Source organism: Rousettus aegyptiacus, unplaced genomic scaffold (genome assembly GCF_014176215.1).
Source record: "Rousettus aegyptiacus isolate mRouAeg1 unplaced genomic scaffold, mRouAeg1.p scaffold_m13_p_10, whole genome shotgun sequence".
Classification (NCBI taxonomy): Eukaryota; Metazoa; Chordata; class Mammalia; order Chiroptera; family Pteropodidae; genus Rousettus; species Rousettus aegyptiacus.
Window position 1 is genome coordinate 31,950,456 of NW_023416285.1, and position 72,089 is coordinate 32,022,544.

The 72,089-nt window shown below is 36.7% G+C and overlaps 2 protein-coding genes across 3 annotated transcripts in view; one reads left to right on the top strand and one right to left on the bottom strand.

The window, feature by feature from the left end:
* Window positions 1-2,756: 2,756 nt before the first annotated feature.
* CUNH4orf17 (chromosome unknown C4orf17 homolog) lies at window positions 2,757-27,712 on the bottom strand. Its single transcript, XM_016159038.2, has 8 exons — window positions 27,586-27,712; window positions 19,286-19,498; window positions 16,960-17,024; window positions 11,906-12,049; window positions 7,229-7,310; window positions 5,676-5,865; window positions 4,593-4,636; window positions 2,757-2,959 (listed from the first exon to the last, which is right to left on the bottom strand). The coding sequence occupies exons 1-8, from the start codon at window positions 27,710-27,712 to the stop codon at window positions 2,757-2,759; spliced, it is 1,068 nt and encodes a 355-aa protein (XP_016014524.2).
* Window positions 27,713-65,671: 37,959 nt separating this feature from the next.
* The window catches only part of ADH7 (alcohol dehydrogenase 7 (class IV), mu or sigma polypeptide), a 19,262-nt gene continuing 12,844 nt past the window's right edge, over window positions 65,672-72,089 (top strand). Inside the window, exons 1-5 of one of the 2 annotated variants that reach the window (XM_016133600.2) lie at window positions 65,672-65,998; window positions 69,330-69,442; window positions 70,315-70,453; window positions 70,745-70,832; window positions 70,932-71,148. In XM_016133600.2, coding sequence (XP_015989086.2) covers window positions 70,363-70,453; window positions 70,745-70,832; window positions 70,932-71,148 — 396 coding nt within the window. In that variant the 5' untranslated portion in view covers window positions 65,672-65,998; window positions 69,330-69,442; window positions 70,315-70,362. The remainder of the gene's footprint in view (window positions 65,999-69,329; window positions 69,443-70,314; window positions 70,454-70,744; window positions 70,833-70,931; window positions 71,149-72,089) is intronic. The other variant, XM_016133597.2, reaches the window with a different exon arrangement.

Below are 72,089 nucleotides of genomic sequence, written 5' to 3' on the forward strand. Positions count from 1 at the left end.
CTTAACATTTTTATGACAATGTGCCTCGGTGTTGGTCTCTTTGGGTTCATCTTGTTTGGGACACTTTACACTTTCTAAGCTTGTATACCTTTTTTCTTTGCCAGGTTAGGGAAGTTTTCAATCATTATTTCTTGAAATAGGTATTCAATTCCTTGCTCTCTCTCATTTTCATCTGGTAATCCTATGATCAGAATGTTGATACACTTGATGTTGTCTCAGGGGCCCCTTAAACTAGCCTTATTTTTTGGAATTCTCCTTTCTCGTTGCTGTTCTGACTGGGTGTTTTCTTCTACCTTATCTTCTAAATCGCTGATTCGAACTTCTGTTTCATCTAATCTACTGTTGATTCTCTCTAATGTATTCTTCATTTCAGTTATCATATTCTTCATTTCTAACTGGTTCTATTTTTATATTTTCTATCTCCATTTTAATGCTTCCTATCTCTTTGTTGAAACTTTCACTGAGCTCATTGAACAATCTTAAAAACAGTGTTTCGAACTCTACATCTGGTAGATTGCTTATCTCCATTTTGTTTAGTTCTTTTACAGGACCTCTGTTTGGTTCTTTCATTTGGGACATGTCTGTCTCCCTATTTTGACTGTCTTCCTGTGTTCGTTTCTATGTATTAGGTAGAGCTGATCTGTCTCCTGGTCTTAGTGGAGTGGCCTTACATAGTAGGTGTCCTCTGGGGCCCGAGCAGTGCAGTGCCCTTGGTCACTTGAGGTAGGTGCTCCAGTTGTGTCCCTTGTGTGGGTTGTGTTTGCCTTCCTATTGTAATTGAGCCTTGGTTGCTGTTTGCACATGAATGGGATTGACTCACAGGCTGACTGATTGTGAGGACTGGCTGTCGGTGCTGGCCAGGTTGATGGAGACTCAGATATGGCTACCACCTGTGTCTGGATACAAGGAAGGAGAAGGGATCAACAAAGGAACAATGGCTTCTGCCAGCATCTCTATCTGGAAGAAAGCTGTCCCTCCATCCCTTACTCTGAAGCCAGACAACTCAGTTACTCCCTGTATGTCTCTGGTGCCTGAGCTGCTGCCCAGCACTGGAGCTAAGAGCCAGTGAGTCCATCACTAGTGAGTTCACAGATGGGACCCTTTAAGAGGAATACCTGGATCTTCAGCCACCCTCTGTCTGACTCGGCCATAATCTCTGCTGCTTTTCACAGTCAGAAGTTGTGGGGACTTGTCTTCCTGGAACTGCAACCCTGGGCTGGGAATCTTGGTGTGGAGCTGGGATTTCTTGCTCCTAGGGAGGACCTCCACAGCCAAGATATCCCTCCTAATTTTTAACTGCTGCATGTGGGTGTGGTACTAGCTTTGTTCCATGCCTTTGCCCCTCCTGCCAGTCTCAATGTAGCTTCTTCTGTATGTCCTTAGTCATGGGGCTTCTTTCAGCTAGACTTCAGGCAATTCTCAATGATTGTTGTTCTGTAGTTTAGATGTAATTTTGATGTGGTCATGAGAGGAAGCAAGAATGGTGTTTACCTACTCTGCTATCTTGACTAGAACTACTTTACCAATTTCACTACTTTTATTCAACATAGCATTGGAAGTTCTAGCCATAGCGATCAGACAAGAAAAAAGAGAAAGATGTCTGAATTGGAAAGGAAGAAGTAAAACTATCATTATTTGCAGATGACATGATACTACATATAGAGAGAACCCTAAAGAGTCCAACAAAAACCTATTACAACTAAGAATTCAGTAAAGTAGGAGGATATAAAATTAATATTCAGAAATCAGTTGCATTTTTATATACCAATAATGAACTATCAGAAAGAGAAATTAAGAAAACCATCTCATTTACATTGCATCCAAAAAAAAAAAAAAAAAAGTACCTAGGAAGAATTTTAACCAAAGAGATAAAAGACTTGTCCTCAGTAAACTATAAGGCATTGAAGAAAGATATAAATATTTGGAAGGCTATATCATGCTCAGGGTATGGGGACCAACCCATTACATGTCTCTTTCACTACTCCCAGTCTTGATATGGCTTCTGCTGTATATCTTTAGTTGTAGGATATAAATTTTATTATTAAGATTGCACATAGGCATGAATGTATGCACACATGCAGCTACACACAATTTGTAATGTCTCTTTTGAATATTGACCAAGAATTCTAAATGAAAGATTGGCTAATTAGTAGACAGAATCCAACAGTACACTGAAAGAATAGCAGCCATGGTCAAAGAATCGTTTATTTTAAAATACAAAAATGTCCAGTGTTAGGAAATTTGTTAATATTCCCAATTAGTAATGAGTGGAAATTAGCTTCTTTCCAGCTCATAAGTTAGGGATAATTTTTATATCTTTTCTTTTTTTGAGGGAGGTGAGCATTTTCCCATAATAGCCCCACAACATTGAAACAGATTATAAATATAAGCTCAGCTGTTACAACTTTTTTCCCTCTATTAGAGTTTTGGCCTGGTGTTGAATTATAACTGCTTAATTCTGATTGTGGATGATTTTTCTAGTGTCAAGGCCCTATACTTATGTATTTATACTAATAGTGCAAGATTGGAAATGTATATAAATATTTTTTATACATGGAATTAAAATTAACTACAAGTAGACATATTGTATCTATTAACATTTATTTGGTAGCATTATATGCAGGTGCTTTGAGATTTACATGTGCCACCAGATAGAGAAGCTATTGATTCCTTGATACCAAATTTAAAAAAAATAATTTGATTTTGTAACTAAGTGAAGCTTGTGTTTATGAAAGAATTAGCCTAGTCTAGAACTTCTACCTTTGGTACGTTAGAGAAGAAAATGTTCTTTGGGGAGAGAGATTGTATCCTTGTTGTATACTTCTTGCTGACATTGGTTTTGTTGATATGCTCTCCTGAGTTTTAGGCCTGGAAGGAGACTGTGGTTGGCTGAAATATTCTGCAACAGGTATTGTCATCTTATTTCTTCTTATAAATAATGGAGGCTTGTGCTCAGCCTCTGAAATAGAAAAAAATCTAAATAAGACCATAATTGAGACATTAAACATAATATCTGCCATGCTTTAGTAGCAAAAAACTACATGAAATTTAGGTGAATCTAATACACCAAAATACACCAAAAAACTACATGAAATTTAGGTGAATCTAATACACCAAAATTTATAAAATAATCTATTCTCATCTTTCTTTCTTACCACCTACTCATCTCTAATGAGTTATTTGTTCTATAACATGCAGATACATTCTTTAATCTTAGAATCAAATATTATTTTGATAGGAATGTATTGGAGCTGGTGATGGGTAAAGGTGAAAGGCACAATTAGGACCAGAGAGTAAGGAGAAGGATCTGTGGTCCTGATAGACAAAAAATAGACAAGCAGGTTACAACAAATTAATTGTATTCATAAGGCCTTCTCGAGGTCACCTTCAAGGAGGAATAAGGATTTGGGGAGATGCTGGATATCAACACTGGAGACAAAGGGCTTTGATTTATGGATTTTTATATAAAATGTTTTCTAAATATCTAGACAGGGTAAATACATTTGGGACCATCAAGTAAGATAAAATTGAGCAATAGAAACCATCACTGTCAAGATTTGATAGTTCTGGGGTGAAGAATGTGGTAGGAAAAGTCAGATAGCATAGATCATCCTTGGACCGTAAGAGTAAAGGGGTGTTTTTAAATTTCTAAATTGCGGTTATTATTGCCCGTTAGCAGATAGGGCATCTTTTGGGTTGGTTAACCCAGTGGCATCTCCTGAGGTCTGGAGTGACCTCAGAAAACTCTAATTGATTACCATACCTTTCCTGGTATAAGAGAACTTGTAGAAATAACAAGACAGACTTTTTTGTTTGAGTTAGTAGACATATGTCATAGCCATTGCTCTATAATCATTGTTGCTGTGCTTATTTCAAACCTAGGGGTTACCAGTCACACAAGTATGTTTCAGTTGGGCTATTCTGGACAAATGGAGAACTTTCTGTGATTCTTTATTTATTTATTTTTTTGTACTGAAGACACAATTTTACTTATTTATTTATTAAAATTAACTTTAAATTTTTTAAATTGAATAAATGATTAAAACTTTTCTCCCTCTGATTCTTGATTCTTCTTGGTCTAAATTGTAGGCTGGGGCTAAAATTTTGATGGGAACACAAAACTGTTCCTTTCTATTGTACGTCAGCTGACTCATGGGGTAATTGCTTGTGGCTTATTGCTATTTTACTGTTTCCTCTGGTTGACCTTGTTTCTAGTGAAAATCATTTAGCTTAATGATAGTTAAACTGTAAAGAACCAAAACTCTAAGGCCATTGTCTTTTTGTTAAATCAGTGCAGAGCTTCTGTCACTGGACTGGCATGACTAAACCTATGATTCCTTGTGTCCGGCTATCTTATTTCTTAAAGATTCTATACCCAATGAGGCACTTTATCTTTCAAAACAAAGTTAAATTTATGTCAAATTTATCTCTGTTAGAAATTCAGCAGATGCTATTCCTTGGAATAGCTGGAAATTGCTGTTGTATTTTATTGCTTTTAAAACCATAGATGCTTAATATCTGTGTCCCTAACTAATTAGACACTTACTGGTTTTCTTATACCAACTCAGTAATTATCACAAACTGTACTTAACCTTTTGGTACTTCCTTATTTCCTTCAGATCCTGGACTTGACATTCTATATCAATTGGAGAAAGAGAAAATGAAATTCACAAATACAAACAAGTATTTTCTAATTGCACTATCATCACATATGCTAAATATATATGTATCTTAAATGTGCTATTCCAATTCTTTGTTTTTCAAAGCATACAATATTAAGTGTAGTTCCTCCACCTCCCCCCACCCCCAAATAAATGTAGTTTCTGATAAAAAAATTCTATGACTGAGTAAATAGCTAAATATTATATCATATATTTCACACTAAGGTAGAGAGACTCACCTTAACTATCTCCCAGTTTCTAATTTTATGGTTTCTAATTTAAGGTAGAGACAAATTGCAATACTACAAAATCCTCCTCTGTTTTAATGTTTTCTTTAAATGACATAATTACGTGTTTTGAATATTTATTTTCCTTGAATTTAAGCTTTACTCAACAATTTTAAAGCACAAAATTTTCTTTCCCAGCTTAAATAATATCTTACCACATTCTTTCACCAGGGTTTATACATAAATGTATATTTTATCCTATCATTTAAATTATTAGGTGAAGGAATAATTTCTACTGAAACAATTTCAAATTCCCTTAATAGTTATTTTTCTCTCTGGCAAGAGTATGTCAAAGATAATTAAGTGAAGCAATTTATTTTAATCTCGCATTATTCTATGCACAGAAAAATGATACCTGTATGATATGCATTTATCAAAATATATAATGATACAATTTTGGTTTTCTTTATAGCTTTTATTTTTAGGTAAACTAAAAAAAAAATGACATCTTCTTAGATTTCTAGTTGGCTACGCTTGCTTTGGCCTTAAAAAGAAAGGCTGTTGGGTGAGGAAGGCATAGCACCTGTGAAAAGCTCTGAACTATAGGATTTAGAACGATTCTCATTACATTTATGAAAATGGAAGAAAACAAATACACGTTGTTGTCATTTAGTGAACAAAGAGGAGACTTAAAACTTCAGCAGGTTTAGTGTTTTGAAAGATAATGAAAAGAGAATTCGGTCTTTATGTACCACATACCCTCTAGGTGGCCATTATGTCTAATTACCTGGTCAGTTGATATCCTTCCCCAGATCTGGTCAGCACTTTTGATTTTATAGGTGAATTTGGGGGCGGTTTAGCCCTGGGTGGCTTCCCAGCCGCTGCTGCTGGTTCTGCTGAGATGTTTCTTCGGAGACGAGTCAACAAGTTTATCTCAGCCAGCTCAGCGTGAATTAAAGCTGAGACCCACTCTTTTTCTGATTTAAAAAGAGCGGGTGGGGGGAATGCAGGAAGGTTGTAATTATCATGTTGGCTAGAAACACTGAATTTGTTGTTTTATTCAGTACTCTAGTGTGAAAGGCTGTTTTGCGGGTAGGGACCTATGTGTGAGTCAAAGTTTCTGTAGAAAAGTCAGTTCTCAACAATGCAGTTTCTGTCCACCTGTAATACTGTAGAGTGTCCAGGATAGTTAACTCACTGGGGTACTTGTCCCAGAATGGCAGTGGAATAGTTTTCAAATACTGAGTACAAAAGGCCATTGCCAAACGGAAAAAAAAAAAAGGATACCTATACAAAACAATAAATATTCATTAAAATACAGTGACAGTTAAATAATAAATAGCTACAAACATATCTAGAAAGATATACACAAAGGAATTCACTGAAATCATGTCTGTGATAATTTTATTGATTATTGTTCTTTTTTTTTTTGGATTCATCTATTTTTCTCCCAACAATAAGCACTTAACTTATTACCTGCGTGATTTTTTAAAAGTTACATTCTTAACAAGGAAAAAAATAGAGAATAACTAAAGACTCCTTACCCTCAAATACTTCTCAATTGCCTGCCAAGTAATGTTGAATTCCTAGGGTTAGGCGCTATTTCCAAAATGCTCTCATTTAAAAACATTAGACTGTCACTAACACATTGGTATTTCCTAACGTTGACTAGTGCAATGATTCTCAAGGGGTGGTCTACAGACTAGTATTATTAGCATCACCTGGGAACTTATTAGAATTGTAAATTCTCAGGTTCCGCCCATCTAAGAAATTTTGTCTCAGTCGGTTTGATGACCAGTTAAGTTTGACCATAGTTGCTCTGTGCTGTTTGTGGTTGTTTTATGTAAGATTGGCATGCGTGTTCATGGAACAGGCCAGAAAGGGTCTAAAGAAGGCTGAGAGATGGCTGAGTTGATGGTTTTGCTGGGGGAATTGGCAAATCTGTTAGAATCTGGAACTTGGAAGGCCGTGCTACTGCCTTTCATACTGAAGGAAGAAGCAGGCTCTGTGTTCAGGGTTCACAGTAGGCTGGAGGATATGCTCTGGGGAGCCCTGGGTGTGTGGACTTAGAAGAAGCACAAACCAGCCCTGGACACGAATGTTTCACATCATCCAGAGAAGTTTGATATGGGGTATACCAAATTTTGGGTCATTGAGTCAGCTTGCATGTAGTTGGATATACAGGACAACAAAGACTCTGACATTGAAACACTAGGGAAATAACATTGAAATATATCTTTGTTAATACAAGGTAAATTCTAATTTCTTCAGATATTGGCACATTCCTAGTTTCTGACAATAAATTAGCTCAGTGTTCGCAAATGGTTATTTTAATCTTACCTTTTGAGCTTGCATGAAGCAGCCACTGTAGAACTTCTGCCAGAGAATCAGTACGCAAAATGTTACAGAGCTTTGCCAAAATCTGATAGAGAATATTGGAATTACACAGTGAGCAAATAAATCATACAAGACTTATAAATTTCCCTTTATTTTCTCCACAATCTCATCTTCTCAAATGTCACTCTGTACACAATGCTCAATTAAATCAATTGGAATTTTAGCTTGGGAGCCAGTGGAATCTTTAAAAAATATCTCTAGTACAAATAATTATAGTTTAGGTTAGGCAATGTGGTATTTCCCTTGTTTCGTCTGTTCAGTACAAACAGCATCTGGAGGAGCCATTATTTTTTTCTTCTCTTGGGAAATTGATCCTTTCCCTTTGTACCGCGAGGTTCTAATGGGGATCTTTTAGTCACAGTACTGCCCCCATCTGTACTGCTCCTCTCTATAGTGGGTGGACCTAGCTGGATTCATCACTGTTCCTTAGTTACCTGAACACAGTGATTGTCCAATAAAATAGGAATATAGTTCCCTTTCTTCAGTCAGAATCCTTCTCTGACAATTTGTATTTAGAGCTAATAGAGGAGATACATATGTGAAGTAATTAATTCTAATAAAAATGGACTATAATAAGCATTAAAGTACAAAGTCTTAAGCACAGGTAATGATGTTTCCAGTTTGACCCTAAACTGTGTCTGTTATTGGACTTTAGACATATCTAAAATTCATTCCTGTCTCTTGAACTTCAATCCTGTATATCCAATCTACCTAGCAGATATATCCACTTAGATACACTATAGTTACTTTGAACCTCAAATTCTAAAGCTAAAACCCCATTTTTCTCTTCCTGTACCAAACTTGCTGTTCCTTCTGGTTCCCCTGTCTCAGTGGACAGCACAAGCATCCATTGAATGTATGTCCAAGCCAGACCCTGGGATTCATCCCGCACAACTCCCTTCCCTTTCTAAAACATATCACCAAACAATAAGTTTGATAAATTTTTCTTTCTAAATATTTTTCGAATCTCTCTATTTTTCTTTATTGGCACATCCTCGATCCAGTCAAAACCATCATCAATTCTTCCTTGAGCTACTGTCACTCTATGGTATTCTCTAGGCCACTCTGCCTCTAATGGTATTTTCATCAATATGGTGATTACACATTACTCTCAGCTTCTTATAATTCATAGACCACCCATTGATCAACTTTGAGAGAATATAATTATCCTTGCAGTTGGAGGAAGTAGAATATGTTCTCCTCAGAAGCCTCCTGCTTTTTCTTCATTGAGTTTTGTTCTAGAAGGTAGTGAATATGTTGGCAGGTGAGTTTCATCTGTTGAAACTTGATTTTAGGATTTGAAAGTGTAGGTCTATGGTATCTCCTACTGTGGGGCTGGAGTACCCTACTCTTTTTTTAAGATGTGACCTTTTTAGGGTCTCAACTGAATTCCTGGTGTGTTCAGCATGGTCTCTTTACTTTGGCAGAACAGAAGTACAGCATCTCTAAGCAATGTACTACCTCCCGTTAGCTTCTTTCTGCCATGTCTCAGCTTATTATGAACTAAAGATTCATGGAACCCATTCATGGATCTCATTGTCTCCACAGATTCCTCTTCTTTAAAATCTTAATTCGCAAATTCTAGCCACCTCAGCATCCCCCAAATCTGAACTGTTTTCTCTACTTAGCGAAACTATTACTCTTTTTTTGGGCTCCAGTTTTCTGTGCCATGATTAGGAAAGTGTCTTAGACAGAAATGTGGAAACTTTCCCAATTAGTTTTCCTTCTCTCAGTAGTCATATATTTGTATAGTTTGTTGCCCAAAACTGGCTGAAAACAGTCACTTTCTTTATAAATTTTTCACAGTTATATAGCTGTTTACAGTAGGAGGCTAAGTTTTGAACCTAATCTATCATTTTGGAAGCAGAGTACCTTGCCCGCATTTTGCTTCCTACTCCCAATTAATTTCGCATATTGTATCTCAAGTAATTTTTTGAAAGTACAACTCTGACCATGTAATTCTTGTACTTATAAAGTAATTATGTATAATACACTGCTTAAAATTCCTTGTTGACTTTCCACAACCTTTGAGATGAAATATGAATACCTCAATATGGCTTATAAAGTACTTCATTATCAGATCTCTGCTTAGTCTCCAGGCCCATCTCTTCCAATGTTCTTCCTGAACTCTCTGCAATAGCCATTATTAATTGCTTTTAGCTCCTTAAATAAACTATGCCCTAACCTCTTAATCTTTAGATAGAAGTTCTTTTGGCTTGGAATGATCTTTTCTATGCTTCTCCTTATCTTCTAGTTATACCTTAAACATTATTTAGGTTTCTTTCTCCTCGAAGAATTTCTTAGCTCCAAAATCTCTTCCTATCTGATCTAATACCTGTACAATCCCCCTCATAAGCTTTGTGAATGAAGGAACCAACCATATCTCCAAAATATAGTATTTTGTTATTTTACATTAAATATTTATAAAGCAAATGAATGTGTTTGGCAGACTTTGGTGTCAATAATAATGAGACTATTATTTCTATAAATACAAGGTATTTGGGAGAAGAGCTAAAAACAAGATCATAACAGACACAGAATTCTATTTTCCTTTAGAGTAATAATTGTGAAACCTTAATTTTTCATACATACCCCCGCACAAACTTTTCTTGATTTTACAACCCATTCAGAATTACCAGCCTAGATAGTAGAAAATTTGAAGATAATTCAGAATTTTTTTTTTCTTTTGTAGAAGGCATGGAAGGGTAGAATATCACTAAGATGAGCTCTATTTTCAGGACTCATTTATACATGTCAAAAAATTTTAATAAGACCTATTTTCTCACTTTACTCCCTCTGCTTTCATTTATTCAACAAATTAGTCAACAATTATTTGGTAAAATGTCATGCTCTGTGTTTCAGTTAATATTTTTCAAGCAAAGTGATGAATGCTGAGGAATCAGTCGTGAACAAGATATACAAGATTCCCTCTTTCAAAAAATTTACATTTGAGTGGATTTTATATCAACCGATGTCCAGTTAAGTCAATATCTATAATGAGTTAAGATGTTTTTGACAGGAGGGCTCTTTAAGAGATGCCCCACAAGACCAGTTCTATAGAATCATGCTGGTCTACTGATGTACCCGAGGGAGCAAGACAGCATTACTAAAACTACATTCAGCTTGGTTGAGTTGAGAGGGCCTATGTGATTAGATGATTTTCTATAGTTTTACTTTGATCTTGGTAAAACTCTTATTTTTTAATTTATGTATTCAACATTCAATAATTATTTATTTAATAATTACTAGATGCCTAGCACTTATCTAGCCTCTGAAGATAAAGCAATAACCAAGACAGACAAGTATAAGATCTTAAAAGACTTAAATTTTAGTGCAAGTGGGGTGGGGAGGCAGAGACAATATTGAAAAAAATAATAAATATGAATATATCAGATATGGCATGTGCTATGCAAAAAAGGGGGGGTAATGAGATAGAGAGAGACTGGGTAACTATTTCAGATTGGGTGGTCAGAGAAAGTACTACTTAGTACTGAGTAAGTGATATTTAAACTGAGACCCTAATGAGAAGAAAATGACTACTGAAAGGATCAAAGAGAAGAGGCTTCTTCATAGAGAAAAACCCTTAAGGGAAGGAGTGAGCAAATGATAGAGAAAGATTGGTGGCACCAGAGGTGATAGTGATTCTGAAGACTCTGTGTAACATAAAGTCTTTAGCCAGAATCATCAGGAAGTCATGTATAAACACAAGTCCTGTCTGTAGATATTCTCCATACTTGTCCTCATTTGCTTATATACTCCTTACCAATTTTAATTATCAGCATAAATTGTTATACTCAATGACAGTTATCCTTTACATTAAAAATAGTTCCTTATTAGAATTATTCAATAACAACCTTTACAACATGCCCTGTTATTTGCAATTGCTACTACAGATAGTTATTTAACACTTCTTTCAGAGTCATCATTACAATATTCTGACCCTTAATTTATTGTAATGGGTCTTTTAGAGAGGCAAGGTGGAAATTACCAAAAGGATCTAAAGAAAGAGAACAAAGAATGGCAGATGACAAATATCAGCTGAATGATTTATTCTTGATTGTGTGTCATTTTCAGAAATAACTGTGGCTGGAGAGAACTGTCCAGTAGTCTGATATGGCTCATTACTATTAATACAACTAAATTTATAACTCCAGATAAAGTTTTAAGGAAACAGTTTTCCATAGATAAGAGAGAGAGGTGAATGTGAATTGGAGTAATCTCTGTTGATTGGAAGAATCAACATGTTAAATATGTTTCACATATTAAAATATGTGAAAGAAATATATAGTTAACGATTAGAAGCTGAGGATAGTGCCTCTTAAGCATTAGGAAGATGATAAAGAAAGACATGGGAGGAATAGGACCAAGATTGTTTGGCAAATGCCAAGCTTTTCATTATGTCTAAACCAAAGGTTGTGTTTCTTTAAGAGTGACAAGATTCCAGGGAGAAGTAGGACTGCAAATGAAAATAAGAGCAGGCTTTGAATTTCAGGCTAAGTAGTTTTAAATCAACTCAGTTGTCAAAGGGGGACCAAAGAGTTTTAAGGGTGATAAGTGATATAATATTTTTGTTTGTTCATGCTGTTCCCAAGTTATGGATTAAATAAACCTGTCTCTTACTTTGATTTCCTGATCCAGGTAGTTTGGTATGCATATGGTGTTCTCTTTGACCTTAGTCTTGATACTCATCACCTCTGAAGAATCAGAGCCAGCTGTAGAGCATACCTTTGGTGGTGAGGGTGGATTTTTTGCCTTAATTTCTTCCTAAATCAAAGATACAATATAATCAATATACATTTGCATCCACTTATATTTTATATAAAATGTAAATGAATGAGAAATATTGTATCTAAATGAGAGACATACATAAAAGTAAAAAGAGGTTAGTTTTATTCCTCCCTTAATTATTTAATTTTAAAATATTTGCATTTAGAGATAGAACAAATGGTAATATATTACTTTTTGTGAAAACATTTTAAACTTTTGTCGAACATCGAGATAATAAATTTTAAATGTTAATGTGTAATTTTTATTTATATTCCTGTTTCATATAACAGCCAACTCATGACACATGAGATGAGATTTCTGTTGAGTTGGGAAGATATCTCTTTTATGACCAAAAAAGAAAGCCAAGAGGTTTTATGCTGTGTCTGATAAAAGACTATATATGGTGTTAACTGCTGCGTCCTTGCTCTGCTAAATGTCAGCTGAGAGCTGGAGAATTAGAGAGGTAAACTAAATTCCCTTGATTAGTTGGAAAAGGAAATAGAAAGTCTATTTTCTTGTTCTGAGAGGTAAATAAATACACTGCAATTTTTTCAAAAAAAGTTGTGGTACCTTTAAGTCTAAGAAGAGTTATAGATCTGTGTGCCTATTACAAGAAAAGCTTTTTGACCTTCAGAAGAGAGTGGTATATAAAGAAACACGGAAGCTAGTGACTGAGTGTGTTAATAATCAGGGACTGTGATGATTGGAATTGATAGAATAATAAAAGCTATGTTTTATTTGGATGCATTCTTTTGTTAAAGTTTATTATGTAGACTTCCAGTTTTGAGGAATAGTAATATACATTTTTTTCCTTTAACTCTCCCACTGAATACACCTAAAAAGGCAGATTAAAAAATTTTTAAAAACCCACTGTCAAGGAGTGAATAATAAGGAATTAATAGGTTAAAAGTAAAGAGGAAGTGAAGAGCCTGAGGTGTATCCAGTACAGTAGCCATTTTTACCCTGAAGTCACTGTCTGACCCTAGAAAATTAGAACTCTCTTTTGAACTTAAAAGTCCTAAAAAACTAGGCTCAAAGTTAAGGACCCAGATAAGAGCCACCCACAGCTATATTCTCAAGGCAAAGGTAACCTAGAAATGTAGCAGTCCTTGAAGAAATATAGCCTGTGGTCAAGGTTTGAACTCAGTTTAAATTGATCTAAGCTGGTAGGGCCTCTGGTTTCCTATAGAAGCAAGCACAAATTCTTCTGGCAGAAAATCTATTTACCGAGGGTTTCAGATTCCCACAAATATCTTTTTAATATACAATATCCAGCAACTGAGCTATGAGTCAAGAAAAATTATAATGCAAATTAAAAAAATTTTAACTTAATACTAATGAAAATGTTATGTAGCAAAAATTATGAAAGCAACTAAAGCAATCCTCGGAGGGGAATTTATAGCTATAATATATACATATGTTAGAAAGATAAAAGAACCTACAAGAAGAACAATTAAATAAAGTGTATGAAAGGAAAGAGATAACAAAAATCAACAAAATAAAAAATATGCAATATAGAGGGTAAAAAAAGCAAAAATTAGTTCTTTGATATACTAATAAAGTGGATAAACGTCTTTTGAAACTGATCAAGAAAAAGACACAAATTAACAAAACTGATATATAAAAGGGTACATCTTAGAGATCCTGAGATATTTTAAAAGACTATGAGGATATTATATATAACATTGCCAATAAATTTGAATATTTATCCAAAATAAATAATTTTTGGAAAAAGAATACATTAACCAAAATCAATTCAAGTAGAAATACAAAACCTAAACAATTCTATAACAAAATAAATTTCAAATCAAAGAATATTGTCAGGGTGGAAGATAATTTTATAGTCATCGAAGCGTCATTTCATCAAGAGGATATAATAAACCTAACAAGTTATACTGCTAATAAGAAAGCTTCAAGTGACATGATTAAAAATGATAGACATAAAAAAAGAAATATAAAACTCCACAATTATAGTCAGAAATTGCAACACTTCCCTCTCAATAATTGGTAGATAGAGAGCAAATCAGTACCGTTATAGAAGACTCGAATGACAGTATCAATGAACTTGAACCAATTGATACTTATATTACATTCACCAGACAACATTGGACTGAACATTTATTTTTTCATGGGCATACAGAAAATTTGTCAAGGTCATCCATATTCTGGGCCATATAACAAATCTTAATAAATTTAAAAAATTTCAAAATATTTTGGGCAGAAGTGATTAGCTGGTGTAGACATCTATGTCCATGTGAAGGGTGGTGGTCACATGGCCCAGATTTATGCAACCTGCCAGTTCACCTCCAAAGCTCAAAGACATTCTCATCCAATATGACTAGACCTTGTTGTTACCTGATCCCCATCACTGTGAATTTAAAAATCTCAGAATCCCTGATGCTGGTGCTTACTACCAGAAATCCTATTGATAAACCATCATGAAGATTAGCGTTTACCTTTATAATCAACAATGATTGTGGGATTTAAGATTTTAAAAAAGGGTACATTCTCTGACCGCAATGGAATTAAATTGGAAATCAAGCATATGTATGGGATATCTTTAAAATCACATTTATGTGATATATTAAAACCTTTAATATCTTTAAAATATTTGTAAATTAAATAACAAAATTTTAAGTAGCTCATGGGTCAAAGAAGAAATTAAAAAGAAAATTAGGAAGTATTTCGAACAGAATGAACATGAAAACTCAACATAAAGTTTTTGGAATGCAGCCATAACAGTGTTTATAGAAAAAATTATAATAATATGTGCTTTTATTAGAAAGGAAAAATGTTTCAAATTGATGACCAAAACTTTCATTTTTTATAGATACAAGCCAAAATTAATGAAATAGAAACAAAACAAACAATGGAGATAATCAATGAAATGAAAAGCTGATTTTTTAAGAAGATCAATAAAACTCTTAAATCTCTAGCTAGTTACATTAGGAAAAAAGAAGACACAAATTATGAATATCAGGAATGATGAGAGAACATTTCTATAGATCATAAAATCCTTAAAAGGATATTTTATGAATGACTTTGTATCAGTAAATACAACTTAGATGAAATGAACATAAACTACCAAAACTCACTAAAGAATAGGTAAACTGCATAGCATACATCTATGAAAACAAGAAATTGAGTTTATATATAGTTAAAACTCTTCACTCAAAGCAAACACCAGCTTCAATGGATTCACTGAAGAATTCTGTTAAACTTTTAAGAAACAGGTAATACTAATTCTATATAAAATCTCCCAGAATATTAAAGAAGAATTCTCAACTTATTCTACAAAGCCAATATTATGCTGATGCCAAAATCAGAAAAGACATTACAAATAAACTGAAAATATTCCTAATGAATGTAGATATAAGAATGCTAAACAACTTAACATATGGAAGGGATTACACATCACTACCAGGTGGGGTGTTTCCCAGGAATGCATGTTTAGTTTAACATTAAGAGTTAATCAATATAATTTACCTTTTAAACAGGCTTAGAAAGAAAAATGATATAATCATCTCAAATAGATGCAGAAAAAGCATCTAGCAAAATCCAATCCTCATTTCTGATTTAAAAAAGAAACTCTCAGAACACTAGGAATGGAAAGGGACTTCCTTAGCTGGATAAGGGCATTTATGAAAACAGTAAACTAACATTATACTTAGTGGTGAAAATCTGAATACTTTCCGCCTATGATTTGGGTGAGGTAAGGATGTATACTCTCATCAATTCCCTTCAACATTGCTCTAGAACTTCTAGGCATTGCAATAAGGCACAATAGATAGATATATATTTGAAACTATAATAAAAAAATTAAATAGAAAAATTAAAAATTTGGGCTTCATCAAAATTATAAATTTTTCTTCTTCAAAAGATACAGTTAGAAAAAAAGTAAGCCTCAGACTAAAAGAAAATATTCGCAAAATGTGTATGTGACAAAATATTTATACCTAGAAAATAAAAAGAACTTTTACTTTATAATAAGAAGACAAACTACCCGATTTTAAAAATTGGGACAAGATTTAAACACACACTTTCTATGAAAAGATATGTAGATGGCAATTAACATGAAAACATGTCAGCCTCATTAGCCATTAGGGAAATGCAAATTAAAACTATAATGAGATTCCATTACATACCCATTGATGAAAATAAAAATACCATACTAAAAATGTGGAAGAAATGAAAGTCTTACACACTGCTGGCAGGAATGTAAAATGGTACAACCTCTTTGAAAAACACTTTGGCAGTTTCTTAAAACTTAACATACACCTACTATAAAACCCAGCCATTCCACTCATAGGGATTTACCCAAGAGAAAAGAAAATGTATATTTACACAACGATTTGTACACAAATGTTCATATTACCTTTATCAAAAATTGGAAACAGGCTAAATGTTCATCAACAAGTAAATGGATAAACAAATTGTGGAGTACCCACACAATTGAATACTCCTCAGCAATAAGAATGGATGAACTAACCAGGCATATAACAACATGGATGAATCTTAAAGTAATTATGTGGAGTTAAATAAACCAGTAAAGAAAACCACACAACATATGATTTCATTTATATAAAAATCCTAAAAATTACATGCCAGATCTTTAGTGACAGCAGATAAATTTTTGCCCATAGTGGGGCCAGAGTCATAAAAAAACTTTTGAGAGTGATGGATATGTTTAATGCTCTTGAATTCAGTGGTAGATTCCCAGGTGTGGATATACATTTGTCAGAGCTCATCAAATCATATACTTTAAATATGCGCACATCATATTATGTTAATTATATTTAAATAAAGCTGTAAAAAATATTGGTTTTGAAGAAAGGTTTGTGAAGAAAAGGAGAGGGAATGATAGAAGTCAAACTAACTAGGTAGGTGTAAATTTTTTTTTTTTTTACCTTTTTAATTACCAAGGGATTCTCACTGGAAGTTTTGTAGCACTCCTTGATTTTTCTACAGGGCTCTGAAATGATATTGAGGAAAAATATATTCAGATGAAACAAAAAAAAATTCTATCACTTGCCATATACACCATCAGTTGCTGAAATGGATGAAAGTACACTTGAATTTTAATTAAGGACGACTGAGGACCTGTTTATAAACATTGAAAAATCTGCAAGTAGAATTATACTATAATAACATAATAAAAGCATATTTATATTACAAAACTAATTCTATGCCTGGGAAGATGATATAAAGAAATTCTGCAAGAGCTTCTTGATCTAGGTAAACTGATTTTTAAAAGTACATATTTCAGTGTCAGAAATATTTCCTACCCATATAATTTTCACTTTCTCTGATTAAAGACAGTTTATATGTATGATCTCTTTCCTGTAGACAGAATGTGAAGTGGTGTGCTGCATTATTATTACATTATTTTATTTCCTGTTTCATCAGTCTCTTAACCCTATTTCATATAGTCATCTAACTAAATCTCTCTGAATTACCTAAAACCACTTACACATTTGCTGAATTTTCTTTTGCATTAATTTAAAGGTGTATTCTGTGTAAATGAGGCTATCTTTTTTACTGAAGCCATTGTTAACAAATTTTTTTAAAGATAAAAAGATTTCGTGTATATACACAATAATTGAATTTATTACTTAGAGTAGGGAGAACAAAGTTAATGGGTATGAATCTATTGTTAGTGTCTTCTTCTTCTCTAGCTTTTTTAAGCAAAAATGTAAAAAATACAGGGAATTTATTGTTTTGTAATATCTTCGGAAGGGCTGGAGCAGTGAACTCTGGTCTTGATCCTTCACAAATCATTTCAAGAACAACACTTTGCACCTGGCCCACTAAGTGGGGCACAGCCTTTATCACAATCAGGAGGAAGAGGAGTCAGGAGGTCACTGCCACTTCAATTTGCTGTCATAACATCCATGAAGCTAAAAATTAGGTACTGGATTGCGGCTGCAATCAGAAAGCCACCATATCTGCTGATTTTGCTTTATGACACCTATAAATCCAGAATTTGAACACTGGGATGTTGTAGCAACAAACAAACAAACACCTCATGTCTCCAGTCATGATAGCAGACATCAACCAAAAAGATGACCTTAGCCCCACATCTGTGATATAAAGTTTACCAGATGCAAACAACTAATTCCCATCAAGGCACTCTTGCAAAGGTAATTTTTAAGTTTCTACATTTCACAATATAAGAAGGGACACCAGAAGGAAAGTGGAATAAGTGGTCATCGATTCTTCATTGCTAGTGGAAAGGAAGGAAGAGGAACTCTCTAAAAGGTGAAGAATTAATAAGTGAGAAGACCTAAGAATGGGATCATATAGTAAATACTCTATTAATGATCCCTCTTATTGTTACCTTTTGAACAATATATATTTTACCATATTATACCAAAACAATTTTCATATGCTCTGAAACTTTTAGTAATATCATAGAATTGTATAGGGTAGGAGAAAGAGAACTGTATATAATTTCTAACATCCAAAATTCTTTCTTTTTTACCTTGATTTTTACATTTCATCATACTGAACTTTTTTTTGTATTGGTTTAAGATGTATGACATGATTTGATATTGCATATATTGTGAAATGATTATCACAATAAAGTTAGTTAACATCATAATTTCACATAGTTACAATTTTTTTTCTTGTGATGAGAAATTTTAAGATCTACACTCAATCTTCAAATACACAATACATAATAACTATAGCCATTATGCTGTATTTTTTATTAATCCCTCTTTATTTTACTTTAGAAAACATTAACAAATGAAATAAATTATTTACCAAAGACCAGGCATTAGGCTAGAACCTGGAGAGATACCAAGAACAGCAAAAACACAGAACCTTAACCTTAACAGTTGACTGTCCAGTGGGGATATGTAAACATGCAATTCGATCCCTACAGCGTTTCCCAGGCTCATTTTTTGTCTACTTGAAGTATTTTCCCTATCAATGTTGGCCAAACATTCATTTTTGGTATGTCTTAGCTATTTTTGTAGGGACTGGAGACTAGAACCACACCAAATATGTCTTGGACACAATTAATTAATTAATTATTATAATATTTATTTTTGAACTACTGAATTGAGATTAGATCAGTGATAAATTTTTTTATAATGAATAACCTATTTCACAGTGAGAAAATTTCATGACTATTTTTAAAAAACCACAGCTGTATTAACAGTTGTATGGATCCTCCCCCATCCCCTAACCCCCGCCCTTGATAGTTTGTAGTAGGCCTCAGGGACTCACCAGAATGAGGCCGTGGTGGGGGCACTTTGACACTGTTTGAGGCTGGTGAGACTCCTCTGACTGTGCTCTCCAGGGGTGCAGTGGTGGGTGGTTGACTGCATTTGGCAAATGGTACTTCATCCTTCTCTAAGTGGTTGAACTGGCCAACACCCCACAATGTTTCCAGTGAGTTCTCATCATCGTTCACAGTACAGATTGGAATGTTATTCAAACCTAGGGGAGTGAGGATAAAAAGACCAAACATGAGATTAGGTTTGGGGTAGGTTTTTTTTGAATGATCAGCAATTTCTCACCCAACCAGATGTTAAATATACATAAGATGTCAGATTTCAAATTGCTAGTCTTTCAAAGTCAGAGTAGCGAATTATATTTGGCAATACATGCTTCCTTAAAATGTTCTGCCATCTGTTAGCCTTGAGACTAGGCCCTCACCTTTGATCTTGGTCTGAGAGTCAAGTGGAGTTGACCTGCCTCTATCCCAAACTGACCTCTCATTTCCTAAGTTTTGATTATGAAGGAGGGATTATGTTGGTCCTCTTCATGAATATCAGATTGAGATTTTTGAAAGCATTCAAGATGTCTCAGTGTAGCAAGATCTTTTAAAAGAGGTACTCTTCTTTTGTACTGGCAAAAGGTAAAAAGCTTTTGTAGCTAGAAATAGAAGGGAGGGAGGGAGAGAGGGAGGAAAGAAGGAAGGAAAGAAGGAAGAAAGGAAGGAAGGAAGGGAAAATGTAGTACAGAAGAATCTCCTTTCTCATGTCAGAGCCTTCTGGGTTCATTCCCTTCCCTATAACAGCTATTTGCTTTTGGCTAAAATATTGATTTATGAACAGGTTGTCCTTTTAACTTCAATAATATGTCATGTCAAATTGGATGGCTTAGGAAATGGGCAGGGCATTGCTCTATGTTAATGAATTATGAAAAGTGGTAATATAATAGATGACTGCTTTGTTTCATAAGAAGTGGCACGGGATGCTTCTCAAGAGTGTTTTTCAGAGTTATCTATTCTTCCTAATTTACCTCTTGTACCGCTGGTCCATGCTCCTCTCATCTATCTGCTCAAATCACATCCAAATGTCTTTGCTGACAACCCTGTCTGAAATACACACCATCACACTCTGTCCCCTTATGCTCTTTTATTTTTCCTATAGCATGTGTCTCCTGTCATATCTGTACACATTGCTGAGCTGAGCTGCCCTAGAACATAAACTTCATGAAAGCATGGATTTGTCTGTTTCATTTGTTGCTCTATTCCCATATCTGGACTAGCATTTGGCACAAAGAAGGTGCTCTATAATTGTTAAACGAATGAATAACATAGCCAATTTACATAGCCAAATATAAAGCTTTTATATAATCTAATACTTTGAACTTTACTCATAGTAATTGGTTTCAAATAAAAATGAAAATAAAATTTTAAAGACAGTACCACATCTTATCATTTTATCTTAAACACCCGGGTAGTGATTTGCCCAGGTGTTTAATGAAAAATTTGTTATCAAATGAACTATATAAAACATTAACACAGAGACAAATAAATGGAAAAATCCCTATTTTCTCTGCTACCTCCTTTAATTAGTAAAAGGTGTGTGTGTGTGTTGTGTGTGTCTGTGTGGGTGTGCTGAAGGGCTTTTTTTCCCTCCATCTTTACTTTTATTCAGCTTTATTTTCTTTATTCATTCACACTTTTTAGTATATAAATGGATCTGTATCATCTCTATCTCTATATCTCTATCTATATCATCTATATCTATATCTATCTATATCATCTATATATCTGGACATAAGAAGTAAGAAAAATTCAAATTATTTCTATCCAAGACTTAGGAGAACAATTATATAAAAATCTGTGAAAGATCAAATGGAATGGAATTTACGTGGTTTCAGAGTTAAATGGAACAATATTAAATGATTTAAAGTTAGTCCAGCAGTGAAGGAGGTTAGCAACAATCTTGGTGGGTGTTTTGTTAATTTCCTTGAATATACAGGAGAATGAGGTAGTGGAATCATGGGCCCAAGAAATACAAGCTCTTCCTATAAGGCATCAAGTTTCTGTGCCATAGTGATTATAAAGAAGGGCTCATCTTTTAGGAGAGTGCCAAGTAAAGATTCAAATCTCACATCCCTGACTAATTCTTTGATATGCAACTTTGGTTTAATAAAAAGTAACTCTAATTTTGTTTTTAGTCCAGTATAATTGGTTTCTTTTCTTGATGAGTGTCCTTTAATATTGGGAAGATCTCAAATTAAAGATAGAATTGGTAATAAGAAAAATACATACTATTCTTATTTATGAGTTAAGTTTAGTAAAACCATTGCACATATGTCTTTAAATATATATAACATTTAAGCTAATTTGGCATATTAGACTATCTAACAAATTAGCTCTAGAATTATAGCTTAAAATCTATATAAGAAGATGATTTTACATTTCTGATTTTAAACAGAAAAGTATAAAAATATTAAGTTGGTAATGATAAAGAAATGCTTTAAATAATATATTTATCTATATTTATAAGTTTAATTTATTTAATTTACAGGAGTTGTTTACAGGTTGGTGAGTATTTGCTTGTTAAGGATATGAAAGATTTAAAAAGAAATTAAATATATTTAATGAGTAATTGACATTTAAAGTTTTTAGGGTATTTATTAACTAAGTTTAATGGGACCAAATTTTAACAATCACGATTTCTGTGATTGTTAAAATTTACTAGATTTATACATCAAATAATAAAATTTATAAATTAAATTTTAAAAGTTAAAACAAAAAGTATTGGCATTCTTAATTTAAAAATTAACTTAAAAATAAATAATTGCAAGTAATCTTTGTGCACAAAACCTTCTATCAAGAATGCCATATACTTAATATTAGCATAGTAGGTGCTACAAAAGTATTAGTATTCCATTTCTATTCTCTACCCCAGGCCAATGCTGACCCAGCTTCTATAGACCAATAAGGAAGGAGGGGCATCTGGTCTGTCTTCCCTCCCATTTGCCCTTTCACCCTTCCTCCTCCACTCACTGCTTCTAGCTCTTCCAGAGTTGATGAGAAGGATAGAAGAGTGGTAAAGGGGACACAAAGTCTTATTTGCTTAACAGTGTTTTTAATTTAGTGTTGAGGCATCTGTGAGACAGAAAAGAAATGCTCACTTTTCTTATCATGAAATACTTTTGTGGGTTCTTTGGAGAGACCTGGTTGAGGAGATCTCTGACTCTGTTCACTGTCATGAATAATGTGCCTACCAGAGAGTTACTAACATCTCTTCCTTCTCCCCTTGACCCCAAGAGAAATGTCATACAGCCTCTTTTGGCTGGAGTTGTTTTGTTATAGCAGTTAATCCTCTTGGGCTGGGTCCTTTAAAGACAATTCTAGGCCAGCTTCTTCTTGAGTGTCCACTTTAGCTCCCGGGAAACAAGACCCCTTGCCCAGTCTTCTGTGGGAAAGCAATTCCAGTCTTTGTGCCACTGACACGGGAAGTTTTAGCTAGTTCTTGTCTTTAGATTTTAGAGAGTCAGACTATTCTCTATTTCCTCCATAGCATAAAAGACGAAAGACAAACTCACCCCAAGAATAGCCTCCCCATATTACACTGCAGAAAGGTTGTAGGGCCTCTAGAGGCGAGCATCTAACTAGCATCTAACTAGCCAGTGAGATCTCAGTGACACCTCATTCTCTATGTAATGTTGCCTGGAAAGCTTTGCAGGTGTAGGTGAAGGCAGCTGCTACTTACTGGCATGGAGGGGAAGTACACAGCGCCCTAATGACTCTATTCAAAGAAATCCTCACTATTTCCTTTCTATGAACCTTTACTCCTCTCGAAAGTAAGAGAGGAGCCTAGAGGTAGGCAATGGCTACCAAGGCAGGGCCAGTTTTTGTTTTTGTTTTTCTCCACTTCTTAGCAAGCCATGCATGGATGATCTCACAATTTGGCTTTAACAAAAATTCCGAAACAAGAAGTCTCATTTAATCTCATGACTAAATATGCTTTTTACTACACAGTAGTGATACTCAAACTTCTTTGGCTACTGTGCCCTTTGTTCAACACATTTTACTCCGTCTCTGTCTCCTATCTGGATATCCAGGACTCTTAGGAATATAGCTTGAAAACTTGAAAGCTTAGTAAATGTAAGATTTTAATATAATCATGTCTATAATTTCAGGGTTTTCCTAATCTGTGGAATGGAATTTGTTGAGATCACTAGTTTGTAACTTAAGTGGAAAATATTATCTTATATATGTGTTGATCTTTCTATGGATGACTCCATATACTGTTACCACTTTCTTTAAAATTATTTCTCTCCATTTTCAAAGACAAAGTTTTTCTGGTTGCAACTAAGCATCTCTGCCATTTCTTATCTGTCTCTCATTGAGTTCTCTGTGTTTGTCTATCCCTTGTATATTACAGAATTCTGTTGTTGTTGTTTTTTTTAATCTACATGTTTCTGTCTTTCAAACCTATTTTATAGCACCATCCAATTCTTAGGCTCCAAGGCCTTATATCCATTTATCTACTTGGCCATTTCCTCCTGAATTTTTTCTATCAGCACACCAAGTACAACGTGTTTGAAACGAAGCTTATCGTCTTATCTCCCATCCTCCTGTGTCTGCTTATGACTAATTGGCTGGTGCCCTATCCACCCAGTCAATCACCTAAAAACCTAATAGTAATTCCTGAACTATTACTCTTTTTCATCATTCCCATCCCACAAATGTAATAAATGTCCAAGTTCTGCTTATTCTTAATATTTATCATGGATATTTCTCAATCAAAATTTCTGTGAAATGCATTCTTGATACTCCCTTAGTGGTTTTTCTATCTCGGTACCACACACAGACTTTTAGCATCCTTCTATCATTCAACATAACACAAATATTAAATTACTTCCTTGTATTCCTGTCTCCTCCAATTACATTGTGAGCAGAAACTGATCTATGTCCTTAGCAAAGTGTGTGTGCCTGTCACAAATAGCAGACTTTAAACTGACACTTCTTAGACTTCATAAACTTATTATGATTTATATTTTAAGCATTTGTCTATGAGAATAACATTAGATCTCACAGACCGACTATTTGAATGTTGGTAAAATGGATTATTAGAATGATTTTGGGGATAAAACCATTGAAACTATTTGTAGCATCCTTGTGCTGAGTATAGGTTTAAAGCACATGTTGACTTTTAACATAGCTATTAATAGCCAAAATAAAACAGCTGGCTTCTATTCTCTTTCATTTCAATTTCAGTTACCAAGCTTTCTAGAATTAGCAGTATATCCTTGAAAGATTTCCTAAGAAACTTTTCTGTTCATTTGAACATATTTCTATGTGAACATATATTACCATGAATGAGGTTTTGTGATAGGTACTGTAGGGGATTTGAAGACATCAAAGTCAGGCCTTTGCCTGTGAACAGTTTTATACTGCATTATAGCTATAATTCAAGGGAAAAAGTGAAATAAAATATAGGAGAGGTATATATCAAGTACTTTCAAGTATTTGAAGTCAGAAAAATAATATGCTCAGCTTAGTAGTATTTGCCTTCATAGGAAAAAAAAGTTCCAACTAAAATGCAATGTTTGTCTCATGTGGGTTTTGAAAATCCCTGTCCTTGGATTTTGCCAAGACAATAGATTCAAAGGCCATTCATGGCTTCTTTATTGTAACATCTGTTTGTTTTCCGTTGGCCTTCATTTTTCTCATCTCTTTTAAGAATTCGTCTTTGATCATCACTCAGTCAGCCATTCTCCTTGAATCTTGTTTATCTCACAACCCTCTGCTTGTTCTCTCTGTGCTGCTCATCTGGGCTTTCCTCTTGCTCTACCCCTTATTTCAGTCTGCTCTTCTCTCTGTCCTGGCCCATCCCCCTCATCCCCTCTCGCTTGGATGACTGAATCAAGTCTTTTAACCAATTCCACAACTGCCAGTGAGGCCTGCTTCTCTTCCACTTTCTACAATACAGATAAAAATGATTTTTTAAAATGAAATTAGTTGCACAAAGACATACAACTACTAGATGGCTGAGGTAAAATGTAAATCCTATTTAAAATCTGTCAGTGCCTCTACAATTTTATCCGGATGCAATTTAAACTCCATTCTTTCCTTCCACAAGAACTTAGCACCTCCCATGTGGCAGCCACTCCTTGGGAAATCAAAATGAGTAGTGAGCAAAACAAATACATCTCCTATGTCCAAGGAGCTCACAGTTTAGTGGAACATACTTAATACTAATCTAATAAAAAATATTCAGTCATAAGCTACAATAATTGCTTTAGTGGATGCTGTGATGTACCTACCACCTCCCTAGATTATGCCTTCAGGACCAAAGCAGTCATCTGATACCTGCCAGGTGTGTCAGCTACTGATGGCTCATGCTGAGTCCCTCTCTGGGAATTGCACTCAGCCGAAGGGAGCTCCCACGCACAACGGGAGCTTGAGCGATGAGTGGTTGACGGGAGTTACAAAGGCCAGACCCCTTTGGCTCCAGTTGAGACACTTCTCCAGAGCCATCCACTGATCCCTATGAGACCAACTGAGTCCTTTACTGTATCTGCGTCATGGTTCAACTTTTACCTAACCCTGCTCCCCTTGCCTTCTACATGTTGTTCCCAAGAGCACTCCCCAGTAAACTTGCTTCACACAAATCTCCATCCCAGTTCTATTTCCAGAGAACCTGATCTAAGACAAATGTTCTAACAGAAAATATAGGGCACTATGAGAATATTCCATAAAGAAATCTAATTCAGATTGAAGGTGTAGAGCCTGGAATGTCTCTTTTAAGTAATATTCATACTAACACCCAAAAAATGAAGAACAGCAAATAATGAGGGAAAGAGCTTTATGCCTACAGGGAACAGTATGAGTGAAAATCCATAAGTGAATTTTCATGTTCTAGGAACTTAGACAAGACCAGTGTGGGATATATATAATGAGGGTGTGGGAGGGTACTGTTATGAGATGAGTCATAGGAGGCAGAGGCCATATCATAATGAACATTTTAGCCTATGTCAACATAAACAGTGTTAGCCCAAGTTCATGGGAAGACTCCGAAGGGTTTTAGGTAGGATATTTAAACAGTTAAGTTTACATTTTAATGTGATCATTCTGGTTGTTCTATGGAAAATAGATTAGATGAGGGTAAGGGTGGAAGTAGAGCAGTTAGGAGACTACAAACTGCAAAAGTAGTCCTCATAGCAAGAGATAACAGTGACCTAGAAAGGAGCTGTAACAGTGGCCATGGAGAGAAGTAGCTTAATTTACAAAATAGAAGAAAAAAATTGAAAAGATCAAGTGAAGTACTGAAAGGGAAAGGAAGAAGAGGGAGGAGTTCAAGAAAAGCACCAAATTTATCATATTATTTACTAGTTAGGATAGACTAGTTTCAAGAAAGATTAAGAGCTCAGTTTCAAAGAACATAATTCAAGGTGCCCATGAAGCATCCAGTGCCTTACATATAGGTCAAGTAGACAGTAGAATATAGAGGTCTAAATTTTAAAAGAGGAGTCTGAGTTTAAGATACACATTTGAAAATATTTGCCCTGTAGAGGGTAGTTGAGATTTGTCAGTGGGTAAATGTGACTAGGGTCCCAGTAGACTAAAGGGAGAAAATGGCCAAGGACTGAGCTTTGAAGACCCCAGCATTTACTGCAGACTCAGCAAAAGTAAAATCTGGGAGAGAGAAACCACAGAGGTAGGGCACAAAAACAAACAAACATACACACACACACACACACACACACACACACAGCCCTGAGAATATATGTTGTTACAGAAACTAAATTTAAAAATATGAAAGAAAGGGAAGGAGGGAAGGAGAGAGGGGAAGATGGAAGGAGGAAGAGATGAAGGAAGAAAGGAAATTAGGAAGAAAAGGAGGGAGGAAGAGAGGGTGAAAGGAAAGGAGAGAAAGAAAAGAAAGAAAGGAAAGAGAAAGGGAGGGCGGATAAAATATATGCTTCTCCAGGGCTAATATTTAGCACGTAGATGTCAGCATTACTGTGCAGGTTGTTGAAATATTGAAATACTTTCATACCATTAGGTCATTTGCTGCCCTGAGTTCTCTGAGTGGCCTCTTAGGCACCTCTCCAGGCCCTTTTCCTAACAATCAAGTAATCCAAGCACAAACGCCTGGGAGAGAAGGTGCCTAGCTCTAGCTCCAGTGCTGATGTCTGGTCTCAGTAGTCAAAGATGTGCCCCAGCAGTGATTAAATACTTTGAATAATACCCCTGTGTTTACCCACCAGAACCATCAAGTTGCCCACATGTAGAGAAGAGAGACACGTTCTAGAACCCCAAGTCACCTTACCTTTGATGTGGCAGACCCTTCTGGGATGAGGGGTGTGCCTGACTAGAAAACAACTTCCATTTCTAGCCATAATATGGCTGCTTTTGGTGTCAAACGGAGGGGCAGTCATCGGGGATTTGAGGCTCATGTTCATGGAGAATTGGTTTCCCCTCTCCACTGCTGCACTCAAAGTCTGGGGTCTGTCTTGTTAGCCTCTCTCCCACTTCCAGAGGTGCTTAGACCCTGAAATCACAGAATGACAATTGTTCTGACAAGAGGTTCTCAACACTCAACATTTTCTTACATAGCAAACATTTCTCCACCTTCTTTGTTCACACTGAATTGTTTCTCATGTCAAAACAATGTGAGGTGATTTTACTTTCAGACCAAATTTTTGTAAACATTGAAATCGATATAGGCATTGGTAGAACAAAAAAAAATTTCACTGGAAAAACATGTTGAGAAACTTAAAATATATTCTATATTTAATCACATTTAACATAAAAATATATAACATTTTTATTATTAATTTTGATATAGTAAATTAAAATAATAGCTTTAAAATACCATACCCATGAATGTGCTTTACATTAAAGTAACTTTGAATGAGGACCTTTCCTATTGTACTTTTATAAAATCATTACGTTAAATTTGTGTCATCTTCTAAGAAGAAGGTTAAATCCGCAGGAGAAAAGAAATCCAATAGCAAAAGAATGATATCATATTGATAGATGATAACTGGAGAACCTTTGGCATATTGTTATTTGCAATATTCAGTAATGTTTAATGGTGTTCCCTCAATCACTCAGCAATCATTTATTAGACACCTACAGTGTCATGAGTCAAAAGGATGAAAGGTAATGTTATGGCTTTTGGGGAATTCACAATCATTTGGAAAATAAAATTTCTAGAATAGGAACATAGGAAAGAGTTATTTAAATTTTCTTAAAGATGGCATACTAGTCTTGGAATTAACTGATTTTTTTCCCACTGTTGTATATTTCCTGTCTTACATGGAAATTGCATTCATCACAGCTGTATTATAAAATATACATTTTATTTCTAACCATGACAGGTTAGAATAATTTACAAAATAATTTATAAATTATTCTGGTCAGAATAATTTTTGATATCAAAATATTGCCATATTTTAGAATCTGACCTCAAGAATTTGTTGAAGCAGATAATTTTAGTTCATTGACTATCTTTTTAAACCAGAGCAATCTGTATTTAAATTTTTCATGGTATAAATTCAGAGTGTATGGTATATTAATTGTCAGCCCTGTTGCCAAAAAACATCTGATTTTCTTAAGTTCTAAAATTATTCTAGGCTGAATAAAACTATTCCAATATTCAGAAAATACTATTATCTAACAATAAAAAATATTTATTTACAGTTACTTATAAATAATGAGGAGGAAGTTTTAACTCCATGAAAATCAAACCTTAGACTTACTCATTTTTCTTTCTGTGTGGAACCTTTTATACAATCAGGTCAGTAAGTTCATTTTTATCTATATTGGGGGAGAAAGGGTACCGTAGGCAGTTTAGAGAGTGAAAAGGATGCTGAACTGGAATTAAAAAGTGGGATATATGTCTCAGCTTTACCATTAATGAGCAAAGTGGCCATGGATAAATTACTTTATTTCCTAGATTTTGGCTTACTCTTCTAAAATCTGTAAGTCATTACATGTCTACTGGGATATTTAACTATTCTACTAAGTGTGTCTTCCTCATATTAATTCTTTTAAGTTAATTTAAAAGATAGTGACATAGTTGAAATTCTGGTATAAAAGGTCAACAAGCAAAAAATGCAGCAAATTCTTCTCATGAAAATCACAGTGCTGTCTGAAATTCATGTTGCTCTTATATTTCGAAAGGTACTATAGTGTTTACTCTTAGATTACAGAAAATTTAATAATCTGATGTTATGTTTTTATTGTTTTTATTGCAAGTTTCAAAATAATGTTAAAAAATAAAGGCAACACATAAATATTTTATCCACATTTATCATTAAAAATTTTATCAAATCCACAATATACATTACCTATTATTAAGAGTCTTATTTAAACTTAATTTTTTAGAAGTGAAGTAAATGAATAACTAAGGAGAAAGCTGTACTTTGATTTATTCTAGCAAGTCATCTAACAATAATAAACTAAAACTACCTTAAACCTGAGGAAGAGCAAAACTATGTCTTGCTCTGCAAAAGACACTGGTAAAAGAATGAAAATACAAGCTATAGACTGGGAGAAAATATTTGAGAAACATATATTTGACAAAGTACTTGTGTCCAAAATATGTAAAGAACATTTAAAACTCAATAGTAAGAAAACAAATAGCCCAATTGAAAACTCAGCCAAAGATCTGAACAGGCAACTCATTAAAGAATATCATCATATAACAATTGAGCACGCATATGAAAAGGTATTATTCAATATCATTTGTCATTAGGAAATAACAAATTAAAACATTGATGAAATACCATCATGCACCTATTAGTATGGCTAAAATCCAAAACACTGATGACACCAAGTGCTGACAAGAATGTGGAGCAACTGGAATTCTCATTCATTTTATGGGAATGCAAAATGGTACAGCTACTTTGGAAGGCAGATTGACAGTTTCTTACCAAGCAAAACATAGGCTAGCAATCATGCTCCTAGGTGTGTTTACCCAAAGAAGTTGAAAACTTATGTTCACACAGAAACCTACACATGAATGTTTATTCATAATTACCAAAAATTGAAAGCAACCAAGGTGTCCTTCAATAGTGAATAGATAAATAAATTGTGGTACATCATACAATAAAATACTCTTCAGTGCTAAAAAGAAATGATCAAGCCATGGAAAGACATAGAGGAACCTTAAATGAATATTGCTAAGTGAAAAAAGCCATTGTAAAGGCTGTATACTGTATGATTCCAACTGTGTGGCATTTTAGGAAAAGCAAAACAATTGAGACAATAAAAAGAGCAGCAGTTCCAAAGGGAAATGGGGGAGTAATGAATAGTTGGAGAACAGAGGATTTTTATGGCAGTGGAACTTACCTCCTATATTGTTCTATGTTGTAATCATGAACACATGACAATAGTCATTTTAAGAAGAAAGCAAACTGAACTCTAGTGGAAACTATGGACTTTAGTTAATGATAATATACAATACTGGTTCATTAATTGTAATAAAAATACCACAATGATGCAAGATGTTAATAATAGGCAGGGGGATTTATAGAACACTCTGCTCAGGTTTTCTGTAAGCTTAAAAAAATCATTCTAAAAAATAAATTTTATTAATTTGTTAAAAATCTGCCTCAAGCCTGAAGAGAAGCAAAACTATTTTAGTTACTATTAATTATGACCTACATCTTTCTCTTCCACCTGTTGCCTATATCAACTTCAACACTTTGACTAATAAGTTATTGCCCAGTGATTTTAATGGACAGCTTTCCAAAGTTCATGAATTGGTTTGTAATAATATCTCTGTTAAGATTTCTCTTTATACCAAACATTAATTTTGGACTACAACTTTTTAAGACAAATGGAAAAAATTTATGAATTATTCATTTTCATATAAAAGAAAAGGGTAGATTTTTTCCCCCAAAAGATAAGAGAAATATGAAAAGAACATATTATTAAAACAAGGACTTAATAGAAATGGAGATCAGGAAATAAATACTCTACTTGTTGATAAATATAATCTTTATGAGAAAATCAGAAATCTCATTTATTTTGTAATGAAGTCACTAAAAATCTTCCTAAACAAATATTAGAGAAACTCATCAATGCAAAACCACTCAGTGTATATCATAGATTGATTGGGAGATAAAATCAGTTATAGTTACTTCTATAAATGTGCTATGGATTATTTACTGTGGCTCAAATATAGTTTTGTGATAAATAATAGGTGAATTTAAAAAAACACACACACACTTCTTTCTAGAATTTTAGCTTAATAGGTATTTGCAGTATAATACAAAGGAACAGTTCTCAGCCTATTTTTCTCATCATGACACAAATGACAGATGATGTTCCTATGAAAAACACATTCCCATCATATGTCCAAATTTTAAAGAATGTACCCCCAAATCGTGGGGAAAGAAAGTATTGAAAAAGTTTTTAAATCACTAAGGCTATGACATGTCAGGAACTGTTGCTCAGAGGAGTTGTATCAGCAGATTCTGACCTCAGTCTTTCCAATCAGATAAGCAACTGGCATCATAATGAATGCCAGAGATACTGTTAGAGAAGTACTCTTCTTAGTATTAATAATTCCTTTTTAAAACTAAACAATTTATAAATATGAATATTTTTATTTGTTATTAGTAAATGAATATCTAGAGTGTCGGCCCACTATCTGCATGTTGCAAAACTTCGGCTGAGACCTCCTGACTTAGAGGATACACCCAAAAGATTTGCTGAATGAAAGTAACTGAGTTATATTTATAATTCTATCTTAATTATGATGCTAACACTCTGTTTTCGCTCTGAAGAGGAAAAGAAAACCCTGTGTAGAGGTAACTCTGTGGAAAAATCTAATTAAAATTACCATTCACCATTCAGGGAATTGTGTAAGTACATCTGGGAACAATATTTCCTGTCCTATAGCCTCTTGATTTTAGCTCTATATTAGTAAATAATTGAATTTCATTTAGGCTACTACTTGACACAAAGTCCTCAGAATAGGTGGGTTTAAATGCATTATTAATCCATCTAGTCCTAATTCTGACCATTGTTACTTAGAAAATACTGTGCAAATCTTTATTAGATATTAATATTCTAGATTCAAATAGCATATACGTAAACCTTATGCTTATAAAAGAAGAATACTATGTCTGATCAATGAACATCTAAAAGTTACTATAAATTCCTAGGGATGTAAAGATTATTATTTACATGATGAAAGCTGAACTATTTTGCATTTGGAGATCCCCTAGCCTAGAATGCATGCCGGTCGGATCTTCTCATGGCTTCCTCCTTCACTTCTTTCATTGCTCTGTCTAAACGAGACTTTCTCCAAAAGGCTTCCTTACCTTTCTCTAAAGTGGTTCCCACCTTCACCCCAGCCTCAGTCACTCTCTATCCCTTACCCTCTTAAATTGTCTTCATAGCACATGTCACTCCCTGACTTTTTTTTTTTTTTTTTTTTTTACATTCCTCTGTTTACTTTCAGGCATTGTGCAAGCAGGCAATGATCTAATCCAATTTTCCATAGTACATGCTCAATACATATTTATTAAATGAAGTTAAATGTTTCCCACAGAATAAATGTCTTTATCCCACAAACTTAGCATCTTTTATTTGTATGATCTCCTCAAGAAATAGGTGATTAACTTAAAAAATAATACCCCATTTTCTCAAAACAAACTTATTTGGCTTTTACATAGCCTTAAAGAGAAGATGAACTTACGGTTCATTAACTAAATCATACCTAAAATTTTTGAAAATTATTTTAATGGTGAATTTAAAATTATACCTGAGGACAGTTTTAAAACATCATCTGGTTGACAGGAACTCAAGGTTGTTCATACCCTAAAAGTCTCCTAATGGGTCTGTACCGAGTTGTCCTTGATTTCCTAAATCTTTTCACTCGAGATGGGAGTGTTTAGGTGGCAGGGACAGCCTAATGTCTACTGCTTCCAAAAGAATATAGCTGTCTCCCTCCAGTTTCTCCCACTCTTGTTCCAAGGATCCTACGTGGCTCCCTGGTTGTTAAGATACACTACATAGCTTAGCAACATGATAACATTCCTTAGAGAAATAAAAGTTCCAGAACTTCTCCACTCGTCATTCTTCTCAGAGCTCCATTTACCCACAACTTGACAAAACTGTGTGGCAGCAGTGACTTTTCTTAGCTTTTGATGTATAATAGAGTTGAATCAAGTGCAAGAGAAAGAGAAAAGAAAGAGCAATTTTAATCATATCGATAATTCTCCCCACAATTCTCCTTGAAGAACACAAACCATGCAGATGTAATCTAACTTAGCTCACTTAAAACCTGTAGCAAGAGAGTTTGAATGAATTTAAAAATATCCCAATCAGCCTGTTCCAGCAGTTAAGATGTCCATGCTAATGACTTGTTCAACAGCTTTGAAAAAAAAATGAAATGTTAATTAAAAATCATAAAGAAACATTAAGTAACACAGTTAAAGTCATAAAATTGCCCATGAAAAGCGAAGATGGATTCATACATAGTAATCTCATATATGCGTATACACATGTATGGCACATATACATATGTTGCTGTCAGCTCTCAGGATTATATATGCTGGTATTTCCCAATATTTTACCTTTCAGATCATACCTGTTAATGATTTCTGAACTACAGTCTCTAAAAGCCATGTAGGTAACTTCTGAAGGGCAAATATTAATTTTAAACAATTTAAGGACAGAGCCTCATTTAGTCTACTTTCTTGACTGGCCCCAAGAATTAAAGGCTCAACATCTCTGCATGCCTATAACCCATTCAGGACCTGAGCCACACTACTTCACTGTATTTTAGGGGGATTTAAAGGATTTTCTAAGACAATTTTGGCATTTTGACATTACACTTTGATTCAGTTAGAAATTTGCTTTACACGATTAGTAAGAGATTAACTTCTCCCTCACGTCTCACAGAGAAGAGTTCAACAGTCCCGGAGTGGGATGGAAGCTCCACAGTGTCATTATGGGCCTAGACTTTTTCTACTTTTGAGTTGTGTCTTCCTTAATATGCGGCTTCTCTTCTTAAAGCTATCTCTTGTCCACTATTATTCTTGAAGTTCCAGTCATCCAAATGGCTACTATATTTCCAGACATCAAATCCACAGACCAGGCAGAACACAAGAGGAAATGGGGGTAAGGCAGACAAGGGCACATGCTAGCTGTGTGCTCCCTCCGTAAAAACCATTTCCATGAGTCCCAGGCAATAATCTAGATTCGCTGATCACTTCTAGCGGCAAAGTGGGGATAAAATAATGTAGATTTCCATGGTGGTGGGGGGGAGGGAAGTGGTGTTAGTTACTGACCAAAGTGGGAGAAAATGTATACTGAGTTATAAACAGCAATCTCTACCACAGATCCTGACATTCATACCTAACTTCTGTGTGAGAGGTATCTTCACTCTATGTGATTGTACCTTTCCTTAGAGAGGGCTGAGGCCATTGTAGGGAGATGTACCTCTGGCTATATAACTATGGTTCTGTTATACTTCCTTTATGGAGACCTATGGGGACATTTCTTGTCTCGTTAAGAGAAAATAATGATACAACTGGTTTGTTTGGGCACAGTTTGCAATAATTCTGTCAGAACCAAGGGGCAGAGGTTGATCTGCTGCACTGCTCAGGGCAGCACATAGATCCTTGTTGCCTTGGTAACGAACAGACTATCAGTCCAAAGCAATATTTTTTTCAGCAAAGATGGAAAATAAACAGAGAGATTTCTTAGAATATGTGCATAAAGTTATGAATGGTGATTAGTGGTAACCAGGAAGCTCCGCAAATTGTTCATTGTCCACAGACATTTTGAGTATTGTATGAACCGAATTGTGTCCTCCAAAATTTATGTGTTGAAGCCCCAACTCTCAGTGGGACTGTTTTTGGAGATAGGACCTTTAAGGAGGTTATTCATGTTAAATGAGGCCATAAAGGCAGGTCCTAATCTGATAGGATTATAAGAAGATGTCTTTATAAGAAGAGAAGGAGATACCTGAGCTTGCTTTCTCTCTCTCCGAACACAGACAGAAGAAAGGCCATGTGAGGACACATCAAGGAGGTGTCTGTCTCCGAGCCAAGAAGAGGCCTCACCGGAAACCAGCCTTGCCAACACCCTGACCTGAGGCTTCCAGTCTCCAGAACTGTGAAAAAATTAAATTCTGTTATTCAAACTACCCAATCTGTAGGATTCTGTTATGGCAGCCTGACAGATTAATACAAGTGTGAATATGCAGGACACTAACTTAGGTCCATTTTCGTCATGTATAAGCAGTGTGGCTGGATCTTGGAGCTGTGAGCCAATTAGGCCTAATTAATATGTAAGAAGGCAGTATAAATAATTTATGAAAGGCAAGCATGCCAATTTAAAACAATGCAAGAATAAAATGTGGTGGTGTCTCGCTCACCTTATACTCTGTTCTGTCCATTTTGGAATCATACGATTCAGCCCTGAATTTGCAACAAAAATCTGCAATCGCTGAAAATAGTACTCTGTGATCTCCAGAGCACAACAAAAGTACTGATGTAAGTGTAATAAAAAGAATTCTACATTGGCCTCTAAGGTCTCCTCTCCGCTGATGTACACACCTGTATAATCCCCTTCCCTTGATTATAGACACACCTGTGAATGTGATGTACGCCTCTCCTGTGATTAGGTTATATTCTATAACAAAGATGAGAGATTTTTGCAGGTATAATTAAAATCCCTAATCAGAATGACTGAATTCATCAGAGTCTGTTTATCAAAAGGAGATTATTTGGGGGCAGGTCTGTCCTAATTAGGTGAGCCCTTTAAAAGAAGATGTAGGCTTTCCCCAAGATCAGATAAGCTCCCCTGCTGGCCTTAAAGAAGCAAGCTGTCCTGACTTCTACAGCTGCAAGTAAATGAATCTGTCAATAACCTCTGCTGGAAGGGGACCCCAAACTGCAGACCAGACCTCAGTTCCAGCTGGTACCTTGATTGCAGGCAGCCTTACGAGACACTAATCGGAGGGCCTAGCTAAAGTTAAACCATGCCCACACACCTGACATATAAAAACTGTAAGGTAACAACTGTGTATTAAATGGCTAAGCAAAATGAAATTTATGAAGACTGTTTACAGCTAACACTCAGACACAAAAAAAACCCTATTTCTTAGATTGTGATCTATTCAAGTGAGGCAGGTTGTGAAGATGTACACAGGAATCAGTCATAAAATGTTTCCATGGCTTCTCACAGGTGTGCTACAGTTGAGGGCTGTGTGCATGTCCTTGGGCAAAAACCCACCCAGACTGGAATTCAGTCGGTGTGCCCTGAATGGCAGTGCTGGTTATTTACAGTTATGCCTTTCCCGGTTGGTATCCATGCCATACTAGTAGTTCAATATGTTGAATTTCATCCCTCCCTACAGGACAATCTCTGTCTTTCCAATTTTGAGAGATTATTTTAAAGTGCCCAAACAAACCTGTCACTTGGGAGGAGTGATTACTCTGCCTAAACTTGAGATTTAAAAAGTCTCACTTGGGAGCTCATCTGCAGAGTACCGCCGATGTAGTGACAAGGACAGGAAGGAGAAAGGGCCGGATTTAGGCCAGTGCAGCATTGCACAGCATTATCAGAGCTTCACAACAATTCCAAGAGCCATAACAAAACCCGTAACAATTCCAGGGCCTTTCAGTTCCAACACACTACCGATAAAATTAACATGCAAGCAGTAATGAAGGCCTGTGAGATAGAGAGGAAGCTTAGCAGGAAGCCCAGCCCATCCTACAGAATTAAACTCGAGAGAGTTAGAGATGCCCAAGATGACCATCTAAGGAGGGATTAAATAGAGGTCTTTTAAAAATTATACTGTTTTTTGCCAAGATATGTGTGTAAGTGTGAGTTAGTGTGAATGAGTGAGTGAGTGTGTGTGTGTGTGTGTGTGTGTGTAGGGGCCTGCAGGAAGAGGAGCCAAGTGTTCGCCATGATAACTATACTTTTTCGACCTTGTACTTATTTTATGTGTGCCATATCCCCCTCAAGGACATTGTGAAAACAAATAATTTTGGGAATTATAACTGAGAGGATGTTCCTGGGCCGAATTTGAATGTAATTTATACAGAGAGAGAAGATGGAAAAAATTCAGGCGTTTGCTTCCTTCTCATGATCCATCGGGCTCATATCGTCCTTTCTCCCTCTCCCTCAGCTTTAATTCTCAGGTAGCAGAGGCCTCTCCGTTGAAACATTTTGCTTTTTTGTTTACTTTGCTGTTAATGATCTTTGTGTTTTAATAAATGTTTTACTCCACATGCTTCCTGTCAATCATTCTTCTCAGATTTTTTTCCTGAAAATCTTTATGCCAGGCATAATGCAAGGTGTTGCGTGTATGGTGGTGAATCATAAATGATGGTCCCTCATAAAGCTCACAATCTGGTGAAGAACACAGGTGTTGGAGAAGTAAATACACAAATAACATATGCTTATAAATGCAGAAAACACTTTATTAATTAGGGTTGTGTTTGGCTGCAAATAGCAGAAACTTGTAAAGACAGTGGCTTAAACAAATGAGGCTCTTATTTATTTATTTATTTATTTATTTATTTATTATTTATTTTTTACATGTGGCATTAGTAGGCAATCTCAGATAGCCGTCTTGGTACACAGATGGTTCTATACCCTTTTTCTGCTCCACAGCCTTCATCAGGCTGTGTCTTTTGTTCTCACAGGCGTATTACACCTCTAAGCCTGGCACCGGCATGACACAAGGAAGAAGAAGGCAACCCAGAGGAGGCAGTGGCAATTGTGTAGAGAAAGCAACCAATTCCCAGGAATTCTTCGCAGCCTTTTGCCTGTGCTCCTGGGTCAGGACCACTGTGTTGCCCGGCTACCTCCTCCCCGTGTGAGGCTGGCAAGTGTTGTGTTTTAGCCGGCACATCCCTGCCCTGAACAAAAAAACTGGGAGTTAGTCAAAAAGAAAGGCAGTTGGTAACAGTGTCTGCCACAGCCATGAAGGAAAAGAATGGGGTCCCCTGAGTAAGATGGGGTGGCCAGGGAAAATCTTTCTGAGAAATTGTTGAGACTTTCAGCAAGGAACAAAGTATGGAAGGATAGTCCAGCAGAGAACAATCAACATTTTAATTTGAAATATAAAATTTATTGTCATATTTTGTGTGTTTCGTTATACAGTAATGGAAATTGATCATCTATGTATCATATACTTAGTTCTAGATGCTAACTTAATTTTGAGAAAAGGGACCTAATATATTATTCTGACATGTGCCTCCTATAAAGAAAGTTTTTCAAATCTCCAGATAGTAACACTCACCCCATCCTGACTCAAGCATAATTCAAAGACTTGTCTGCTTGTCAATTTCTCTTTTCATTTGATTCCAGTCAGCATATTTTTAAGTATAACATTATGTAAAAACACCTTAATCTTTCTCTTTAACTTTACATTTGTATCTAAAACAACTTGAACATGTAAACCTATGTCATCTCTCAACTTGTCCAACAAATAGTAACTGTTCTAAATGCGGTGTGGTACCTTGCACTGGATCCCTGAGCACGCAAAAGGCCTAGATGGCATCTTCTTTGGAGATTATCCACCCCGATTTCGTTCTCATATGCCCAATTCCTACTGGGTACCTCCATTTAGATGTCTAACAGGCACCAGAGAAGATGGATTTTATTCAGGCAGATATTAATAACATAATAATAGCATGTGTCAAATACGTGTTTTTAAATCAGAGTCACTGCTGCTGTGTTAAGTAACCTGTGTGGATTATTACACTTAATTTTACAACTCTTTAAGGTAGATATTATTCTTATTAGATATTATTGTCATATAGGACAAAAATGAGGTTTTAGGAGGTTAAATAATATTCTCCGGGTCACGTGGTATGCTCTTAGGGGTCTACCCCAAGTCTGTTTGAGGCAAGACCTGTGTTGTAACCACACCTGCCTGCCTAACACAGCTAACAATTACCTCAAAAGGTGGAATTAAAGCTATTTAAAACACTCTGCACCACAATTAACTGGGAAATGTGATAGAAAGACTCAGACATCATTCTAATTCTGTTCTGAAGTTTTTAGCGTTTAACATTTTTAAGCAATCCTTTGTACCATGCTTACCCACTTGAAATGTGGCCAGTCTGATGTGAGAGGTGCTCTTAAGTATCGTGTGTGTGTGTGTGTGTGTGTGTGTGTGTGTGTGTCTTTAAAGACAGTACCAAAAAAGTAAAATATCTGATTAATAATGCTTAGTGTCAATTATACTTTAAAATGATAACATTTCAAATATATCAGGTTCAATAAATTGTTATTAATTTGTTGTTGTTTTTATGGTAAGAATATTCGACATAAGATCTATACTTTTAACAGATTTTTAAGTGCACAACAGAGTGTTCTTAACTACAGGCACAAGGTCGCACAGAATTTCTCCAGAACTTGCTCATCTTTTATAACTGAAATTTTGTGCCCATTGACTAACAAGTTCCCATTTCCTCCTCTGCCGGCCCCTGGCCGCCCCTCTTCTACTCTTTGTTTCTGTGAAGGATATTTTAGTTTTCACATATAGTGGAACCATATACTATTTGTCCTTCTATGACTGGCTTATTTCTCTTAGCATAATGTCCTCCAAGTTCATACATACTGTCACATATGGCAGAATTTCCTTTTTTTTTTTTTTAACAAAAAAAAGCTTAATTTTCTATTGTGCATATTACCACATTTTCTTTATTCATTGATCAAGGGCTATTGAGGTTGTTCCCATTCCTTGACTATTGTGAATAAAGCCGTTATCTCTGTCTTGAACAAGTGAGAAGATTCCAGAGAAGACTGGGTCCTCTCATCTAATCCTGTCTCCTGAACATACTAGAGAAAATTACCTCATTAGATTGGCTCGTTAATATCTTGGGAAGGAAAAAAAGTCGATATGACATAAAACAGGTATGTTTTGGGTAGTCATGTGACAAGATGGGAAGAGGCTGGATAAAACATGCCAGGCTGGCAAAATGGCATGTAATCCAGTGAGCAAGAGAAAGTGGAGGGGATTATCTGCCCGGTACACCCCAGGGTGAGTGGGTGGGACAGGTCGAGGCAGGCTAGAGTGTGTTTCTCTCCCACACTAGATTGTAAGCCTCAGAATACTGGGTCCCATGCCTTACTTGCTCTCATATTCCTCGCTATGATGTGCACACAGCAGCACAGCACACAGTGCATGTTAGTTGAAGTACTGAAAAGGGAGTGTCCAAAAATGAACCTGATTATAGGAGAAAGGTGGGAGAAGTCTAAGAAAGGCAGGACATGGGGAAACGGGTCAATTTTGAAAGAGGAGGGTTGGGAAAGGCCTCAACAAGAGGATGAAAGAGATAGGAAAATAACTAGTAGTGACAGAAAGAGAGATGAAGAGGGTACTGATAGATGGAAAAGCCAATTAGTGATGAACAAAAAGAAAAGGAAGTAAGGAAGCTGCACAGGTTGTTGTTAGGTGAGCATGCCTCTTGTTCAGGCTGAGGAAGTCGGTTTCCTTAGAATAAGTAGGGTGTAGAAGATAGAGATGGAGCTCACAGTAAACAGGCACCACATATGGTGCTTAATCCGTGCCAAAGCTATTACCTCTGTCATGGCATCTAATCCTTAAAATACTTTATGAAGTAAGAATTACTATCTACATTGTAAAAATTAGGATATTGACACTCAGAGAGGCGAAATAATTTGTCCTGGTAGCAAAAGTGTTGAACCAAAGTTTACCAGATTCCAAACCCAGTGCTATTATCCCTGACCGTTAGACACTGAGCCACTGGTGGGCCTTGAGGTCTGAACTCTGCTTAGCAGTAGGGATTGATAATGCTATTGGTGTGGCAATCACAGTGCCTCCTGAGGGCAATGCAGGGTTTGGTGTGACTTACAGCTTTCTTCATATACCACAAACTCCATATGTCATTGGAGTGAGACACCTGTGCCCTGAAGCCCTGACTCTGCCAGCTACATGTGACTTTAAACTTGAGTGCTTGGCCACTCTCCATCTATTTTCTCATCAGAAAAAAAAAAAAAAAAAAAAAAAAAAAAAAAAAAAAAACCGAGAGAGAGAGAGAGAGAGAGAGAGAGAGATCTGAAAGGATCGATTTCGTTATTTCGGATACAGGGGGCCAGTGTTTGTAAAGTTCTTAGCACATAGCCTGCTCAATACAGGGCTGCATTATTATGAATACCACTACCTTCTCCCCCCTCTTCCCCCCGCCGTGGACTACTCCACAAATCTGAGGCTGCACTGGTCTTGTTAGACAGTGGGCAGAAGTGCCTCCCAACCCAAATGCCTTCTGCTTCCAGTTACTTCAGTGATACAGGCCTTGTGGGGACAGCATGACTGAGAAGGCCAGAGGTGCAGAGAGCAGTAGAGAAGAGTGACAGGGGACCTGAGCATCTGTGTTAAGATCAGAACAAAGGGAACATCACCGAATTAGAGGGAAAAGGTATGAAATGCTGCAGCTAGTTGGGGGTTTGAGATAGACACTGGGCAAACATGCCCGTTTAAAATGGAGTTTGACAGCACAGGGAGGGTTGAAGCAAATCTTGAGAGAACAGACAGAGTACAAGAGCCAAACGTTGAGGCTAAGAACCACTCCTTGAACCAGGCTCAGTAATATGGCTGTTCTTTAACCATGTGCCAAGTGCTTCAAATATTTCTCCACTCTTAAACTTTTATATATTTGTTTTTTTGTTTTTTTTTTGTTTTTTTTTGTTTTTTTTTTGCATGCGTAGCTATTGACTCTAACCTATTGTTGTAAACCCCCAGAAAACCAGCCCTTGTAAAACTTGAATATCAAGTCTGATTTTGCTTACAGTTTACTGTCTTGATGATAAAGAAGGAATCATCTTAGATGCCACTGTCACTCTCTCCCATCACTGTATCACTGAATATATTTTCCTTTTTGGTCAGAGTTAAGTCCAAAGAAATAGTTCTCTATGTTGTCCTCCGAATTGTTTGAAAGATGCAACTGTTAGCAAAGTAAAATCAAAATGAGACTTCCAGTCCATGTTCAGGCGTTTTAGGTTCCAGCACTGCCTCCCATTCATGACGTGGGCCTTATCTCTGTAATTTCTTTTGTCTTTTGATACTTGGTCCAAGTGCTTTTGTGTGCACTTAAATGAACTCAGTCACTGAAATTTCATGAGACTCTTTTAGATACATAGAACATTTATTCTCTTTGCAAGTAATTTTCTTATAAAAAGGGAGCATTTTAATTGAGGCATTCTGATGAAAAGAGATCATTTTAATTGTGGGAAGTGGATTGCCAGAACTTGCTCAGCAGGAGCAAATCTGGCCACTTGGTTAAATGCTGTCTTTACAGGAAAGGGCGTCTCCTCTGACTAACTTCTCTGTCCTAGAATCTTGCTTTAAGAATTATGTGACATGTGTGATGATGAGAACAGTTCCTTTTGGAACACATTTTTCATTTGCTCCAATGCTGTTCTTTTATGGACAAAAACAGAAAGGCTCTATGTTTGGAGGTAAGGAGATAAGGAGATAGTAATGTTTGGTACAAATGCGAACTTAACTCTCCATAACTGATGTCTCTCCAAAAACCAGTTTGTTGTTCTCCCTCACAAAAAATGAACAAACAAACAACAACAAAAAAGTGAAATGTGAAGGAGAGATTTTAGTAGTTAAGCTCTGCCTATGTTCACCGCAGCCTGCATTCAGCCTCAGAGAATTTCTCACCAGCTCCCATTCCCATGACCTGTCAAGATAGCGGCTTAGACAAATCCTCCAATAGCACATCCCTAACAGTTAAAAAAAGGGAAATAACAACCAGCAGTCCAAGAAGGGACATATCGACAAGAAAAGGGTCATTTCCACTTGGAGTTTCTAAATCTCTTCTAGTCAGAAGAATTAGACTTCAATCATTTTTCTTTCAAAATTCAAAATTTTATAATTAACTTTCTCTAAGCAGGGCACCCATGGACAGATAAACACAGACAGATGTAGCACTTTTCTATAAATGGAAGCAATAAACACATACCTTTATGGGAAAAAAATTCTATAAATATTTTTCAAATATTAAAGTGTTTTTTTTTCTATGTAGGTAATTTTTATTTTTTTTCCAGCCTTGATTTTTCTAAACTTTCCTCAGTGAGTATATTAAGGTTTTGAAAAATTTACTTTCAGACTGAATAGCAATATTCAGTTTTGTTTCTCCAATTTATAGTTTTCATTCATTTTTAATTATAATAGTAATGTAAGAATGCATTGTAGTTGTAAAAAATTCCAAAAATAGCTATTGAGAATATAGAAGTTATGGAAGTGTAAGGTCCATTGTTGTAGCCACTGGCCACACATGGCTATTGAATACTTGAAACAGTCTACCTTAAGATGGGCTGTAAGTATAATGTAAAATATGATTAATAGTATTTTTTATCGTGATTACCTGTTGAAATATTTTTATGTGTATTTGGCTTGTTCAAACATACTATTAAAATTAATTTCATCTATTCCTTTTTACTTTTCTTTATATAGCTACAAGAAAATTAAAGATTACCCACATCAGTTGCATTTATGGCTCACATATTTTCTGTTGGATGGTGCCGGTATAGGAAATACTCTTCTGGCTATTATATTCTCCTTCCCGGATGTAATCAATACTAGAGGTATAGTTGTATTATTCTCTATTTTTTTCTACACAATTAGCTCCTTGTAACTTACAAAAAAAAATATGTCTTTTTACCATAAATGAGGATTATATTATAAATGTTGTTGCATAATTTGCTTCCTGCATTTCAAATCAGGTGTGATAGCAAATTTCGGTTAATTATTGCTGTTTAACAAAGCACCCTAAAGCCTAGTGGCTTAAAACAATAACAAGTTTTTGTTTTGTTTTGTTTTGTTTTGTTTTGTTTTGTTTTGTTTTGTTTTGTTTTGTTTAATGACTCTGTCCATTGACTGGGTGGTGATGTTCTGTTCTTTTGGTTTTATTCCCACTTTGTACCTAAATAAAGTTTTTTCTACTTCCTCTAGATTTATGTATTTCTAATACAGAATGTTCAAACTAAGAGGTCCAAGCCTAATAAATCTTCAGGTGAATATATTTGTATTACCCACATGCACCATAAAATTGTATAAACAATGCTTAGAAACCCTTGTAGTCACTTCTTTAGTGCCGTGAGATGTTCTCTTCATATTATTACCTAGGAAGAAAAAGGAGGGATTAAGTATAGAATGCAGAAGTGTCTTCGTTTCCAGATAAATATCTTTGAAACATATCTCCAAGAATTTTTAAACTGGAGAACAAGTGTGTTAAAAATTTCTATAGCTGATTTGATGTGCAAGATCACTCATCGACAAACAGAAAATAGGAGACGATACATCTACGGCACAAGTTTTCCAGCTTGTACTTCTAATTACAATTAATTCCTACCACATGATCTCTCTAACGGTGAGATTCGTCTCTGTTAGAACTCAAAGTGGAGTGCTACTGCATTGTTCTCTTGGCTCTGAGAAGAGATATTTCATCCACTGGGAGAAGTGCTATATATCTGATGTTTAAGTTTCATTTAAAAAAAAAAAGGTTGAAAGAGTATTCTCTGTAATTTGTATGTCCACATTTGATATTTCATTTATTGAAAGGTAGAATGATTGTTTTGTTTTGTTTTAATTTTTTTAATTTAAGAAAAATCTGCCACGGGATGTGAATAGAAAAAGGGGGAAAACGGAGAATTGATGTGCACATGTTAAAAACAGCTGATTATATAATATCTAAACTTTTTAAAAGGATATATCAGGTTGGTTTTTGTGTGTGTGGTGAGAGGGGATTAAAGATTGTTTTCAAATTGGCGTCGTTAATCCACCTCTCTATTCTTCCCGAGATTTTTATTCGTCACAAGGTTTAAGGGCCACATTCGCCACTAGGTGGCGACAACATGCTGTATACAGACGGCTGTGCCCGGGTCAGCCAGGGCAAGGAGGATTCTTTGGAGGGAGGAACTGCCATGGGAGGTAAAAATCAATGAAGGCTTATATAGAGCCCTTTCAAGAAGATATTCTTGAGTTGGAATATCTAGAATAGATTACTTCCACTAGTGGAATTGACATTCTACATCTTGGCATGGCAATGATCTTCGGTTTTCTCTTTATTAAAATTGGGCTCTAAATACTTCTTATATCCCAGAATAAGCAGAATAATTTCTACGAATGTACCTTACAAACTCAAAAGTGTTAGAGAAATAAGGGCTACCACTGACGATTGTTTGAATTTATTTTTCAATTTGAATTAACATAGAATCTTATATTAGTTTCAGTTATACAACATAGTGATTAAACATTTATATACCATACAAAGTGATCACCCTGATAAGTCTAATACTCATCTGGCACCATATATATTTACTACAATATTATTGACTAAATTTTCTATGTTGTTCTTTAAATCCACATGACTATTTTTTTACCTGGCAATTTATACTTCTTAAACACTTTCACCTTTTTCGCCTATCTACTGAAACTCCCTTCCATCTGTCGACCACCAATTTGTTCTCTGTATGAGTTTGTTTTTGTTTTGTTTGTTCATTTATTTTGTTTTTTACTTTCCAAAAGTAAGTGAAATCGTATGGTATTTCTCTTTCTCTTTCTGACTTATATCTCAGCATAGCACCCTCTAGGTCCATCCATGTCGTCGTAGATGGTAAGATTTTATTCTTTTGTATGGTTGAATAATATTCTACTGCATCTATGTAATACTTCTTTACCCAGTCATCTGTGGATGAGCACTTAGGTTGTTTCCATAACTTCGCTGTTGTAAATAACACTGCCATGAACAAAAGTGTGCAAATATTTTTTCTAATTAATAGTTTGGATTTCTTCAGGTAAATATCCAGAAGTGGCATTGCTGGATCATAAGGTAGTTCTCTTTTTAATTTTTTGAGGAACCCTCAAAGTGTTTTCCGTAGTGACTGTACCGATTCGCAATCCCACCAACAGTATAGGTGGGGTTCCTTTTTCTCCACATTCTCGCAATACTGTTGCTCACTGATTTGTTGATGATAGCCATCCTGACAGGTGTGAGGTGATACTTCATTGTGATTTTAATTTGCATTTCTCTGATGATTAGTGACATCGAGCACCTTTTCATATATCTGTCGTCCATCTGTATTTCCTCTTTGGAGAAATGTCTATTCAAGTTTTCTGTCCTTTTTTTTAATGGGACTATTTTTCTTTTTGGAGTTGAGTTATATGAGAATTTTGGATATTAACTCCTTATCAGATGTATCATTGTGATATCTTCTCTCATTCAGTAGGTTGTCTTTTCATTTTGTTGATGATTTCCTTTGCTGTGCAAAACCTTTTTAGTTCGATGTACTTCCATATGTTTACTTTTTCTTTTGTTTCCCTTTTCTTTTTCCAGAAAAAAAATATTTCTAAGAATGATGTCAAAGAGTTTACTGCCTATGTTCCTTTCTAGAAGTTCTATGGTTTGTGGATTTACATTTAAGTCTTTAATCCATTTAGTTTATTTTTGTATATGGTGAAAGACAGTGGTCTAGTTTCATTTTGGGGCGGGGGGAAGTGTCTGTCTAGTTTTCCCAACACCATTTATTGAGGAGACTGTCTTTACCACATTGTATATTCTTGCCTCTTTTGTCATAGATTAATTGACCATATAGGCATGGGTTTATTTCTTGACTTTCTATTATGTTCTACTGATTTGAGTGTCAGTTTTTATACCAGTACCATGCTGCTTTGATTATCATAGCACTGTAGTATAGTATGATATCAGGTAGCTTGATATCCGCAACTTTGTTCTTCTTTCTCCATATTGCTTTGGCTATTTGGGGTCTGTTATGGTTTCATAAAAATTTTAGAATTATTTGTTCTATTTATGTCAAAAATGCCATTGGTATTTTGGTAGCTATTTCATTGAAATTGTAGATTGCTTTCAGTAGTATGGACATTATAACGATGTTAGTTCTTCCTATCCTTGTGCATGGCATAGCCTTCCATTTACTTATATCTTCCACATTTTCTTTCTTCAATATCTTATAGTTTTCTGAGTACAAGCCTTTTACCTTTTTGGTTAAAATTCTTCCTGGTTTCTTTCTTTTCTTTTCTTTTTTTTCTGATACAGATGTAAATGAGACTTTTTAAAAAATTCTTCTTTCTGATAGTTCTTATTGGTATAAAATGCAACTAATTTCTAAATATTAATTTTGTATCTTGTTACTTTACCGAATTCTTTTATTAGTTGTAATAGTTTTTTGTCGGACTCTTTAAAGAGGGTTCTCTATACAGTATTATGTCAGCTGCAAATAATGACAGTTTTACTGCTTCCTTTCCAATTCAGGTGCCTTTTTTTTTCTTGTCTGATTGCTGTGGCCAGGACTTCCAATGCTATGTCGAATAAAAGTAGTGAAATTGATAGAGACATTCTAGTCAACATGGTAGAGTGGGTAAACACCATGCTTGCTTCCTCTCACGACCACATCAAAACTACATCTAAACTACAGAACAACAATCATTGAGAATTGCCTGAAGTCTAGCTGAAAGAAGCCCTATGACCAAGGACATACAGAAGAAGCTACATCAAGACTAGCGGGAGGGGCAAAGGCGTGGAACAAAGCTAGTCCCACACCCACATGCAGCAGTTAAAAATTAGGAGGGATATCTTGGTTGTGGAGGTCCTCCCTAGGAGCAAGAAATCCCAGCCCCACACCAAGATTCCCAGCCCAGGGTTGCAGTTCCAGGAAGAGAAGTCCCCACAACTTCTGACTGTGAAAAGCAGCAGAGATTATGGCCGAGTCAGACAGAGGGTGGCTGAAGATCCAGGTATTCCTCTTAAAGGGTCCATCTGCGAACTTACTAGTGATGGACTCACTGGCTCTTAGCTCCAGTGCTGGGCAGCAGCTCAGGCACCAGGGACATGCAGGGAGTAACTGAGTTGTCTGGCTTCAGAGTAAAAGATGGAGGGACAGCTTTCTTCCAGATAGAGATGCTGGCAGAAGCCATTGTTCCTTTGTTGATCCTTTCTCCTTCCTAGTATGCAGACACAGGTGGTAGCCATATCTGAGTCTCCATCAACCTGGCCAGCACCAACAGCCCTACCCTGATGATTCCCTGAGACTCTACCAACCCAACTTGTAGGCCCACCTGTCTTGGCTCATGCTCTGGGCTTTCGGAAAATCTCTCAAATGTTCACAAACCCCAAACAAACAATATCTGGCCTAGGCATGCCCCATATCTATTGTTAAACAGCCCCAGGCCTTTCACTGGCGGCAGCCAGCCTCAGTTCACAGCTTAGCCTCTCCAGGCACCTTCAAGCTCAACATGAGTGAAAAACATTTGTGGATCACTTTGTGGCTCATGCCAGGTGGCCCCACCCAAGATACGGGCTGCAGCTAGACTCAGCCTACACTGGGGTCCCTCCCAGGAGGCCCTGAGCTGGTACATCTGGTGTTTGGCTTTGAGTGATGCCAAAGCACCACTTGGCTGCCTCCACAGATGACATACCCAAAGGGCAGACTGGGTGGGCACCAGAGCCCTGCTAAGGCAAATGCTACTTTGTAGGGTCAGTGCCTGCACAATAGCTCCTCCACTGGAGTCATAGCCAGTCTTCACAATCAGTAAGCTTGTGAGTCAATCCCATTCATGTGCAAACAGCAACCAAGGCTCAATTACAATAGGAAGGCAAACACAACCCACACAAGGGACACAACTGGAGCACCCACCTCAAGTGACCAAGGGCACTGCGCTGCTCGGGCCTCAGAGGACACCTACTATGTAAGGCCACTCCACTAAGACCAGGAGACAGATCAGCTCTACCTAATACATAGAAACAAACACAGGAAGACAGTCAAAATAGGGAGACAGACATGTCCCAAATGAAAGAACCGAACAGAGGTCCTGTAAAAGAACTAAACAAAATGGAGATAAGCAATCTATCAGATGTAGAGTTCAAAACATTGATTCTAAGGATGCTCAATGAACTTAGGGAAAGAATAGGTGATCTCAGTCAGAACTTCATCAAAGAGATAGGAAACATCAAAAAAAAAAAAAAAAGAGAGAGAGAGAGAGAGAGAAAACATAAAAAAGAACCAGTTGGAAATGAAGAATACAATAACTGAAATGAAGAATACATTAGAGGGAATCAACAGTAGATTAGATAAAACAGAGGCTTGGATCAGCCATTTGGAAGATAAGGTAGCAGAAAACACCAATTGGAACAGCAACAAGAAAAAAGAATTTAAAAATGAGGATAGTTTAAAGGACCTCTGGGACAACATCAAGCATATCAACATCACATCATAGGGGTATCAGAAGGAAAAGAGAGAGCAAAAAATTAGAAAGTGACTCATTGGTGTGGGAACTGCCTGTTCTGTGTCCCCGCCCTTCCTTCAAGTCTTGACATGGCTGCTTCTTTACATCCTTAGTTGTAGGAATTCTGTTCAACTTATCTTCAGATGGTTCTCACTGATGATAGCTCTATCATTTAGTTGTAATTTTTATGTGGTCATGGGTGGAGGCAGCAGAGTTTACTTACTGCACCATCTCAACTGGAAGTCTTTATTGATTATTAATTTTAGGATAACAATATTTAGAAGCATGACCCTCAAGGAATTACTTGGGGAATTTTTTTTTTGGTAGGTGCTCCAGATATATGGGTAGAATTCACCCTCTGCGATAGCTTAATCAATAATAAATGAATGAATATGCAGGCCAAGTATGGAGTTAATGAAAATGAAGGGTACTGCCCAGAGACAGACCATTTTGGATGGACCACATGCTGGTGGGGAGAAAGTAGATGGAAGCTCCCAGCAGTAACTGTCACTGCACCTCCAGATAAGTTGCAGGTTGTACCGTTGCAGTAAACTTGAAAGACCTGGACTCTAAACAGACAGGTCATGTACAGAAGTCATCAGATTGATGGTTTCCCCCCAATAATACTAAGTTAATTAACATCTGGTTCTAGGAATTTACCCTCAAGTTGAAGAAGCAGCTCCGATATCTAATATACGGCTAGTAACCTGAGGCTAAATGTTATCATCCTACCCCACAAGTTTTGCAAACATTTGTTTTCTTTGAAAACATGTGATTGATCTGTGTGCGGCTGTTGACCAGAAGAGGGCCATAAAGTGTAGCCCAGGGTGACCTCTGCTCAGGGTGGTACCAGTGATCCTTGGGCTAAAAGGGTAAGAGCTTAATCCAAGCTGAGTATCAGAAGCACTTGGGGAGCTTTGCAACAATTCTGGAGCTCTGAAATGCGGTCTGCATTGGTGTTTTAAAAAGCCTTCCTCGTAGGTTGATGATGTAGAGCCAAGGTTAAGAAAAACAGCTATGGAACCAGGCCTGCAGCAAAGTCCTGCTCTACAGCCAGAGGGTGCTGACTGCTTCTCCAGCACCCAGATGCCCTGTTCCCTGTCATGCTGGGATTACACATGCCTGATTTTTCAGTACCACTATCATGGTCTGAAATGTAATAGTATTGAAGGCAGACTTGATAGCTCAGCTGCTCATTTATGGTCAAATGGGCATCCTTTTCTTATTCTCGGATAATAATATTCTTAGCTAGCATTAATTGAACAATTACCATGTTCTAGACTGTGCTAAGCTATGTACATGCATGTATTCCAACCATCCCAAGAAATATTATCCTTGTTTTACAAATGCGAAAATTGAGGATTAGAGAGAAGTTTTGGATATACCACATACCTCAAAAGTGGCAGCCATGACCAGAACCCAGTTGTTTGATACTAAAGCTTCTTTTCAGCCAGACCTCCTCCAGAACATGTTTCTGCTAGCTGTGATGGAAAGCCTCATGGAAGAACATAATTAAATTAAATATAATCTGCCATTAAAATAAACTCTAATAAAGTTCGGAAACAATAATATTGGAAAGTATGATTGTGTCACTTCCGGCTCTAGCAAGAAATAGATGGCATCTCGAAGCTGAGAAGAATTTAATAGATTATTTATTAAGTTGTGATAGAATTTTTAAAAAGCAGCCTGGAGCCTTAAGCGGTGGGAAAGAGGGAACATATACTGGAACGGAGAGGGTATTAGAGCTACATAGAGAGGCCTCATGGCAGCTATAGACTTTGATAGAGGGACCCACAGCAAGGCACCTAGGAAATAAATACTCAATCTGACTCTACCTCATCCTTCTCCCCTCTGATCTCCTGCTTATCATCATCAGCCCCTTACCTCCATCCCCCTGGCCAAAACACAGCCAGAGGGCAAGAGAGCCCATTAGTAAATTTAGTTAGTCAGCCTCTCCTGGGGACAATTCAGGGTAGAGAGGGGAACTTGGAAAGTAAATAGGTGATATCCGAAAGACTAATATGAATTTAAAATACACCTGTAGGCATTTGTGTTGAAAAGTGAAAAGGATTGCACTCCAAATTAATGATTTGTAATCACAGATGAGCAAAACTCTTCTACTAAGTATTTATTACAATGTGTATTTTAATTACATTATCTTATTTAACCTTTATTTAATTTAATTTTTTTTGTTTATTGGGGTAGCATTGGTTAATACAATTATATAATGTTCGGCTGTACATTATAATTTGACACCTATATATTCTATTGTATGATTACCACCCAAAATCCAATTTCCTTCAGCTACTGTATATTTGATCCCCTTTACCCACTTCACCCTCCCCCTAGCCCCTTATATTTGACACACTTTACCCCATCTACCTCTTCCCTTCTACCCCATCCCCTACCTTCTGGTAACCACTAGTCCATTGTCCATGTCCCTGAGTCTCTGTTTGTCCTGTTCACTTGTTGCTTTTAGGTTTATAGCCCACATATGAATGATATTATGTGAATTTCAACTTTTCAGTCTGGCTTATTTTACTTAGGATGATTATCTCCAGGTCCATCTGGCTTGTTGCAAATGGCAGTATTTCATCTCTTCTTATTGCTGAGTAATTTCCATTGTATATATGTACCACAGCTTCTTTAGCCAGTCATCTGTCATAGGACACTTCGGTTGCTTACGTGTCCTGGCCACTGTGAAAAATGCTGCTATGAACATCGGTGTGCAAATATCTTTTTGGATATGGGATTTCAAGTCTTTGAGGTAAATACCCAGTAGAGGGATTGCTGGATTATATGGTAGATCAATTCTTAGTTTTTTGAGGAACCTCCATGCTGTTTTCCGTAGTGGCTGTAGTAATTTGCAGTCCCATCAGCAATGTATGAGGGTTTCTTTTTCTCCACATCCTCTCCAACATTTGTTATTACTTGTCCTGTTGATTATAGCTATTCTAACAGGTGTGAGATGGTATCTCATTGTGGTTTCAATTTGCATTTCCCTAATAGTTAGTGACGTTGAGCATCTTTTCATATATTTGTTGGCCATTGGTATGTCCTCTAGAGAGAAGTGTCTGTTCAGATACTCTTCCCATTTTTTGATTGGATTATTTGTGTTTTTGTTATTATTGAGTCATATGAGTTCTTTGTATATTTTGGATATTAGGCCCTTATTGGAGGAGTTGTTTGCAAATATATTTTCCCATTTGGATGGTTGTCACTTAATCTTGTTGATGATTTCTTTCGCTGAGCAGAAGCTTTTTAGTTTGATGTGGTCCCATCAATTCATTTATTTTTGCTTTTATTTCCCTTGCTTTTGAGGTCAAATTCATAAAATCCTTTTTAAGCCCAAGATCCTTGAGTTTATCTTCTATGCATTTTATTGATTCTGGCCTTATATTCAGGTCCTTAATCCATTTTGAGCTAATTTTGATGTGTGGTGATAGACAGAAGTCTAGTTTCATTCTTTTGCAGGTGGCCTTCCAATTTTCACAGCACCATTTAGTGAAGAAGCTTTCCTTTCTTCACTGCATGTTCTTGGTTTTTTTATAGAAAATTATTTGCACGTATAAATATGAGTGTACTTCTAGACTCTCAATTCTGTTCCACTGGTCCATGTGTCTGTTTTGTGGCCAATACCATGCTGTTTTGATTACTGTCACTTTGTAGTATAATTTGAAGTTGGGCAGAGTGATGCCTTCAGCCTCATTCTTTTTGCTCAGGATGGCTTTGGCAATTTGAGGTCTTCTGTGTTTCCATACAAATCTGATGATTTTTTGTTCTATTTCTTTAAAAAATGCCGATATAATTTTGATGGACATTGCATTGAGTCTGTATAATGCTTTAGGTAATATGGTCATTTAACTAGCTTGACTCTTTTAATCTAAAGAACATGCAATATCTTTCCATTTCTTTGTCTCTTTTTTAATTTCTTTTAATAGGGTCTTATAGTTTTCATTATATAGGTCTTTCACTTGCTTTGTTAAATTTATTCCTAGGAATTTTATTCTTTTGCAATTGCAAAAGGAATTATTTTTCCCACTTTTTTTTCTGACACTTCATTGTTAGAGTATAGGAACACTATGGATTTTCGAACATTGATTTTGTATTCAAAGACTTTACTGTATTTGCGTATTGTTTTCAGTAGTGTTCTTGTGGAGTTGTTAGGGTTTTCTATATAGAGAATCATGTCATCTGCAAATAGTGACAGTTTGACTTTTTCGTTTCCTATTTGGATGCCTTTTATATCTTTCTCTTGTCTGATTGCACTTGCTAGGACCTCCAATGCTATATTGAATAAGAGTGGTGATAGCCTTGCCTTTTTCCTGATCTTATAGGGACGGCTTTTAGTTTTTTACCATTAAGTATAATGTTGGCTGAGGGCTTGTCATATATGGCCTTTATTATGTTAAGGTACTTTTTTTCTATGCCGATTTTTTAAAAGTATTTTGATCATAAATGGATGGTGTATCTTGTTGAAGGCTTTTTCTGCATCTATGATGACACGATTCTTATTTTTTTGTTTATATGGTGTATCACATTAATCGACTTGTGTATGTTGAACCATTCCTGTTCCCCTGGGATGAAGCCCACTTGATCATGGTGTCTAATCTTTTAAATATGTTGCTGTATTCGATTCACTAGTATCTTATTTAGAATTTTTGAATTTGTGTTCATGAGAGATATTGGTCTGTAGTTTTCATTTTTTTGTGTTATCTTTACCAGATTTTGGTATCAGAATAATATTGGCCTCATAAAATGAGTTGGGAAGTATTGCCTCCTCTTTGATTTTTTGAAAGAGTTTGAGGAGAATAGGTATTAAATATTTGAGTGTTTGGTAGATTTAACTGGTGAAGCCATCTAGTCCTGGACTTTTACTTTTTTGGTAGGTTTTTGATGATTTTTTCAATTTCCATACTTCTGATCAGTCTCTTTAGGTTTTCCAGTTCTTCTTGATTTACTCTAGGAAGGTTGTATTTTTCTAAGTATTGGTCCATTTCTTCTAGGTTATTAAATTTGTTATTATAGACTTTTCCATAGTATTCTTGCATGATCTTTTTTATTTCTCCAATGTCAGTTGTAATTTCTCCCCTTTCATCCCTGATTTTGTTTATTTGTGTCCTTTCTCTTTTTTTTTTAGTGAGTCTAGCCAGGGGTTTGTCAATTTTATTAACCTTCTCAAAGAACCAGCTCCTTATTGTATTTATTTTTTCTATTGCTCTTTTTGTTTTCAATTTCCTTTATTTCTGCTCTAATTTTGACAATTTCTTTTCTTCTGCTGACTTTAGGCCTCATTTGTTCTTCCTTTTCCAATTTTTTAAGATGAAGCATTAGGTTGTTTATTTGGGTTCGTCCTTGTTTTTGGTGGTAGGCTTGTAATGATATAAACTTTCCTCTAATGAGCACTTTTGCCGTGTCCCCCAAATTTTGATATGTTGTATTATCATTATCATTCCTTTCTATGTATCTCTTGATCTCTCTTTTTATTTCTTCTCTGACCCAGGTATTATTTAGTAGCATGTTGTTTAATCTCCATGTATTTGTGGTTCATCCTGATTTTTCTTGTTGCAGTTGATCTCTAGTTTCAAAGCATTACGATCAGAGAATATGGTTGGTATGATATCAACCCTGTTATATTTGTTGAGGCTATCTCTATGTCCCAGTATATGGTAGATTCTTGAGAATGTTCTGTGTGCACTAGAAAAGAATGTACAAGCAGCTGTTTTGAGATGGAAAGCTCTGTATACAATTATGTCCAGTTGGTCAATTATGTCAATTATGTCATTTAAGGATATTATTTCCTTATTGATTTTCAGTTTGGATGATTTGTCCATATCTGACGGTGGGGTATTTAGGTCCCCTACTATGATAGTGTTTTGGTCTGTTTCTGCCTTTAGTTCTGTTAGAAATTGCTTTACATATTTTGGGGCTTCCTGATTGGGAGCATAGAAACTAATAAGTGTTATGTCTTCATGGTGCATGATTCCCTTTATCATTATGAAGTGTCCCTCGGTATTTTTCTTTACATTTTTTATTTTGAAGTCTATTTCATCCGATATTAGTACCACTACTGCCACTTTTCTCTGAATGCCATTTGCTTGAAATATCATTTTCCATCTTTTCACTTTGAGTCTATACTTGTCTTTAGAGCTGAGATGTGTCTCCTGGAGGCAGCATATGGTTGGGTTTTGTTTTTTGATCCATTCTGCAACTTTGTGCCTTTTTATTGGTCCATTTACATTTAGGGTGATTATTGAAATATGAGTTTTTCCTATAGCCATTTTATCTTTTGCTTTCTGGTAGCTTGGTGTTTCCATTGCTTCCTTGTCCTTGTGTTTCTGTTTTCTTTATTTTGGTTGGCTTTTGTGGGTTTTGCCCATGGTTCTTCTTGTTTTATGTTATATATATTTATATAACATATGTTTATATATTTCAGTTCTGAATCTTTGGTGCATGGTTATCATTACAAATATTAAAAGCATAGTTATAGATATACTGTCATCCATTTTCTTTTGCGTGTGCCTTATCTCCTTTCCCTTTTGTGAATTTGGATCTTTGAATCCTCCTCTTTTCAGTCATTGTTATCTCAGTTTGTCCCTATGTATGCTGAACATCCATTACTATCTTGCTATAGCAATTCTCTTCTTATCCTTTAAGCTTATAATACCCTGTTCTTAGTAAGCATTGCGCTTCTCTGCTTCTGTTTGCCTGATAGACACTTTATTCCTAATTATATATTTTTGTTTTGTTTTGTTATTTTGTTTTAGATGAGCTGACACCTTTCAGTATTTCCTATAGTTCAGGTCTCATAGTGGAGAATTCCCTCAACTTTTGTATGTCTGAAAAGGTCTTAATTTCTCCTTCATATCTACAGGAGATCTTAGCTGGATACATTATTCTAGGCTAGTAGTTTCTCTTACTTAATAGTTTAAATATTTGATTCCATTCCTTTTTGGCTTGTAAGGTTTGGGCTAAGAAGTCCGAGAATAATCTAATGGGTTTTCCTTTATATATTACTGTCTTTATTCCGTGGCTGCCCTGAGAATTCTCTCTTTGTCTTTGATTTTTGATAACTTTAATACGATGTGTCTTGGCAAAGGCCTTTTTGAGTTGAGATAATTGGGTGTTCTGTTGAGTTCTTGAATTCCAAGCTCCAGCTCACTTTTCAAATTTGGAAAATTCTCGCCAAGTGTTTGTCTGAAAATGCTTTCTAATCCCTTTCTCTTCTCTTTGAGAATGCCCATTATTCTTATATTTCCTTTCCGGATTGTATCATCCAGTTCTTGTATTTCTCTTTTGTTATGTTTCATTCTTATGTTTCTCTCTTCTTCCTTGTGAATTATTTCTAGATTTCTGTCTTCAGTATCACTGATCCTTTCTTCCCTTTGGTCGACTCTATTTCCCAAGCTTGCTATTTCATTTTTCAACTCTTGCGGGGTGCTCTTCACCTCCAGAAGTTCTATTTGATTCCTTTTGAGGGTTTTAATCTTCTTGCTCTGCCCATCTAGCTGTTTTTTCAATTCCTGAAATTGTTGATTTGAGTTGTTTTGGATCTCACTGAGTTTTTTCAGAAGTACCATCCTGAATTCTCCCTCATTCAAGTTGCATATTTCTGAAGATTTTTCTCTTTCTTTCTGAGAAGCCTTGCCACCTTGGTTGTTCATGGTGTTTAATGGACTATTTCTCCTCCTGGGCATGAGTGGAAGTGTATTCTGTTGCTTGTCCAGAAAGAAGATTTATTATATAAAGGTCTCTCTTTAGCCTGCTGCAAAGAAGGTGCTTTTCTTTTGGTTTCTACTACGTGGTGTCTAAGCCTCTTGGATCCTTGCTTTATTAAAAGCCTAAATATCTTTTTTATTTTCTTGTAGCTATTTAATCCCACTCGCTACTCTCAGTTTCAGTCCCTGTTAGTATTAGCAACAGTTTTGTTAGTGCTTGCTCAGATTCCCCTGAGGTTCCGTGGTGATCAGTCTAGGAGGGTATGGAAGGAGGGGCCCTCTGGGTTGGGAGCTGGGGGCTGCAGCTCAGCCTGGGTTTTGCAACTGGGGCCAGTAAAAATCAGCTGTTGTTTATCTGATGTCCCATCCGGCTTCTTTGTTTTCTGCCCTGATGACTGGGCCCTGCTGCCAGCTGCTAGAAATTCCAGCACTTCCAGGCAGGCTGATCAGGTAAGTCACTGCACCTTCACCTTCCCCTCTTCCTGTAAGGAGCTTCGGCAGCTGTGAGAGGCAGCTTCTTCATTTCTCCAAGTTAACTGCTCAACACCCAGGGTTCTGACCTGTGGTAGCTCTTATGCACAGATCCCACACTCAGACATGCTGGTGTGCAGTTTGAGTGTTCTTTGTTGAGTTTTAGATGTTCAGCTTATTGTTGTTTCAGGGGGAGAGATCTGAGGACGTCTCTCACTCCACCATGTTTCTTCACCCCAGTTAACCTTTAAACTTCCTTCAAGGCATGCATCATTTACTGAGGCTCTGAACAATGAAGGAACTTGCTCCAGGTATGTGGCAAACACCTGGCAAGTTTAGACTTTTTAACTCTAATTTTTTTTCACTATAAAATATTGAAAATGTTCCAACTGAAAATGACTAAGCAAAACATTTTATCTAGAAAGACCTAGAAGGGTGGGAAGAAAAAAATATGATTAATAACTTTTAGATGAATCGTTAATTTAAGTTTTTATAACATGACCATTCAAATGTATAAAAAATTTATGTTGCTCAGTCTTCTCTTGTTTTTCTCTTTAAAAGAAACTATTTCAACCTAATAGTGCACTTGAAAAAATCAATAATTTATCTTGATAAATTATTTTAGTTCTCTTGATTTGTTTTGTTGACATTCACTAGGGTAGATGTAATGAAGGAGGGAACGGCATCTGTATGTACGCACTGGTTGTGTTTTAGCCTGAACTTAGGTTAGGTTCTTAAAGCTGGGATCCTAAAAGGAACAGAAAAAGCAAAAGATGGTGTGACCATGGTGTAACTCAGGTTGCCCCTATATGACTTACTATCTTTCTGAAAGTCCCAGCAGTGGAATCAATCTGGAGCTAGCACAGGGTCTAGGCACATCACCATTTTAATCCATGAGTCCAAATTAGTTTGTTAGATGGGTTGATGAGTTTTCTTCTTACATAGAGGAAAGCCAGACTGGAAGGAGAGGGACAAGTATAGGGAGATGAATGTAGGAAAGGCCCAGACCCCAAAACATTTTAAAAAGGGAGCTCTACTTTTGGGACCCTGAGTGGTATGAGGTAATCTAGTAGGGAGATAAGGAAAAGACTGATGAAACAGAGGAGACTCGTGGCTATCCACAGTTCTATCTGGCACTAGCCACAGGCAAGAGCCATTCTGTGGTACTGACTGTCTCCAAGGTCATCCTGAACTCCAGTGCTCTTGCCCTTTGGATTATTGTGACACTCCAGTTTAACATTAGCTGCTTATATTCTTACTAAACTTTTCATGTGAAAATGCCTTATTATTATTATTATTATTTTTACCATACTGTAAACGTGTCTTTTATTTTATACATAGTCTGACGCTGAGCCAGTATTAAAAGAATAAATATCCACTTGGATGAGTGGAATGAAGGGATGATGGTAAAGAGTCTGTGCAGTCAAGGGCAGAGATGGGAGAGGTGGTTTTTACTTCCCAGATCCTGTAGGAATGATTACTCATTCGGACAAGTCCGATTACTGGTTGTTGTTGTTTTTCCCCCTTTGGTTAAAACACATGGAACTCTCTATGAGCCGGCTTGCTGGAAGCACGTCATCTTCCTCAACCACTGTCCTTAACGCCAAGGCTCTTCTCTCATTCCCTTGCCATGCCAATATTCTCTAGGTCTCTGATGCTTTGTTTTTCTAGCTCTAGGGGGAAATTATTATTTATGAAAAATAATAAATAAAAACAAATAGGAAATGGGAAATAACTTCTTAGGAAATTTTTCAATGTGTTTATTATTTCTCCTTGCAATTATTTACTGGGTCGGAAAAAAAGTAGAACATACACTCTATTTTCAAGCAAAGGGTTTTTCATGTAAATCTTCTAAGAATAAGAGTCTGTTGGAGATATATGTCCAGATATGTGAATATTATAGAAAAGAAGATTGGATTCATGGTTTTCAACATTTTTTAAGCCGTGGAACCCTCCCCACCCATTTCCCTTTGGCTGTTCCTAAGAGGACCTAATAAAGAAACATTTGAAATCAGTTTCTAGATGATTTGAAAAGGTAAAACTCCAGACACAGTGCCAGTTAGTAAGGTAGGTGGAAAACAGGCTGAAGGGGATATTTGTAATCACTGGCTATTAAATTTAAGTAGATTTTATGGGACACATTGGTGCGGATAATCCACAAATAGTAGGATGGTTGGTATGGAAGAAGTTCGCATTCAAATCCCACTGCTCCTAGCTGTGTGACATTGTGATACTTACTTAGCCTATCAACACTTCAATCTACTTACCTCTAACATGGAGAATAATATCCACTGTTTCATAAAGTTGCTTTCCTAGGGTAACATGATATAATGCATGTGAAACACTTAGCACTGTGTCTGCCATGAAATGAATATTCAATAAATATTAGCTAATATTTTTATAATTATATCTATTAATGGCTTGAATTAGTTTCCATTCAGTACAGGAAGTCTGCTTCCCAACACAACTTCAAACTATTGTCGATACCTGTAGTCTAGGTGCACCAGGAAGACAACTGTTACCAAAATATGGGTTTACTTGCCCATTAACAACAAGAGACAGTACAGCATCAGGAAGCATGAGCTATCTCAATAAGAGGCTGTTAGAAAAACTTATGAACACTGGACTTGCCTTAAGGGACTCTAGGGAGGGTTTAAGGAAGTGGTTGGTATGTTCACTTCTGTGGGACCAAGGGAAAGTTCTCTAAAGTTCCTGAGGCCTAGTTTCTTAAATGTCTTCCTCAAACGATTATCATAAGTTTTCCATTAAAAAAATATCCACATAAATGGATCATATATTAGTGTCTGGCAGTTAGTAGAGTTCCTCTTGCCCCCATTCTGGGGCTGACATCTTTCTAAAATGACCTGATATCTCAAACCAGCTGGCATCTACTATAATAAATTGTGGATCCATTCTGATTGACCGGTACCTATGTCTTTCAGGTTGAAAAATATTTTGGATATCTGTCCATCATATTCCTTGTGCAGAAACTATTCAAAGTTATAGTGCCAGGCATTATATAGTAATAAATTATAAATTAATCAATTAGTATCTACTATATCAATTTTTTATGACTGTGATTTATGCAATCGGCTTTGAGATCTAATCACACTTAGGTGTACTAATAAAATGAAGTTCTTGAACTTGCAAAGCTGAGGTTTCTCGACACGAGATAACTTCATCATACTACAGAATGCCATGTAGATGGAATTCAACATTATCCTGGGTCTACTTTCTATTCTTCTAAAGATAATGTAAAAAGCAAGAGTGACTCAGTGGAGTAGCAGAAATAGCTGATTCACTGTGAGGGCAGCACTTCATTGTGCCTGGAAGGCCTGGACAGCAATGAAGCTTTCACTGGCTCAGTAAGATGGAAGAAAACAGTTGAGAAGTTGATGCATGTTATGGTTTTCTACAATTTGATAATATCATGGTTTTCTACAATCTGTACCATCTCAGTGACCTCTGTGGGTTCGAGTCCAGGTGTGTGCTCTCTTTGCTGTCCTTGCATTTCCAATGACCAGTTCTTATGTTCCTGTCCTAGATGACACTAAGGCTATATAACCTCACCAACAATGTAGGAGTTTGCTCTGCATTGTTACTTGCAGTTGGTTCTGCCTTTTTAATGATAAGCAGCTCAAAAACTTCAAGTGTTAACTCTTTTCATATTGGAAATTCTTCATTATACTGAAACCAAATAGTCCTCAGAGTTTCACTCGTGGTTCTACTTTCGTGCTCTAGAAAACACAAGGCAGTTCTTTCCCCTCCCACACAGGCCCCAAGGCAACTCCTCTTCTTCCCAAGGATGTGGGAAGCAGATCCAAGGCATTGTAACAGGTGTGAGATGGTATCTCACGACATAAGAAAGGATGCTAAGTGAAATAAGTCAGATGGAAAAGGAGCAGAACCGTATGATTTCACTCACACGTGGGATATAAAACAGAAAGCAACAAACAAACTCATGGAAACAGTCAGGGGAAGGGGGTTTGGGGGAGGCAGAAGAGGGTAAAAGGGGTCACGTATATGGTGACGGAGGGAGACTAGACTTTGGGCGGTGAGCACACAATACAATATACAGATGATGTGTTATAGAACTATGCGCTTGAAACTTATATAATGTGATTAACCGACGTCATTGCAAAGGTTCGATGAAAAATCAAAACAGGTTAAAGCAAAGCCCCGGGCGCTGAGAGATGGGGCAGGGCCAATGAGACCACTCGCAGGCATGCCCTGACACACTACGCTGCCGCAGCCCAGGGAACACCTGCGAGTTCCATCTGAGTATGGAGTGAACTTCTGCAGTGGAGAAGCGGTCTGTGGCCACAACGGGTGCTGATATCCTGGAATCCCACTCCAGATTTTAGTGAGACAAGCCCCTGAGGGGGACTCTGGAAATAGATGCAAGGAGAGAACAAATCACCTGACCGTGACTAAGGACATGCGATGCCTACCAGAGCCACATCGTCCTCCTTCCCAAGGCCTTTGCTTTCTAGTTCTTAGCCACCCTCCCTTCCACTTGCTGTGATAGCTTGTGGCCTGAGTTTCTCTGCAGAAACAGTCCCTAGGCCCCTCTCTGCAATGAAGAATGGCCAGGCCTTGGTCACTTGAGTCATTTTCCACCTGTCCTCAGCCAGACACAGGGCAAAACCGAGTTCTCTGAGTTTTGTTTTGTTTTGTTTTTTTAAGAATAGATTGTGAGGGGGCAAAACAATGGAGATTTATATTTTTCCACCATTCCTGATCTCCTCGAATGGAAACTCTCATCAGCCCGCACACTCAGCTGGGGAGCTGAGCACAGTGGAGAGGCCGAGGGGAACAGGGATGAAGGCCTCACCTTATGACAAGTCTTCTTTGGAATCTTTTCTTGGGAAGCGTGTGCCTGCAGATGATGTTCTGAAACTGCCAGGCACAGTCTCACACAGCGGCTCAGACCGCTGGTATGGCATGGCTGAAAAGGATTAGCAAAGGCTTCACCTGTCAGGGTAGAGCTGCAGAAGCCCTACCTCAGCCCTGCTTTCAGCATGGCCCATCCTCACAGGGCTTGGTTTAGCTCAAGGATCGAAGGGTGGGGTTCGCCTTGCATCTGGCTGTTTGACTTACCAAGTGAGCTGCAGCGTTGGAGAGAGAAAACTTTAGGAACGAAGGTAGGAATAAAACCAAACCCTTAAGGTCATCTCATGCAACAGGACCGTGAACTTTTTTACCTCAACCCTTTTTTAAACCCTTCGGCTTAGGGCAGAGCAAAAGTCACCGGTGTTCATGGTGATTCTGGGTGACCAGCAGCCGTATGTCATTCAGTATTATAATTGTATAACTGTTCCTGCCGTTAAGGATGATTCAGCAACAAACCGAGGTCCATTTCCCTGTGCACACTTTTCTTATTCTCTCAGCTTCAGGGATATCACTTATAATTTTTCATTTACTGAGAGTTTGACAGTTTAATAAGCACTTCCACACACATTGCCTCATTTGGGCTTCACGACAAGCCTTGTAGTAGGTATAATTTTCTCTCCTTGTGACGTTCAGAGCATTTAGTGTATTGCCACGAGCACTTACTAGTCAGTGCTGGAGCTGATACTTCACCTGGGTCTCCTGACTCCAGTGACCGTTTTCCCTTCGCTGCTGTTGTGAGACTGGGGTGATCAGCGTCCTCGTCAGTGTCCGTGACGGAAGGCTATCGCCGAAGGGCGAAGCATCAGCGCTGTGAGAGAGCAGGGCTGACAACCGAAGCTGATGTTACCCTGTAGACCACACGCACTCATGGACTTGAGGGGATGCAGAGTATGCACAGGGTGGCTGACTTGTCCCCATCGGCCTGGGTTTGGAACTGACATCCCTACCTCCTGGGAACCGCCTCGATCCAGAGCAAACCCGGATGGTGAGTCGCCCCATGTGAGGGTCATATTCTGCCTCTTTGATGCCACCTGGATTTCTGAGAGTACCTCCAGGTGCAGAGGATTCTAAGCCCCAAACTCTGAGGAAATTCTGGAGGCTTTTGGGACCACAGAGCTGATCTCTGCAGAACAGGTTTTACTGAGGGTGGACTCCAGGTCATTTTGTCCCAAGCAGTTACATTTTAAATGTTTTAAAACTCCAAACCCTTGGTTACCAATGGGACCCGAGTTAATAATAGTATTTGCTTCTGTTGATGATCTGGCCTGTCTGGGAAGTGCTTTATGGTCCTCAGGATACCCACATTGCGTGGTGATTATTATTCCCATTCTAGGAATGTGGTAGCTGAGCTCGTGCATGTTCCAGCGAGGCTCCAGGCCCCAAACTAGGTGTGTCCTCACTCCTGCAGCACACTTCTCAAAGCCCTCCAGGTCCCTGTATCCTGTCCCGAGCAGATTGGAGTGGCAGGGGTACTTTGAGATTCCCGTGTTTCTCTAGAGGTTCTGGTAAACTTTTGGAGAGGAACCAGGCTCCTCTCAGCAATTAGGAGCTTCAGTACCCTGAGAGATTCAGCCCCAGAAGCTCACAGAAACACTGTAGAAGGGTTTACTGAGGAGATTCAGCAGGCAGCGTCTTCATACCTAAAATTAGGACTGATGTGCTATATTCTGCAACATGACCGTGAACTTGTGTAGCTCGACCCTTTTTAAAAAAATAGTTTACCTTACAAATTGCAGCTTTTGACATTTTATCATCCAATCGCTTCTCCTGGAGAAGGGATTAGGACCATCGATTTATACAGATAGTAAACCTTACTTAATAACACTATTTTTTGTAAAACACTGTTGTTTAGATATATGCGCCGTAAGGCTTTGCCAAGGCCTTGAGAGTTCACCAAATGAGCATTTTCGTATTTGTGCTAGCACCACTCATGCTCGGACTGTTTCGCCTTTGTTCATAAGCAAATAACTTTTTGTTGTGTGAAATTTGGTCTCTTTGGTTTGAAGGTTGAGATTCGCAATGCCTGTTTTGTCCACACCTGCTCAACTGTATGTGATTATACCTGCAAAACCCACCCCCCCCCCCGCCCCCCGATTCTTCAGCATTTGCTACAAAACAACGGTGCTCTCACTCAAGCCTGATCGACTGGATTTAATTGGCGAGTGGGCTGGAATTACTAATTCTAATATCTAATTCTGAATTAGGCCAAAGTATAATTTAAATTGGAGTTGTGACACTTGCTATATTATATAGAGAGAGATCTCTGTGGCAAAGCTTTGAACAGTTTTTCAAAAGAAAGTTTTGTTCAGAGCTGTTGTCTGAAAAATACTTCATAGTCTGAACAGCTTTGTGTGAAGACTTAGAAAACTTGTCTCACCCATTCCGTCCACGAGGGTCAAACGTCCTTTGTGGAGAATGAACTTACTTGGAGGTGAGTGTGCCAGTGTGCCCCACGTATGGTAACAGATGAAACCTCTCTTGCACATTCTCCTATCAATACAGTCAGTAAACTCAGGAGATTGCAACACTAGTACAGCTTATGTGAAAAAACCGGTGGTTTGAACTGATTCAACAGCTACTTCAGAAGAGATAAGCACTTGCCAAGTCAAGGAAGCCCCCTGGCCTCTGGGAGCCAGTATGCAGGCTGGAATTCAGTTTCCCTCTGCCCTGCCTGCACTGTGCATACTTGTGCCTTGCACCATCTACACAACATAGGAGGCAACTCTGCGTGTAACAGTGATTTGGATCCAGGTCATAATCTGTCCATGTGCGGGGGCAACAAGTTTTACTTTTCTTTCTACCCCCAAACACCTGGAAACCATAGCTGTCCACATTTATGATCTGTGTACCCCAAACACCCCTTTCCAAATCTGGACCTTCTAATTTGTTTTCATTTTCTTGGCCCTATTGTCACTTATGTTTAATTACATATTTCACACAAACTACATGAAGTCTTTGTAAAATGAAGTAGAACATAAATGCAAATATACATGCACCTCCCTGCAGTCAGCCGTGCCGAGCAGAGCAGCTGAAGAAGCACACGATACATTTTTAATGAATTGTGTTGAACTCAACCGGCCCGTCCTGTTTCTATTTTGCCAAATATAAGAAGGGTGAGAGCAGCCCTTTTCACTAGGCTTGATTATCCTGTCTTTTTAAGTTCTCCACGCTTAGCTTGAATCTTAATAAGTTGCTGTTTTTCTTTTCATGATGTAATCTGTAAAGGATGTGGTGTTGAGTTACATTGCTGAAGAAGAAACTTTTGAGCCAGACCGTTCATCTGCAAATATAAGTCTTGCTATTTAGAGTAGCATAAGACAACTATCAGTGAGAAAAAGTCTCTGTTTATTGAAATAAAAAACCAAGAGGAAGATAAGATGACCACTGCTGGCAAAGTAAGTAGACATTTCTGATATTTTTAGAACTTTGACTTTATTAAAGCAATTAAGCAATTGGGGATATTTCCTGAGAAATTAGATGCCTGGGGAGGGTGTTTCCGAGTGCCAGTAAAATGGGATAAAGCAGCATATGCAATATTTTTTAGTAGAATGTAGGGGGAAAATGAAGCCATATGGATTGTACCGACATTATTAATAATTTAATTTCAAGATAACTGGGCGTTTGCTCTTGGAAGCAAAATGTATCCATAAGGAAACTTTCAACAGTCACATTTGAATGTGTTGCCTTCACCTCTAATTCAGTAGGAGACCAGAGTCTCATTTCCAGCTGTTGGAAAAGATCTGCTTGCTGTTAATGGGAAAGTGCTAACTGTGGAATGCAAAGTAGACAACAAAGTATCGTGCCTTTAGTTTTCTTAAGGATGTAGTTTTCATCAAAATATGCTTTAAAAATCTTCCAAAACAAGAATACATTGTAGTAAAGTATGTTTATTCCTTAGAAACAGAGTTGGCATCAACTTTAGAAATAGCTTTGGCATTTTTTTCATTTTCAAGTTGGTCTGTGTAGTTCCTCGCTTTAAATGGTACACAGTTTTGTAGTGTTATGTGCTTTTGTTTGTTTTTATTTATACAACTTGGCATTTAGCCTATCTTAAGTTTTGGAAAACTTGAGATGACATTTGAAGTCTGAGTGACACGACAATGGAGGAGACCCTATATGGTGAGAATTAGAAATCATTGTTTCTAGAATTGAATAGGAGTAGAATAATAGCATTCTGGTGTGGTTAGGAACATGGCAAAATTAAATTAATTAGGTAATTAATTTTGCACTCTGGAAGCTAGAAACTCTACCCACAGAAGTTAATGAATCTTATAGTTGGAACGAATCTTAAATATTTAGAACTTCATCAGACCAACAGATGTTTAAGTTCTAGTTATCCCCCTCTATCAAGTGGATATCTAGCCACTGTTAGAGCATTGCCAATGATGTTGAACTCAGTAGGCTCAAAGCAGCACTTTCCACTTATGATTAATAATACTGGGTATAATTTCAGAAATAGCATAAAAACCACATAATTTTGATACAGCGATAGCCATGCAAAGGCATGGTTTGCAGAAGGGTTATATGTACCCCAAGTTGCTCTAGTGTTTCAGGGTGGCTCATAAAAGGAGCAGCTCCCTTTACATTATGGGTTGTAGTTTCCTCCCTTGTAGAATAAATGTTTGTTTTCATTAACAAGGTAAAAGATGATTGTTAGTGTGCTAGGGCTGTCATAACAAGTCATAACAGACTGGGTGACTTAAAAACAGAAATTTATTTTCTCAGAGTTCTTTCTGCAAGCTAGAAGTCTGAGATCAAGGTGTCAGTACAGTTTTTTCTTCTGAGGCCTCTCTCCTTGTAAATGACCATCTTCTTTCCATTTTCACATGATCTTTTCCTGATCGCCTCTGCTTATAAAGACACAAATCATATTGGATTAAGGCCCACCTTAGTGACCTCATTTTAATTAAATAACTCTTAAAAGACTATCTCAGAGACATTCTGAAGTATTGGGGTTTAGGACTTCAACATATGAATTTGAAGGGAATACAATCTAGTCCATAACAATGACGAGCTTAAAACATTTGAATAATCAGGAAATATGAGGGGAAAAATTAACCACAGTCTTATATCCGAGACTACTATGGATTTCGTTTTAATTTGTTCTTCCCTCCTCACTTCTTTTTCACCATATTGTATGTAGTTGTAGTCTCACTATTTATTAATACTCTATTCTATTTTTCCTACTTAAATCTGTTAATGTGTTTAAATGTATAATTCTTTATTTCTAGATATGCCACAATTTATTTAATCATTTCTCTATGATTATTTACATATTTATTTATACATATTGATTATATAAGTAGTGCTGTGATGACATCTAATCTAATATGTATTGAGATTGTCTTTAATTGAACATTTTTCAGGTAGATTTTTACAATTAAATTATAGGATGAAAAGGTCAAAATACTCTTAGGTAGGGTACAAAGTTTCAGTTATACAAGATGAATGAGCATGGTGATGACAGTTAACAATATTGCATTATATGCTCAAAATTTGCTAAAAGGATAGATATTGAATATACACATGCACACACGCACACGCACGCAGACACACACACACACACACACCATAGTAACTATGTAGAGCTAATTAATAAGTGATTAAGCTTGATTGTAGTGATCTCTTCAAGATGAATACATATAACATCAAGTTATATTCCTTAAACATGTTCAATTTTTATAAGTCAAACATATCTCAATAAAGTTGCTAAAAAAAAATAAAACGGACCACATACAAGGATTACAAGTCTTAAGTATACTGATGTACACTGAAATTATTGTTGTAAGGCCATGGCATTAATGGAACACCCAGTTTGCCACCCCTTTGACAATACTGTGTATTCTCATTAAATGAAAAGTTACTGTGGACCGAAAATAGAACTGTATCTCGTCATTGTTTATTAGCAAAACCCCTTCTTATAACCAAGGAGAACAAACGCTTTATGATATATTTGTTCACTTGTTGTATTTTCCTCCTTTTGTCCTTTGGCTGTGTCTCTGAGTGTGAATATGGTACGTGGGAGAGCAGGAGTGGTAAGAGTGGACATCTACATGTTTTCCTTATAAATTTGATTAAACATTGTATATATCAAAAAGTGTTAACTTTTGTCACTTCTGCTTTAAGCCTTTGAGACCCAATGAGCTGCAAGAACTGGACTAGGTGTAGAAAAGAGATGCAAAGATGTAAATTCCCAGAGCCATCCAGGAACCCATGGTCTGCATACCGCATCAACTTTATGGCCCCTTCATCTCTAACTGTGCTCGTTTTTCTATTTCTTTCCCCACTGTTATGTGATCATACAGCAATTAAATACTGGCTTGAATTCTTGCAGAAAAATCCGCAGCCTTTCCTATTTTATAAATTTGAATTGTGGATAATTTGTACAGATGACAATTTTGGTCATTTGAAATTGTAGTACAAGAGCCTAGTTTATTGAACTATCATGTGACCACAAGCAATAAAAGCAAAGGGCTGGAAAGGATGTACCTCAGATCTAGCCCAGCCCTGCCACTCATGCACTATGTGACCCCGGATCGATCATTTGGGCTGCATTTCTCACACAGCAGACACAGGTGCATAAAAGATGATCTCTAAGAATTACAATTCTAGTTTTCTATGAAAGTCATCATGGGAAAATTAGAATATTTTATGAAATCTTCTTGTCCACGTTTATAGTATTTTGGGAATCTGTATTTGTAACGACATAATTCTGACCCATTATAGCTCTCACGTAGGTTATTAAATGCAAAGCGGCTGTGTTATGGGAGCAGAAGAAACCTTTTTCCATTGAGGAAGTAGAAGTTGCCCCACCAAAAGCTAAAGAAGTTCGTATTAAGGTAACAAGCCTTAGAATACATAAACCTAAAATATTATCACACCTACACTGAGTATATCATTGCTATGTGGTTGGATTCGTAAAGAAGATGTTTCCCAAACTTTGTGTATTAATTCTCTTACTTGTCTTGCTTATTGTTAAGGATCTTGTCATACTAGATAGGAAATTAATGGCGTGATTATCCCTTAAAAACAGCAAAATTAATCGCTCTTCTTTTTGTTGCCTTTTTATTGACATGGCTCTGATTTCTAAAGTGGCTAGTAATCATGACTAATGACTTCTTTTAAAACCTTCTGGGAGTTGGAGAGTATTGCGATTACTTTACAATCTCATTTGTGCCTGGAGAAAGGACAACTTCTGGGAGTGTTTCTCCTCATTCCTTTGGACAGAGCCTAACTGTTGGTTTGGACACAAAGTTGTTGAGTAGGCATTGCTGCCAATCTTTCCTTGACCCTCTCCTGTTACCTGGGCACTGTAATAACAGTAAGATTTTGCTCCTCGCTTACCTTCTTGCATGCCGTTCCCTTTAGCTTTCATTGAGAGAGTCCTAGGAGCACCTAGCTGTAAAAATCTACTTTTGTGCTGGCCACATGGTAAAATCTGCATTCCGGTTCCCTCGTAAGAGCAACAATTTACTACAGAAAGGCAATGAGATTCAAAGTAGGGCCAGAGGCAGCAGTATTGTAAATCCCTTGATGAGAGGGATCTTGCCTGATGGTCGATATTAGGCTCAGAATCTTCTATAAGTCACCACTATATTAGACAATCATACCGAATAAACAATGATCTTTTTAGTAGTGAGTTAAATATCCTTCCGAGTGTAAAATGACCACTTGGTGCTGGTTGGTGCAATGTTCTTGTCTTTGAACACAGATTTTGGCCACAGGAATCTGTCGCACAGATGACCATGTTGTAGAAGGAATGTGGCCATCTAAGTTTCCAGTGATTGTGGGACATGAAGCAGTTGGGATTGTGGAGAGCATTGGAGAAGGAGTCACTACGGTGAAACCCGGTATGCGTACATCAAATCACAAGTTTGAGATAACCTCTCAAAGGAAACAGCACAACTAGGAATCATTAGAGAGGGTCTTAACATGATTTAGGAGGATAAATGGATACAAGGAGATGGATGATACGGAGTAAAGTTTAATTTAGCAGTCTCAACCTTTAGCGAGCAAACCTCATGACACATAAAATTTAGAATACTTTTAAGAAATTCTTGCACGTGGCATAGGCTCAAATCACATTTGTTTATTTCATATTTGAATGTTAATGACCACCATCTTCTGATGTTTCCCTCTAGGTGACAAAGTCATCCCCCTCTTTCTCCCTCAGTGTAGAGAATGCAAATATTGCCGCAATCCAGATGGAAACCTTTGCATTATGACCGAGTAGGTTTCAGTCATTTACTGTAATGCCATTTACGTTGTTTTGAAATCTAATGCTAAATTTCGAATTGAACTAATATGTGTGTTTGATGTATCAAACAGCTTGAAGGCCGATGGCGTAATGTCTGATGGCACTTCCAGATTTACATGCAAGGGCGAAACCATCTATCACTTTATGAACATCAGTACATTTACAGAGTACACGGTGGCGAGTGAATTTGCCGTTGCCAAGATTGATGATGCAGCTCCTTCAGAGAAAATTTGTTTACTTGGATGTGCATTTTCCACAGGATATGGCGCTGCCGTTAAAACTGGCAAGGTAAGAAGAAAGATGGGCTTGTTTTTTCCTTTGTATTCATTTCTATTTCATTTTATTTATTTATTAAATGTATTGAGGTGACATTGGTTAAAAATTATATAGGTGTCAAGTGTACAATTCTATAATACATCATCTATATATTACGTCGCGTGTTCGTCACCCAAAGTCAAATCTCCTTTCATCGTCATATATTTGACTCCTCGTTTACCCTTTTACACCTCCCTCCCTGTCCCTGTCCCTCTTGGAAACACTAAACTGTTCATATCTGGGTATTTTTGTTTGTCGTGTTCGTTTGTTACTTTTCAGATTTATACCTCACATGTGAGTGAAGAACATGGTTTTCGATTTCTTCCATCTGACTTATTTCACTTAATATGATATTCTTGAGATCTATCTACATTGTTTCAAACGGCAGTGTTTCATCTTTTCTCACGACTGAGTAATAGTCCATTGTATGTAGGTATCACACACCTTCTTTACCTGATCATCTATCCAAGGGCACCTTACTTGTTTCTATGTCTTGGCCACTATAAATAATAATGCTGCAATGAACATAGGAGTACATATACCTTTATGATGGAATGTTTTCAAATTTTGGGGAATAGATGCTTAGAAGTGGGATCGCTGGGTCATATGGTAATTCTATTCTTAATTTTTTTTTTTGGAGGACCCTCCATACTGACTGTACCAATTTACATTCCCACCGGCAGTGTATGAGGGCTCCCTTTACCCACAGCCTCTCCAACACTTGTCATTGTCCTGTTGGTAATAGTCTTTCTGGCAGGTGTGAGGTAGTATCTCATTGTGGCTTTGATTTGCATTTGCCAAATAGCTAGTAAAGTTGAACATCCTTTCATATATCTGTTGGCCATTTGTATGCCTTCTGAGAAGTACCTTTTCAGGTCCTCTGCCCATTTTTTTTTTTTTTTTACATTGAATTG

What these genes read in the sequence shown, in the direction of transcription:
- CUNH4orf17 (XM_016159038.2), bottom strand. Translation starts at nt 27,712, where the DNA reads ATGAGCCTCAAATCCCCGATGACTGCCCCTCCGTTTGACACCAAAAGC. An exon ending in GAAGGATATCAACTGACCAG is followed by an intron (nt 4,637 to 5,675) that starts GTAATTAGACAT and finishes CAATTGATATAG; the next exon opens with AATGTCAAGTCCAGGATCTG. An exon ending in AAATAAGGAAGTACCAAAAG is followed by an intron (nt 2,960 to 4,592) that starts GTTAAGTACAGT and finishes TTTCTATTTCAG; the next exon opens with AGGCTGAGCACAAGCCTCCA.